Source organism: Sparus aurata, chromosome 17 (genome assembly GCF_900880675.1).
Source record: "Sparus aurata chromosome 17, fSpaAur1.1, whole genome shotgun sequence".
Classification (NCBI taxonomy): Eukaryota; Metazoa; Chordata; class Actinopteri; order Spariformes; family Sparidae; genus Sparus; species Sparus aurata.
In genome coordinates this window covers 27359502-27430140 of record NC_044203.1, presented here as the reverse complement: position 1 = coordinate 27430140, position 70639 = coordinate 27359502, and the positions used below count along the sequence as shown (strand labels likewise).

At 42.2% G+C, this 70639-nt stretch overlaps 5 protein-coding genes across 7 annotated transcripts; all 5 read right to left on the bottom strand.

The window, feature by feature from the left end:
* Nucleotides 1–18212: 18212 nt before the first annotated feature.
* Nucleotides 18213–35808, bottom strand: stk40 (serine/threonine kinase 40). Of its 2 annotated transcripts, none has more exons than XM_030393789.1 (11): nt 35574–35808; nt 31987–32129; nt 31387–31472; nt 30593–30736; nt 29313–29537; nt 28538–28590; nt 24723–24838; nt 23142–23286; nt 22231–22350; nt 22030–22114; nt 18213–21782 (listed from the first exon to the last, which is right to left on the bottom strand). In XM_030393789.1, the coding sequence occupies exons 2-11, from the start codon at nt 32102–32104 to the stop codon at nt 21564–21566; spliced, it is 1311 nt and encodes a 436-aa protein (XP_030249649.1). In that variant the 5' UTR covers nt 32105–32129; nt 35574–35808; the 3' UTR covers nt 18213–21563. The 2 variants fall into 2 exon arrangements, with proteins under 2 accessions (XP_030249649.1, XP_030249648.1); XM_030393788.1 differs by having other exon boundaries at nt 31987–32113; nt 35574–35807.
* Nucleotides 35809–38324: 2516 nt separating this feature from the next.
* oscp1b (organic solute carrier partner 1b) lies at nt 38325–45383 on the bottom strand. The gene is made up of 10 exons (XM_030395196.1): nt 45134–45383; nt 43285–43439; nt 42901–43068; nt 42056–42136; nt 41839–41942; nt 41313–41441; nt 40719–40788; nt 40447–40589; nt 40252–40315; nt 38325–39381 (listed from the first exon to the last, which is right to left on the bottom strand). The coding sequence occupies exons 1-10, from the start codon at nt 45243–45245 to the stop codon at nt 39262–39264; spliced, it is 1146 nt and encodes a 381-aa protein (XP_030251056.1). The 5' UTR covers nt 45246–45383; the 3' UTR covers nt 38325–39261.
* Nucleotides 45384–45962: 579 nt separating this feature from the next.
* On the bottom strand, nt 45963–48095 carry LOC115566804 (cornifelin homolog). The gene is made up of 4 exons (XM_030392803.1): nt 47965–48095; nt 46842–47011; nt 46575–46711; nt 45963–46308 (listed from the first exon to the last, which is right to left on the bottom strand). Exons 2-4 carry the CDS (start codon nt 46951–46953, stop codon nt 46204–46206), a joined length of 354 nt encoding a protein of 117 aa, XP_030248663.1. The 5' UTR covers nt 46954–47011; nt 47965–48095; the 3' UTR covers nt 45963–46203.
* A 1491-nt stretch (nt 48096–49586) lies between these two features.
* Nucleotides 49587–55406, bottom strand: mrps15 (mitochondrial ribosomal protein S15). Its single transcript, XM_030392494.1, has 8 exons — nt 55128–55406; nt 51598–51666; nt 51413–51488; nt 51254–51302; nt 50979–51063; nt 50828–50886; nt 50202–50393; nt 49587–49886 (listed from the first exon to the last, which is right to left on the bottom strand). Exons 1-8 carry the CDS (start codon nt 55267–55269, stop codon nt 49788–49790), a joined length of 771 nt encoding a protein of 256 aa, XP_030248354.1. The 5' UTR covers nt 55270–55406; the 3' UTR covers nt 49587–49787.
* Nucleotides 55407–56171: 765 nt separating this feature from the next.
* On the bottom strand, nt 56172–69302 carry csf3r (colony stimulating factor 3 receptor). Of its 2 annotated transcripts, none has more exons than XM_030395215.1 (17): nt 69151–69302; nt 65860–65994; nt 64975–65058; nt 64518–64814; nt 63347–63479; nt 63077–63243; nt 61837–62006; nt 61583–61733; nt 61208–61290; nt 60876–61083; nt 59207–59395; nt 58920–59021; nt 58382–58528; nt 58157–58297; nt 57953–58049; nt 57796–57874; nt 56172–56888 (listed from the first exon to the last, which is right to left on the bottom strand). In XM_030395215.1, the coding sequence occupies exons 3-17, from the start codon at nt 65045–65047 to the stop codon at nt 56409–56411; spliced, it is 2517 nt and encodes an 838-aa protein (XP_030251075.1). In that variant the 5' UTR covers nt 65048–65058; nt 65860–65994; nt 69151–69302; the 3' UTR covers nt 56172–56408. The 2 variants fall into 2 exon arrangements, with proteins under 2 accessions (XP_030251075.1, XP_030251076.1); XM_030395216.1 differs by having other exon boundaries at nt 56409–56888; nt 64984–65058.
* Between the last annotated feature and the right edge of the window lie 1337 nt (nt 69303–70639).

The following is a 70639-nucleotide window of genomic DNA, read 5'->3' as shown; positions in this document are numbered from 1 at the left end:
ATCCAGCGGTTGAAAAAAACCCTAACGAAACATCTCCCACCGAGAGAATGAAATTCCAGCGCTCGCAGCTGCGGCGTCCGACTACAAAGAGCAACGAGGGGCTGCGCGATTCCTCCCCAGACGGTCCACTCACGGTCTCTCACAGCACGAGGCCTCGAAGCCCGCTCGCTTCCAGACCCCTCCTGGATCCAATCGGAGCGAGCCGCGGCATTAGCTGTAACATAAGGATGAGGCCGGGGGTATGAACGGGAAATTTAACGGACCGGGCGAAATGTGCCTTCGGCGTCCAAGAATAATGACTATACCATGAGCATTCCTCTATATGAACTCCAAACCAAACAGCTCCCTCTGATTGGGTTTCTGCATCGAATGTTTATCTGCAAATACCTCTCCATTTTCCCTCAAACGCTAGCTTTCCAAATGTTCTACTCATGGGCTCGAACATATTTCGACACAAACTTGAAAAAAACCTCAGAAGTCGCTCTTGGTCAGTACCGACGTGCATTTACAGCATTCTTAGCTGGAGCTGACTCATCGCTGAGTCATTTAGGGGCATCCAGAAATAGAATCGACCTCTCTGTTTGGTTGGACAGTACAGTATAGGGGGGTAGTGTTTAGCCCCGGAGGCTCAGCGAGGCCCAGACCTGCAATCTGGGAGCGCTCGACTGCCGAGTTCACTCCAGGACATATGAGTGGGGAAAATAAACTATTACAGGCTCAAAAAAGTATTCACTCGAAGCAATGGGGCAGTTTCTGTGTGTGTGTGTGTGTGTGTGTGTGTGAGAGAGAGAGAGAGACGATGCATGAAAGTGTGTAGTGGGAACAATAAACACAGCTTGAGGCCTTGAACTCTAAAACCGCGGGCTGTTATACATATTGGAGTATAAACACAGCTGACACCTTGTCATAGTTGAAAGATTTTCCTGCTAATTTGACGCTGATTGAGGGAGGCACAAGTTAAGAGGATAAGATACAATATTTATGCCTAAGTGTGTACACCAGAAGAGAAACTGTTCATCCGATCTACGCGGAGAGGGTTTGAGATCTTGCCGGTTCAGTAACCGAGCCTCCGCGACTCTCCCGAGGACACAATCTCCGCCGTTTCTCCCGTCTGCTGGTCTGAAGCCCCGTCGCTCCTCTTGACGGTCCAGCCAGGTGTTCAGAATAAAGTGCCTCTCTCGACCTGCAGCCGAGGTGGCTGAGGTGAGCAGACGGTGGCGGGGAGCGATCGGCTGGAGCCTAATAAATAACAGTAAGGCCCTCCTGAAGCCTATTTCTTTACAGCACCGGAGGATCATTTACAACCAGAGAACTGCAGCAAAAATGTAATCCGGGCTTCGGTGCAAAGCATTTCTACAGATGGGAGAGAAGTTACTGTTGCAGTCAAAACAGGGGGTCCAGGTTTCATTATGACTGTGTGGACAGACTTCAGAGATTTCGGGTTTCTGTTTCATTTCTGCCTTCTAATTCTTCCCCAAGGCCCCTAGTCTTCGGAAGCCTCATGACACTGCGGTATTCCAAGACATAAAAAAGGCATTATAGCAAGATTTAAAAGAAACACAAGGCGATAAAAGAGACGTACGTTTGAAAAGAGCAAACTAGAATAAAAGACCGATTTAAAGCTGGAACCGACTGAATCTGATTAAAGGTGTCATTTTAAGAAAGGGCCCAGTATTTGAAGGTAGCTCCAAAACTATACTTACTGTTGCTCATTATAATGGAATTGCTAGTCTTTGCTGGTGATGTCTTTGGCTGTAGCGACTAGCTGACGTTAGCAAGTAACAGTTATCCGTGGAGCTAAGTGGGAATGTACCAGAAGTGAGAAAGACAGTTTTGGTGAGTTTTATCTTGTTTAAGTTGAGTTTGAATAAAAGGGTGTTCCACGATGGAACCGAACTTGTCTTAGTTTGGAGAAAGAGGGATTCTTAAATTCAGACGGTGCACGGTTGTATTTTTCTTTTTAGTCAGGAAAACATTTCTTTTCTTGACATTTTGAGAGTTTATTTTGTCTACTAATTAAATTATTTAGCAAACTCACACTCACACAAATCTCCCGGCTTAAACTACGGACCGGTACAAAGTATTAGGGGACAGGATGGGCCAGGTCTAGCTGGTTAGCATGCTAACTACATAAAACATCAGACAGCATACAGACATCTTTGACACGATGTAAACACTTTAGTACCTTTGCATTCTGTTCGCAACGTTAGTTCCAAATATTCCTGATGTGTTGTTGTCAGCTGAAGATAGCAATGCTAACCAGCTAGCCCTTTCTAGATTTCTCCTGTGCTGGTGGTGTAAACATTAACACTCCCCGCTGCTCCAAGCTCCCAGTACAGACTGCCAGCTGCAGGGCTAACTGAGCTAACTGAGCTAACTGGCTAATGGTAGCTATGATTAGCAGCGATTGGCAAATATGCTGCCCCATGTTGATTTGGAGTATAAATTAACAAGGGGGCAAAATCTTACATGTTGACCATTAAAGAGAAACTCTCGCCAGAAAGCAACCAAGGTTTTATTTGTGATTGAATATGAGTCAAACCTTCGTGTAAAATTTTCAAAGCGACCTTCAGGCAGGAGAGTAATGGTGGGCCGCTCCTCAAGCCTTCCTTAGGTCGCACTCGGGGATCAACATTTTTTGTCTGCCATGAAGACGGTGCGCCGGAGATGCTACTGCTAACATGAGTTGTCCAAAAACCTTCTTTTTAGTAAACTCTGCGTACACAAACAATGTTCTCAATGCTCGTGTTCATGTGTAGAGACCGTGGTGATACTACGAGCAAAGTTTCTTGTTGTGTCGAACCTTCTTAGTGTTTTAAAAATAGCGAAAACTACGGTAAATCTTAAAAGTGCTTATTTCATCAAAATTATGCTTTTACACGAAGGTTTGACTCATATTCAATCACAAATAAAGCCTTGGTTGCTTTCTGGCGAGAGTTTCACTTTAAGGTTTTAAGAAAATAGAAAAAACACTGCAAATAGAAAAGTTTCAGCCCTGTCAGACCTTAAGTTTTCTTGGAGTTCTGAGCGAAACTAAATGCTTTTCAACACTTAACAAATCTGACCAGAAATTTGTTTTGGCCCCAAAGCTATCCAGTGCTTTATAATACAACAGTGGTATTAAAACAGCCATTATTTGACACACAGAAAGCCAGTGTGAAGATCACGAGCTTGAATGATGTGGTCCTCTTTCTTTTCTTTTACAGCAAAGACTCATGCAGCAACTGTCTGGTCAGCTTTTTTAGGGAGGCCTGTGAAGACACATTTACTGCAGTCAGTCCTTTAATTCTCCACACACTCTCAAGATGATAGTAGACCTATTTTGTTATTGTCTTAATGTGTAGGTTCAGGTCTGATTACACCTACATTTCTAGCTCTAGTGAAGCAGAGCCCTGACTTTTTCTTATTTTGGTTCCACAAACAGTATTTCAGTTTAACCTGAGGACATTCTGGATATTCCTGATTCGTTTAAAGCATTTATTCAGTCAAATTAAAGAGCCGGAAGTAACTCAGAATTATCGCATTAATAGTTACAACATAAAACTTGTTTGTGTGTAAATCAAAGACATAACAATGGGCACTGCAGAGCTTCGAGTGTTCCCGTCAAACTTGCTCTTTCGGTATCTGAATTCAGTTAACACAGGAAGAGATGCTATCTGTGTAATATTCAGGCCTCTGAAACGGGCTCCTTTATCCTTGTTTTTTCAGTGTACTTCACACAGAACACTGTGCGTCACTTCCAGAAGAAAATGAAATGATATAGCTCGGCTGCAGCAAGGTTCAAATACATTCAGTTTCTCGGGGGAAATGATAGCCTGTCAGGGTGGGTTTTAGCCACTGCTGCCTTTAAAGAGAGTGGTGTGCAAAAAGGCAGAACCCATTCTTAAAAGAGGCATGAAAGGAGCAGAGCCTCATTTTGTAAATCTAAACAGTGCCAATGTATACACACCCTGCGTGTGCTGTAATTCACGCTGTAATCTATTTCTGTCAAAATGTTAAATGCCTTTCAAACATTAGAAACAGTCGGCGCTTCTTATGAATAATACATGCGACGCAGCGTGATGCATGTAAGAGACGTGTTAACACATCTTTGATGTTGGTGAAGTTTGACAGGAAACACATTTTATCGCATCTTTAGACGAAGCAGCTGCAGAACACAAACAGAACATCAACACCAGCAGTGGGGAGGAACTGAGTACATTTACTCAAGAACTGGACTTTATGTGGAAACAGACGAATTTCCCAGTGGTATTATTTTAGGCGTCTCTGTCACAAAGATGACCGGATTGCTTTCTGTTTTCATTCAGAGTAGCAGCTACCACCAACAAAGTTTATTTACTCCTTTAGTCTGTACTTTGGACGTGAAAGCAGACAGAAATAGTGTCTGGCTGCCAGTCAGCCTTCATTTTGAGAGGATTCGTGCCCGTTGGCAGAGAATACTGCAAAGTGAAAGTGAGGTTTATAAAGGGAACCAACCTAAACTGAGATGTTGTCATTATTGTATATCCATTACATTCAACATTTACTTCATAATGATGAGTTCAAACAAAAAACACGTCTATCAACAGTTTGAGTATAAGTTTGTGGTAGTTGGACCTTTATGAGGATTTCTATGTTCTGGTACTTTACAGCTCTCCTCCACCGGCTGGACATAATGTTCTTCTTACGCTACATGTAGCTTACTTCTCTGATTCACATTTCATATAAAGCATATATGATCAGTTTATAAGATACGACACACTGTTAAGGATGAACAGCCCAATGTATGGCTCTGCAAATCACCGCTATGTTGAAAATGTACGTATCTTTATGTTGCAACTTTACGTTTCTTTATATTTGATGTTGTGATAGTGTTATGCTTATGATCGGTTAGGGTTAAGTTGAAAAATCACTTGGTGAGGGTTAGGGAGAGACAAACTTTTGGCCTAAAATACCTGTTTTGTCACCAAAAACGTGGCTAGAAACTGTCCTGAGGTCTCCTAAAAAAAAAAAACAATGGGATCACACTTACAAAAGTTGAATTGTCATAAAAATCCAGTGGTTTCACACATAAAAATGTTGAAACACAAGCTCGGACTGGAGTCGCTGGTTTGTCAGCCTTCTCATCTATTACCCTAGATTTGGCTGGGCCTTGCTATCTAACTGTATGTAACGTAGTCAAAACTCAACTTTGAAATTCTTCTTAAACAGTGATGAATCTATAACATGTGAGTCAGGGGCCCTTGTGCTAATGATGTTGTTGTACTATTACTTAAATAAGATTTTAAATGCTGGACTTCAGGGTTATTTTTAGATTGTTATATTGATACTTCTATACTTATTTCACCATGATGAAAACACTTCTAACCATTTGTAGCCTCAGTGACCTGCCGTGATGGAGTCCAGACTGATCCTTAACTAACCAAACCTCCAAAGTGGCTGCCAACAACCACATGACCAAAAACCCCAAAACAGTCTGCTGAGTAAGAAACCACCAGGTAGCAGGCAGTGCACCTCCAAACATAATCTGTGCTGACGACAGACCTCTGGAGGCTTCAGTCCCGTTCTCTACATCCTAATGTTACTGCACCACAGGAAAAAATATGGAACTGCAAAAAGCGAACCGGCAGCCGGGATGGAAGTGATCCCAAACCAAACCCCTGAGGAATTCACATTTGGGCCGCTATGAAACCAGAGTTTGGTCCAGACGTGTTTCTTCTCAGTGGGTGCCTGGCACCACTCGGGAAATCCTGGTTTGGTTTTGTTGAGTGGCACCCCACCCATGACACCACCGCAGGAATTACACCCTATATGAGTGTTTGTCACCCAGTGTCTACTATAAGAACCACCGAGCGCCCACTTCACCCCGACGGAGCGAGAATAGACCTGAGCAGTCAGTCAAGTGTAGCACTGGGAAGCCTGTAATGACTACCTCCGGCTCTATTTGGCTTTCTGTGGGAAGGGAGATGGCTCAGAGAGAAACTGAAACAACAGTGGGTAACAGAAAAGAGCTTCAGGACTATTGTAGGTGGGTTTTTGTTTTCCATTCTTGATTTTCGCTTCTTTTTTTCTTCTCTCAAGCAACCGAGCGAAAGAACGTGTGGTGCGGTTGTCAGTGCACATGGTCGGAGTGGTCATCCAGCAGCTGGAAATGAAAGTATGTAGACCCAACAAAGGAGAAATATGACCGACTGACAGACTTGCAAAGATTAAATTAAAAGACTACAAAGTTTCTTTTCTTTTTACTTTTATGCACACTTTCAGTTACTGCCAAATTCCTGCTGTAGAGTTTAAAATGTTTGCTTGCGTTCCCTTTTTTGTGTGATCATCAGGGAAATGCACTGCAGTTAAACTCATCGCCGACAGTGTATATATATACTGTATGTATTTCAGATATTTTGAAATGGAAATGTAGTCGCAATTGCAGATTGATTTCAAGCACTTCACTGCTGATTGATTTTCATGAGGTCACCATCTGTGGAACACCCGTTTGGCATTACAACTGTTGCCATTTTGTCGTTTTTTAAAGCCAGAAGTGACCATATTTGGCCAAGAGGGTGGAGCTGGGAGGATATCCTGAATGGATCCAAGACTCGCTGTGGTAGCGATTTGTAACTCCCAACGTCGCTCCGCCCTAAAGCAAAACCTATTTTACCAACAAAATATACAAACTGAACATCGTGTTGAATTGAATAAACACTTGAAAGCAGGGATGAGGCCATAAACTCATTAAGAAACTTTAAACTGAGGTAATAAATCGAGTGAAAAATAGGGTCATTTTCTCATAGGCTTCCATACAACTTGACTTCTTTTTAAAACCAGTAGAGTCGCCTCATGCTTGCCAATAGAAAGAGCGCACAGCAGCTTCACTTCTCCGACCTCGAAGCTCTGTTCATGGTTTATACAGTCAATAACTTAAATCAAGCTACTGTATATGGTACTCAACGCCCGAAGCCCATTCATTCTAAATGAATATGAAATTCTCAGCAGTTTCTTGTTCCTTAAGATTAAATATTTGATTGTTAAACAACTGGGCTCTGTTGTTTTTTGGAAACACCATGAAGACAAAGACAAAATAATGAATTCAGGAGCTACCCTCCTGTTGCATTCACATTCAGTGCACCCAGTGAGTATTTAAAGTATGTTGGACTCACTCAGAATAAACCCATATGCTCATTATAATGAAGTGTTAAATCAGGGTGGACACACTTGTTAGCAGGATCATTTGTTGCCGGTTTTGTTTGTTTTAACTTTTGTCAGCGACCGTGCGACATTGTAGCCGGCCAAGCTTGGCTGTTTTGTAATCGAAACGCTTGAAGTGTAAAAAGGAGACTCGCTGATGATAATAAAATATATTGTAACCCTATTTCTTTAAAAACCTTCAATATTTCAACATGATGTGAATCAAAATCTGAGATTTTCACCAGGCTGACCGTCGGTTGTCATCCAATGTCACGGGCGTCAGTGAGCGTCTGTGCTGTGTGTTCCGCAATCCTTGTCGCTGGCTTTTTTTTGGCAATGGAGTCAGTCGATGAGAGGAATCACCATAACTTGCTGTTCAGCTAAGCGAATCAGTGCAGAGGAAAAGAGAGTTATTTCCTCTCATGCAGGCACAGAACGTACAAGCTGTTTCAGCCGGAGTCTTTGTGGTGTGTTAGCAGCTTGTTGTCGGCTTTCATCGCGACCAGTTTTTTGATGTGCATTGGTATCTCTGATGTCTGGTCCCCGCAGCTAAGCACCTAACATGATGTCAAAGGGCTGAAACGTGAGAAATCAAGTCCTGACACGATGACTTTTCTCTGTGCGGAGGCCAGTGTAGTCCCAAGTGGCAATTCCTAGATAATTCTCTGGATCCAGTTGCTTCAGTCGACCCGATGACCCACGAAATGTAATGGTGTAGTGGTTAAAAAATAAAGAATCTATTGAATTTACTAAAAGTTTATCATGTTGTCTTACTTTATGATTTTAGCTTCTCATTGTAGCAGCGACAAACTGCGTTATTTCAGCCTTGAAAAGTCACAGTCTGGCTTTAAGGTGTTGTGGACGTGTGGGGTTATTTCATGCAATACGGTGCAATCGCAGCAATTAAATCATGAAGCCCTCCTTCGTACAAACACGACTCTAAGTGGAGGAGACGTGCACGAAACCCTCTCTCACTTAACCCATCTGCCTCATCCTGCGCTTTGATGTGCGTCTCAGAGATTAGACGGAGCTCTTGAAGCTCGACTCTTTGATTGGAGAAAATATTTACAGCACGCTCGCAGAGAAAAGAGACGTGTCTCAGCCGCCCACACCAAAGCTCGCGTTTGAAGGGGGCAGTGAGAGGAAATCCAGGGGCTGTTTGCCACCGACAGATACAGGATGAAGGGGTGGAAGACTCTCAAGAAGACGAGGAGGAGGAGGAGGATGTGAGAGTCAGATTTTATTCAACATTTTGGTAAATCTAGTATCTTTACTGGCATCACGATGTGGTTTCTCGGCACAGCGCCGGTGGGCTTTATTTTTTCCTCCACATTCTCGTTTTTCATGTAAAAAAAAAACAAAAAAACGCTTGATTTCTGTAAATGATTCAGCTGTTGAACGCCCACACGGCTGACGCCAAAACTCACCAGCCTCCTGCCGAATGTGTTTAGCTGACTAAACGTGATACCGGAGTGAAAAGAGCAGTTCCACACTTTTTTTAAGTTGCTGAAATCAGTGGAGAAAGTCAAACTAGAAAACTCCCGGGCAAAAGCAGACCAACTTTATATCAGGATATAGTCTCCTCTGTGCTCTGGTCAACAGATGTCGGTGTCTAAATATGCCATTAATGTTTTTAAAAAGTGCAGTCAGCTGTTTTAAGATACATTTTATTGTTTGCAGGAATAAGGCCCCTAGAGATGTCTTTACTGGAAGGTCCTGACAAGAAACTTCACAAGTGTTGCAGATGGTTCATGTACAAAGGGCAGGAAAAGTATTTGCTGCGTAAGAGGAACACATTGTAATAACAACATCATCATGGCACTAAGATGCAGATACACCAAGACCGGCTGTGAGACTGCACTGACACAGAGCTGCTATATGCTAAATGCTAATGTCTGCAGAACCCTGAGAAGTACTCAGAGCTTGTACTTGTAAAAAAGCGCAATGCTTTTACTAAAGTAAAAATACTGTGCATGCCTAAATTTACAAAAAGCACAAACGTTTTATGGGATCAAACTCGGTAAAAGTCAAACCCACCAATAAGAACAGTACTTGTTTAAAAGTCTTAAAGTATCTGATAGTACGTTTAGCGTGTTAGCATACTTAGCACACAGCACAGGCTGCTGGGAATGCAGGCATTTGGTCGTAAACGTAAATATTGGACAAAAACGTTGAATATTGACCTGATGATGGCGGAATCACAAGAAGTGTTACGTTACAATATATGTAAATAGGCAACGTGACTGTATGTAGAATTTAATGCAATCCAATAGTTGTTGCGATATTTCAGTCTGGGCCAACGTGGTGGACAAACCGACTGCAGGACTGCATTCCCATCGCGAAAGCCACGGCAAGAAGTTAAGACAAGTTGCATGACAAAGTTAATCTCAATGTGAAGAAAACGTTTAGAAATACGGAGGAGTATTAGGGCCAGGGATGAGGGAAATAAATGCGAGGAGGATGTTTTGAAAGTCGAAATGTTGAAAATAAAGTTGAAATGTAATTGTGTTTGTAACGTCGAAATGCTCGAGAATAAAGTCAACGCTTCTGGTCCCTCAAACCCGGATAGGGGAGCGACTGACCGCTGTGCGAGCTGGCCGAGCATCCGGTCTCTGCCGTTACTACATCCTCTACATACCAGCTTCCACGAATGCGTCCACCTCCTCCATGCTTGTGTGTTTTTTCCTTCTGAGTGGAGGAAGTTGTCGGCACAATCTCTTCAAAGTCTTTATACCGACAACTGCACTGTGTTTATGAGCTAAAAGAGAAATAATGTCTTTGTTACTAAACCGATTTTGAAGTAAAGTTTAACCAGTTCATCTACGCCAGGCATTTTGTTGAGGCACTCATACATGCCGATTGATGTTGTCTCAAAATGTTGACTTTAATCTTGAAATGTCGGCTTTATTCTTGACATTTCCAGACTTTTCTCATGCATAAAGAAAATAAAAAAAACTTCCTCCTGACATTTTGTTCCCCCTCACCCCTGGCTCTAATACTCTTCCATACAGAATGACCCGAATGAGGTTATGGATTTATACATCTAACAGTAAATTATTCCAGTGACACTGAACCTTTATTGTTTTAAACACAGTCTTCATATCAGTCCAAGCCAAATAGAAACATCACTCTCAAACTTTTCTACACTTGCAGCAGCAGCAGCAGCTGCCGTGTGCAGAGTACAGTGTCTGATTTAATAATGTGTCTCAACTGTTTATGTCTCCGTGTCTGAGAGAGAATGTGATGCGGGCCCAAACATCATTAGACACACGGAGGTGCAGACAGTTTCTTTGCCGAGTTTTTTTGTTTTTTCCACAGCGCAGATTAGCAGAGCTCCCGCAGCTTTCCCCTCCGCTGACTGTGCCGAGCGAGGCGCAGCTGCGAGAGTCGTAATCACCACCGATGGACGAGCGGCTCGTTTCCCAAGCTGCCCACAACTGGTCAGTGTGGGTTTGGCGTGAGTGTTGAGCAAAATTTCTGCTCAGTGTTTTTTTTTTTCCATTTCAACAGAGATATCACAAATGTTCCCACACGAGAGGTCTCCGAAGTCCGGACCTGATTCCGTCATCAGTCATGTTTGTTATTTGGATAAAACCAAACAGCTCCATCAGTCGCTCCACGCAAGACTCGATCTGTTATTCTCAGTTGACTTCCATCGAGTCTTGTTTTCCTTTCTAATGTAAAAGAATACGTTGTCTCATCAGCCCGAATCAGAGGAGGCATATCCATTTCACACGATGATGGCTGAGGGTTTTGCTAATCACATTATGCTCTCTGGCAGCTCGCAGCACAGGGACCGACGTATCCAAGATTTTATAAACCATTATAACAGCGAGCGAACTGCTTGAGCAAATATTTTTCTTTACAACCTCCACGTCTAACCGTTACAAAGAGAGGAAACTGAAGCGTGGCACACAGGATTTGGAAAAAGCTCTTAAAGAATTCAAACAAACTTTTGTCTGATGGGATTAATCCGAGTTCTCCTGCGGCGTGCTTGCCGTCAAATGTCAGTTCGCATGTAGCAGGGGAGTGCTGTCACCACTCTGCCCGCCAGATAGGTGGTCAAGTGACATTGGGACCCCAAAATGTGAAACACCGACTCAGCAACGCTAGCTGACTCACTGCAAGGAGCCTCACTACCAGTGCAGGAGCCCGCTTCAGGGCGACCTAACAGACAGCACTTCACACACAGGTGGCAGCAGTAAATGAGCTCCTGATTCATTAGCCGACGAGACGCATCTGGTGCGAAGACGAGCAACAGAATCAGGAGTAAATGAGAACAAAGGAGCGTGAAAAGAATGTGGATTTTTTCCCCGATAATGAGAGTTAAAGTAACTTCAACATGACCGCAATTTCATGGCTGCGGGTCGTCAGTATGACAGAACGTACGGGAAACGGAGATAAGCGGTTGCCTCGGGGGAAATCTGTGGCTTGATTGGGACGGCACTTAAATGATAAGGGGGCAGGAGACAGTCAGGAAAAGAAAGGGAGGGAACTGTCATTTTTATTTTGCCTGAGGGCAGGGTCTGTCTTTTTTGGGAGAACAAAGTAGGTTCTATTTAAGTTTATATAAAGATAATTATAAAAACAGGACATTTTTGGGTCTTTGTCCGTATGGGGCGTGTTTTATTGCATGGTGGCTCACATGAGAGTTTCCATCAGTGTGGCCAGATGTACAACAATTATCGTATTTGTGCAATAATTGATCAATAATGCCAAAAAATGAGTGATGAATTAAATTTAATTTTTTCTTGGTTGGGGTCTACGCTCTCTCATTTCAGTTTGTTTCCTGACATGATCAAAAATAGCAAAGTGAAGATCCTGCGTCTCATCTGAACCTTCCGGCCAATCATGCTTAGTGTAAGTTATGATGAACTGGAACGGTGAGGACAGCTGTTGCTCTCAGCTCGACACTCATCTGAAGAATGTCGCATGTGAAAGTGGAACTCTCGTACCAAGTTTATCGAATTAGCTTAGTTCAGACCCTTAGCAGTTTTCACGCAGCACAGGAACAGGCATCCAGATGTTTTGTGTTAGTGGGCTGTCATATGTAATTTGTAAGACAGCCTTCCATGCATCACAGCTGCCTTAGCCCGCTTTAAATAAACCCGGCGTGGGTAGATCTGCAAAGTTGTTTCGCTTTGTGTTCTGTGAAACTACACATTATGACTCAGTTTCCATCATTTTCCCCCAAATACGTTCGTCTCACGCCTCTGGTAAGATAGCTTGACGTTTTGAGGTTCCATTAAGATTACAAGTTTTACATTAGGGTACTACACTTTTGGTATGTTGGGGAGTAGCTACTGCAGTTTTTCTATGTCAAGAAGAGGGCTTAAAGAAACATTGATCACCACTGGGAGGGCCTTGCTTGCCCTTTTATTTAGAATACTTTACACACATGAAGTTTTGTGCTTATTTCTGATGATCAATTTTATTGTTGGCTGCTGCAGCAGACGTTTTCAATTGATTCGGTGCCCTTTCATTGCTGCCTCCTGCGTGTGGGCTGACATCAAGCTCTCGGAGGAAGGGCTTGATCCGAGACGTCAGCCTACGTTCGATCATTTGAGTCTTCTCAGTTGCCTTTGTCTGTTTTGAACCTCTGTGTCACACCTAAAAAGGAGAGATGAGAGCATCCTGTGCTGCTGTATTTGAGGGCAGACTGAAGAAAAATCCAAGTAACGGTAGCTCCGTCCACGGCTCTGCGAGTCGAAGAGGTGCCTGTTAAACGTCATTCCAAAAACGCACACATGCCTCCTTGTTCACCTTGTGGCGGGGGCTGTTGCTCGTGGCGTTGACGGGAAGGACAAGGGCTCCCATTGACGGGGTCGCACTCCTTCCCCGTAGGATCAGATGTTCAGAGTTAGCGGGCAGTTTGAAAATGACACACTCGCTCTCTTGCGACATTTTGGATTTCCCTCTTTGCTCCTGATGGACTAGTTGAATAGGTGACCAGAGGTAGAAGGAGAATAGGGGAATGCAGTCAGATGCAAGTTTGCTCAGAATGTAGTGGGAGAAGAAAAAGTGTAAGAGGGACGTGGAAAAAAAACTTGCATATGTTCATTTCTCACTAACACTTGACCATCGGCTGGCCCTGGATCTTCTCAGCGTCTTCCTCTTCAGATTTACGCAGAAGCAAGCTATTTCTCGACACCAAATAAAGGCATGTGTAGGCGAAATATGCCTGGACGGAGCATTGCAACCCCCCTGCATCGCGTCAAATGCAAAGCGCGCTGGGGATTTACGACAGGATTCCCGAACGTCCCAAGATGTCACCTGAGAGAGACGAGAGACAGAGGTGTTTCATTCCCTCTCCCAGAAAACAGGACGAGGTCACCGCGAGACAGAGCAGCTGTAAACAATCTCCGGCGACTCGCTGATGGGTTTCAGATGATTATGAGTAAGAGGGGTTATTCCCCTGGTCTGCATGAGGCTTCAGTGCGATTACCTTCTGGTGAGGTTCATGCCCACGTTATGTATCAGACAGTTGATGAAAAGAGGATCACTTTCCGTCTGTGCTCGGGAGCGGAGCAGCGATAAAAAGTGCAATACATTTCAGGAAGTTAGACGCCTGTGTGATAAATATGGAGCGTGTCACGTCAGCCGCCGAGCGCTCGCTCCAAGTCGGACAGCTTGAGATATGGGAATTTCTGGCAGGTACGACCGCTCGCACTCGGCGAGAAGAACTGCAGAAGTGGCAGCAAACTGACGGCAACATTATTTCAGTTCATTTAAAGGGGCGATATGCAAAATGTGTTTATCTGCAGCCTATCAGATCCGTTTTGTCCTGTGCCGTTCTCTGATGGCATCGCTGGAGGCCTCGCCATGTGCGCAGTGCCACAACAAAGCCACTGCTTTCTGCTGGCACCGGTTGTGCAACCACATTTAAAGTCCCTGTCTGATACGGAATCAGGCTGCGCTCTTTAATGTGGGGGAGGAACATGAGAAGCGGTGGTTTTGTTACCTCGTTTGTTTTAACCTCGCGAATGAAGGTATCACGTTAGGTTCGCTGGTTTTCAAAGTCACGCGGTGTTAGTAAAAGAACACGGCGACCATGTGACTGTAATCAACTGAGCTGGGGAGTAAATAAAAACAAGGATAAAAGCAGGATATCGAGACGCTTCGGAGGATTTATGTCTTAATGGTGGCACTAAGTGTTCGCTGCGTGGTTTACGACGTTTTCAGATCTTCCGTTTTATCATCTGTTCTAAAATCTGTCAAATATGAGGAGCAGGACCGAAGACGAAGTAGCTTTCAAAGGGTGAAAGACCTTTAACAGATGTTTTCCCTCCTCGCTGCTCACATGGGGACCGAGTGCACCGTTCTGTTGTGAGGCCTGTTTTGTGGCCGTGAAGGCTTGCCAACAAAAATGAATGTAGTTCAGCGTGTATCGAAGTGCACATCATAATGCTGCTAATCTCATCTTTACTTTTCCAGTCTAACACTCCAGAGCAGGATATGTTTACAACCACTGGCAAGATTGAACATTTCAGTGTTAAATAAAAAGTATTCTGAGTACTCATGGTCCCCACGGGATTAATCTCAACGTTTTTGTTGACACTCAAACATTTTTCTGTAAGGAAGGAATATCCAAATCTAAAGGACAGGGAGCTAATCACTGTGTACGTTCATGCTCCTCTGAGGCTGAACCCTTTCTTCTTTGAAAAACAGTTTCCCTCGAGAACTTTTTTCAGGCCAAAATGAAGGCTTTGCATCTATAGTAGACATATTCTTAGTATCTAACAGGTTTGCTGGACTTCGTTGAGGAGGTTCATACTCTCTAGAGTATAAACTATTGTCATTATAATGACTATTATAAAACACAAGCTGCATGTTTGGTAACACTCTATAAAAAAGCACATTTTCACTACCTTGTTTGGCGCATCCAGCAGAATAATGATCATATGGTTGTTCAGTATTCGAAAGAAGGGTATGTTGACAACCACTGGCCAGGTTGACTTTCTGTAGCATCTCCATCAGGCAAAGTTTAATCGTACACAGAAGAAACATCAAATGCTATAGAATATATGGCTTTCCCCTTTGTCTGTTCATGCTTCTCTGAGGTTGAACCCTTTCTACTTTGAGAAACCAGTTTCCCTCGAGCACTTTCCTCAGGCAAAAATGTCCACTTTGTATTTCGGATGATGATGATTTGGACTGTGGACTGTGGTCTGACATAATGAAATGTAGCATATCCTATTGTAAAGTAATGAAACGTATCACATCATATTGTTTCCTATCATAATGAAGCACATGGTATCGTATCATATCGTATATTTACAAATCTAACTGTCATGACATTTGTTGAGGGAATTCATGCTCCTTGGGGGACAAACTCTTTATAATACTATTATAAAACATTAGCTGCATGTTTGGAAAGGCTCTAGAAAAAAACTATTAATCACTACTTTGTTTGGCACATCCAGCACTTTAATTTTGCAGAGTTTAATCTTCAGTGCAACCCCTCAGGGCATTTCCAAATTAAATTCTTTTGTCATTAAGAACAGGCATCCCTCTTGCTTTTGCTTATTTTTCCTCAAGCAACAATATGCAATGCTTTGGAAAGTTTGGGGAGAGAATGATAGTTGATTGTTGAGTCTCATTCCCGGGTCATCAAATACTCTTTAATGGTGTAAAAGTAGATATTGCTAATGGATAGACACTGTATGATCATTATCCAACAGAGGCTCATGTCCAGAGGGGAAGACTTCCAACAGACACTAACCACTCAACCGCATACAATCTGAGTTTTAACCTTTTGAGTCTTAGATCATATGATCTCATGTGGCCTCATGGCCTTTTGTGGATGTGAGAACACAGTATCTGTTATTCAGTGTTGTAAAAAGTCACATGTTTTTTTTTGTCTTTTTGTCCAATATAGTGTAAATTAGCTCTTGTGTCTTTGCTGGAGTATCTTGTCAGAAGAGGCCATCAAGCCTCGGCATGCTGGACACAGCTGGAGAAACACTCGGAGGCTTTGACAGACATAAACACATAGAGTAATAATAACTACAAAGCAGAAGCAGCTGTGCACTTACATCTATTATATCTGATACATTCTGGACAATTAAATACACTGCTACCAGTAAAGTACACACACATAAAGCTACGACAATACTGCTACGTACACACATCTGGAAATGTGGATCTCTGTTGTTTATCCATTGTCATCCATGTCCAGCTGGATAAAGCCTGCTCTTCTCTGGTGAAACTGAATATGTAATGCTCTCCAAGGCAATTAAGCAAAGAACATTGCTGATGCCTGACGTAGTCTTTAAGCGAACAATCGTTTGTTTGAGACATACATGAATCCCGGATGGACCTCCTCGAGGCCAGCTGGTCGCAGTTAATGGGGACAAAGCATCTGTGGAACTTTGACCCCTGGGACTTTTCCACCCAGCTTGAAATGTTGGGAGAGGGGTCTAATAATCCAAAGGAGGGAAACCCAGTTGAGAGAAGGTCCGTTGTAAGGGTGGGAACGGTTACTCTGAGCTCCGTTTAAAGTGAGTCAGCATAGCGTTTTCCCCCTTTGGCGACTATTTATTGACTGAAAACTGATCCATCATCAGTAGGTCACAGGTCTGATCCCCTTATTTGTCTTTCAATACCATGCTGATTGTGGGCTTAGAGGATAAGTTCACCATCATTATCTGCTCAGCCCAATGCTGATGGAAAGTCAGGTGAAGTCTCGTAGTCCACAAAACCTTGTTGGAGCTTCACCAGGGGCGGTTCTAGGGGGGGGGGGGGGGGGGCCAACAGGGGCCAGTGCCCCCATAACTCTGACTCTGGACCCCCCTGTGGCCCCCCTGACAGGGAGTCTGCATCAAAAATAGAATGACAGATTTCTTGCAATGATTTTGTTCTTAAGGGAAAGGCAGAAATAAAGTGTCTCAGCAGTTTACTACCCAATCACAATTGCTGAAATTGTAAACACTGCTTTGTCTGAATGAGGGATTTATCCTTTTTTCCGGGTTGTATGTGCCCCCTAACCAAAAACCGGCCCCAACCTGGCCCCCCTATTAAAACTGGTCTAGAACCGCCACTGAGCTTTACCAGGTGTTGAAGCATTTTCCTGAACAACTAAAGTAGAGACTTGTTGTGTAAAATGTATAAAAACTGCTTAAACAAAAACCCGAAATGGCTCCTGCTTGTTCTGCTTAATGCGAATCTCTGGAAGAAGTTTTGTTTTTCCATTTTAAAATAAGTCTCTATGTACTTTAGTAGATAAGTCCCCATCTACTTAGTTGTTTTGGAGAATGCTGTAGCTCTATTTTCCTCTTAAGTTCCAGAAAGGTTTCTTGGGACCTCAATTGACTTTCCATCTGATTGAGGGTGAGTAGATAGTGACTGAATTTATCCTTCAAGACTGAATTCCCTTCAGTGGGAACCACTTTTGTGCTCCAAAAGTCATCGCTAATGAATAAAAAAGGACCAAAAAGGTGTTCAGTGACTGTTCATGCAACATTTGCACATGCCATTATCGCAGATTTAGTCCAATATGTCCCTCAGGTGTACTGATGAGATTTCCATGTGTATTGTTTGGCAGGTAATACATGACCTCTAAAGGAATTAATGCCTTGTTCATGAGGGTGTGTGTGCATGCTCAAAGGCCTGAGTTAACGTGGTGGGGGGGGGGATTGGCAGAGCAGCCCGGAGGGTCCAGCGGTGCTGTCAGTCGACAGGAGGCTTCCTGTTTGAGCACGTCTACCTCACTCTGGTCCAAAACCCGACTCACCGCAAAGACTGAGGTGGTGTAGACGCACAGAGACTCAATTATTCTATGTTCTGTTCATTCTTCATAGAGGTTTCACCCTGAGGTCTGAGACCACATCATGTAGAAGCACATACAGACGGTTGGCACTGTACAGCTGAACATTTCTGTGGATGGCATTGTCGACATCTGGTAGAGAAACACACGGCCACCAAACAAAGAACATTCAGTGTAATGTACCGGTGTTAAATCTACAGCTCCTACTGCAGGCCAGAGCTTAATTTTTTAAGAAAGTGCTCCACCTGCTGGCTGTAAAAGGGAACACAAAGAGATGACAAAGTTGAACGTTTCCATATCAAAGTTTATTGCTGACATGCATGTAGAGATCTGATGAAGTAGAAAAATATGTTTTTTTTTTATACAAACGTGTTTTTCATCTGTACAAGTACGCAGTTTTCTGTATCTAGATGCCCATGACCGACCAAGCAGCTTACAACACATTGTCCCATTGGGTTTAACCTACACCACGTTTCATATCCTACACCAAGTTTCCAGTTGAAACAGTCAGCAATATATTGGTCATATACTGAAGACTTTAGACTTTAGAAGCAGGGAGGGGGGAAAAAAATCCATTTTAAAAATCAAACTGGGGAAAATAAATAACATTTGACTTCACATCTAATTAAGGGGTATTTCTATTTTGGTTTGTAGTTTCCTGTAGGACCCAAAGGAATACATTATCTTCAAATTCTCTATCAGTTGGCACACTTTTCAAGTTTAAAATCATGCAACACTCACATGTTTTACACAGAGTTAACCTCACACTATTTCCATGCTTTTCAGTCCACATCGCAGTCTACCAACACAACTCTGTCAAACGAACATTGAACGTGGTACAATCCACTAGCTAGAGAGTGAAACACTTTTTGATTATGGGGGGTGGGGACGAAAAAACATCTGGAATGTTGTGGAAGATGGCTTAAGACACTTCCCACAGACGATCACTTAATGTCAGCAATGGCTACGGTGTTCGTGAAAACACCTTGTTCTGATGGAACGGTCTAGACTACTACAATACTGCTGTATACCCATGGAAATTCACATTGAGGTGGGAGAAAGCAGACAGCTCTCAAGACATTAATTTAGCCTCCGGATGTGGTGGTTGATGGCCAACGTGGCCAATAATGCACGTCAATCGGCATGTGTTGAAACAGGGTTGGTATCTTGCTGAGTGGAACTACATACATTATGACTGGCGCAGTCATGATGGTACATATTTACATACTGACCAGAGAGTGCAGCCTTGTGCGGGGATTTCTGGGGGTTAATGATGGGAGAGAAAAAAAAAAACACTACAAAAGAAATCCCCCTCCTGTAAATCAAGATAATGTGCGAGTATCATTTTCTGTAAAAAATAGAACTATGCAAAAGTCAGTCTCGTTATTAGTGTAGCTTAAGTTGACCACAGACTTTGTGGCAAAAATGGCAAGAAAATAATTCAGGAAAAAAAAAAGGATAACACACAACAGATGCTACACTTTGATGAATGTGGCAGAAAAGGATCAGAATGAGAATCACTGTGAGCTCACACTTCTTAAAAGCTGAGAGAGCAGAGATTTTCTCTAATCTCCATTTAAAATAACAGTTTAGACAGGCTGTGATCAATGTCCGCGATGCAAGCCCCAGTGGTTTGGGGGTAGGGGTGATGGGGGGGGGGGGGGGGGGGCCACACATGTGAATAAATAAATCAACATAAAATTACAAGAAAATTAAAAAGAAGCTGTAAAGACATTTGAAAATATTCCAGAGCCTATGTTCATGCAATCAGTTTGAATATAAATAGGAAGAAGTCTAGAGAGCCTAAAGCAGGTACCAATACGCAAAGGCAAGTTGCAGTGTACAGATGCCTAACAGTCACTGGTTAGTAGCTTTGCCATGGTTTGATAAAAGAAGAATGCATTAATAGCCAAGAAGACCCAGCAACTAAGCTTAAAAACCTGCGAGTCTGTATTTTCATTTCTCTACGAAATATTACAGTATCGATCACCAGCCACCAGCGAGCCTTTGTGTGAAAAGCTGACATGGTGAGATAATACAAAGCATGTACAAGTTGAGCTAGAGAGAGGGCTTGAGAATGGCAATAGATATGTGATATTTTCCAACCTTTAAGAAAGCACTCGCGGCAATCGCAATAACATTCGATCAAGCCCCGTCTTAGCAAAGCCCGCTCTGGTTTTCACAGTGTCTGCCACTGAGGCAGGCCAGATAACAGAACACAATGATTGGAGGATAGCTTAAAAAGGGTCTGTGGCTGTCAGAGGTCAACAGCTCGACGGCCCTGCAGACTCTCGTTTTGCCTGGCCCGAAATAACACACGCGTACACACTCATGGATACTGCAGACGTAGCAAAGCGTAGGTGACAGTTCACATTCATACCAAAAAAGAAATCTTGTCCCATGATCTGTCTTGATAAAGAGAAACAGGGAAGTTGGAATACCTGGAAGCCATCTGATTCTGAATGAGGCTGTGGGTACCAGTTTCCTTGGCTAAGAGTAATTTTAAGACATGATTTTTGGCAATAGAAACATGACAGTGCCCGATCTTCACTATAATGGCACTGAGAAAGCGTTACCATCAATATGCCTTGGCAGGGAGGATCCAACAGTTTTTCCCATTCAGTTCTTGGCATTGTGACTTCCAGGTACCTCATACTAGCTGCCTAGACGCTAAAAATAGATTTCCACAGGGATGAGCAAAAGCAGGAGACAATGCATTCTGCAAATATCAAAGGATGCACGTACGCATACTTTGATATTCACTATCTTCAATCAAAAGGTAGGGATAAAATGCTACTTATTAAGGTAAATATGATAAAAAGCTTATTCAGATTTTTCGAAACCACTGAAAAGGTTTCAAAGCATCATCACTCTGACAGAAAACATTAATGCTTTATGTCACTGGTGGCATCAAGACTCCATTGTTACAATCCCTTGTCTCAGAACAGTGAGCATGGTTTACCAACAGAGAAGAGAGACAGAGAGGTAGATTGATTTGAAGTCAACAGACAGGACCAGTCTGGATCATTATCGGTACAAGAAAACAGAGGAAGAGGAAGGAGTGGGAGGAGGGTGGAATGGAGGTATAGAGAAGTGACATCTGTGATCAGTTGATCTGACTTGAGGCAATACCATTAACCACTAGGGAAGAGAAGGGGTTGCTACATGATTCTGGTCCTGTATTGCTCAGGGGATCCAGAGTTGATGAGGAAGTGTTACAGTAGGGAGATCTCGGAGCAGGAGGAGGAGGAGGAAGGGGTTAATCGTCTCTTCAACACTCCAGGCAGAGCCTTGTGTTAGCCCCCTGTGTGACTGTGCCATCAGCTTGGTTACACAGTGAGATCTGACTGTGGGCGACCTGAGGGCAAGGAACCTTTGGTTCAGATCTTCCTCCTGGGCTTTCCGTGTTTCAATAGAGGATCCGGACATGAGCCGTTTGTTCTGGTGCCCTCCTCACACAGGCTCCACATAGCTTGCCCAAAGCCCCACCTACGAATGGGTCTGTCTGTACCCTGGTTCAGGCTGGGCCTTCTGTATGCGAGTTCAGTTTTAGGGCTTGTCCTTCTCAGTCCTCTCTGGACTCCACAGGACTGTACACCCTGGAGAGGTCAGACAGGCTGAGATGGGTAGTTGTGGACTACTTCCGGAGGAAACGTTGTGCCAGGATGGCGGCATCTAGCGGGCTGACAGGCTGGGCGTCGTGGCCCAGACGCCTCACAGGTGGGATGCTGCCAAACTGGCGCTTGGTGAGAAAGCTCTTGGCCTCGTGGATAGTGTTCTTCTCTTCAGCCAACAGCAGCTGCTGGCGCATGTAGTTCTCAAACTCGTACTGCGAAGACTCTTCTATCACCTTGGCCTGAGGGAAGAAAATGTATTCTGTTCAATGTGCTGCGACATCTGAGGCGATTGAAATAAACATGTTCTCTGATTGGATCTGAGAAGTAATAAAAAAAGTGGCTAAAACACAGGAAAAAGATCAACTTGCATCATATGATTAAATCTAGGTAGCTCTCCATCTTAAATAGCTCTATTTTAGCTTCTCTGGATGTATCCAACTGGCTCTATATTCAGATCTGTGATGTCATGTTTTTCTAATAATTTACCTCTTGCAGATTATCGGGGTGATTGACTTGATCGTCAATATCCGGGACCACCTGCAGGGGGCCACTCAACGATGAAACGGACTGCCTGCAATCATGGTAACAACAACAATGATTAACAACAGTGAGTGTGCCAGTTTGAAATGACCTGTGTGGAACCACTTATGTAATTTTTCAAACATCCAGCAGGGGGGAGGCAATTACCATGAGGCAATGATGACACCGAGAGACTCCAGCACCTCTCCTGCAGTAAGCCTCTGCTGAGGGTCCAACACCAGCAGCTTTCGGATCAGGCACACTGTGTTCTCTGACACGCGGCCGTCCCTTTGAGGAGGTGGACGAGAACAGAAGGGACAGTTTTATTTGAAAGTCTACAGCGCCACTACCACAAAGACTAGAGTTCTCAACGGGCCTGAAAATTACGACCCAACCCGGCCCGGCCCGGCCCGCGGGTTTTTAAGCCCGAACCCGAAGCAGCCTGACACACCAGCATGAATTGTCTGTCCGAACCCAACCCGAACACGACCCCCCGCGAGCCTGCATTGTTTTCCTCATACACTTGTTATCGTAACTTTACGCAGCGGCGTCAGGTCTGCATCTGCCCCTCCCCGTGAAGCAGGCAGCCAGACTTGCTCTTCACCACACGTGAACAGCAATGATTCACAGAACTAACAATATATAATTTACAACCTGCAAGAAATGTGTTCTACAAAAAAGGAAGCCCAAGCCCGACCTGACCCGGCTCATTTGCGTATTTTTTCGGACAGTCGGGTTTGTCGGGCCGGGTCAACCCGTTGACAACTCTAACAAAGACTATACTGCCAGTTCTTCAGGTTCAAATTTATTATGAAAATGTGGTTAATTTCTCAGGAAATCTTTAGGCCAGCTGAAGTATGCAAAAACATTTGGTCAAAAGATATAAACAATGATTCATATTGAGGGAGACATTTCTGTCACTATACAAAAAATAAATAAATTAAAGCAGAAATATGAATTAATGACAGAAATAAACAGTACAAGCTCTGGGTTTTTGATATGCTGTCACTGTTGTCAGCAGTTAGATTCCATTGCTTTGAATCTCCACCAAATGTCACATGTACAGGACGAGTACTCACTCTGGGATGGAGTACTCTGCAGCCTTGATCTTGCGGAAGAGCTCTTGAGGTATGCTGTCATAAAAGGGGAACTGGCCGTACAGCATGGTGAAGAGGACCACACCAAGAGCCCACATGTCACTGGGTTTACCGCGGTACGGTCGACCTGTAGACAGGATGGAGAGGAGATCAAGATCAGTGAGATCCACAAATGTGGTGTTTGAAATGGTGACAGCAAAGTGCTTCAGTGTTTGTTTAGCGTTATGACAGTTTATGCCCCGAGTGACTCAGGGGTGATCAACCCTTTAACAAGTTCAATTCCTGTAGCATCACCAGGTCTAATGATTAACGAGTTGTGCAAACACAAACATGTGCAATGACTCCTGATCCATTATATTTCCTAGAAATGTTCAGCACACTATGAATATGGGAGAGCAGTTTTTTTTAGACTTAACCCCCATCAGTCATGGATCTGTGATGAATAAACTTTGGCTGGTGAGGGTGGAGGATCGCGACTGTGCATGACCATAGGCAGTGTTGTCACAGCCAGACAGGCAGGAGCAACAGCAGCAGGCAATTATGTTAAAGCTTGTGACACACACATATACACACACACACACACACACACACACACACACACACAGGCGGGGGATGGGAGGGGAAGGGGGTAGATGGGAGTAGTTTCCCTCAAGTGAGTCATCAGTGCATGAGTCACTGAAGCTCTGTTTAATTGTGTGCCTGTCACGTTATGCTGATATACACGCCCGTGTTATAGCTACAGTTTGAGTGGTTGGAGGTGAAACATTTCTGTTTGAAATGATCCTTCTTAATCTTGTACACTGTCCAGGACAATGTTATGGAAATCAGTGTATCAAATGGATGGAAGTGCATGCTAAAGCATCAACCTGATAGGTGTGTGGCACTCTGGTCTGCACATTTACTTTGAGAAATGAGCACTGTGAAGCCATACAATACAACAAAAATGGATTTCTGCTTTTGTCAGACAAGGGAAATGTTTCACACAAAGAGGAAAGTAACTTCCTCTGCAGACACATACCATGAGAAAATGCGACATCACCGTGACTACAAAAACAACGACAGAAAAAAAAAAAAAGCTATTCCGACCTTTTGCCAGTCCGAGATTGCAACATAACCGCTTCCTTGTTGCTAAATAACCGGAAAACCCAATGCAAGACTGAATGATTAATGTTGTGCAATGCTCTTTAAAAAGAATCCCAGGATCTTATCTGGACATGGTCCACAAAGGTCATTCTTCTAACCAGAATTATCTGGTATGGCATTATGGGAAGTACATTAAGAATGGTTTCATTTCCAGTTAAAGCACTTCAACCCTATTTCACATCTTACAGTGGACCATGCTGAATCCAGGGCAGTGAGGAAGGTTTTTACACCTCTACACATGTCATAACACACAGCAAAAAAAAACAACAAAAAAAAAAACAGGTGCCACTTTTGGCAGGTGAACAGCATCCAGTTTTTCACACTTTCAAAAAGGGACATTCCCTGACAGACCATCTCAAAAGTATCTTTTAGTTGTCCTTTAAAATGAGCATGCATGCAACATATCTGTTTTTTACTCACTGCTTAATACATCAGGGCTGATGTAAGCTGGACTTCCTCTCTGGTCTTTCAGCAGGTCGTCCTCGCTCACCAGGTGCTTTCCCAGGCAGAAGTTGGTGATGGTAATTCGGTGAGTCCTGTAAGCAATGAAAACACAATACTTAATAAGTACCTTTTAAATTTTATCAGAAATGAAACAAATATTCCCACTGCTTATGAATACCCCCCCCCCCCCCCCAAGAAATCTTTTTAACTTGATCAAACCGTGGCCAACACTTAGGCAAACAGTGTTACTCATCCCGACAAAATGCAAGTTCAGAATGTGAAACACTGAACACTCACAGCATGAGGTAAACACAGGCTGATGGAGACACGGAGAACTTGTGAGTGTGTCTTGTTGTTTTAATAATCTCATGGTTCGCCGAGCCTTAAAAATATATCAGGATCTGAAGACTGCCAGATGCAAAACAAAGTGTGCACACCCTTATTAGAACAAAGTATATTTTTGTCATAAAAAAGGGCCCTGAAACTCTAGACCACCCTACATTACAGTTGATTTTAGATAATTCTCTTTTATCCATGTTCTTATTGCACCCCTGTGTGTTCTTGTACCTTCCCATTTTATATAAACTCTAGTGCTCTACACAATGTTAATTTATGATATCGCTGTTTAGCCGATGGCCATCTTCCTACATCAGGCCTGAGACATTTTGAGAACAAGACCAGTCCAGACACAGTGGCGCTTCAAAGTCTGAGACGACCCACTGCTGTTACAAGCAATGTTTGATTAATTTGGTTTCTGTGGAAACAATGTGGCACTATAGGATTTTTCTCTGAGTCATCAAGGTAAATTTAGTTTGCTTGTGGTGGAGGGAAACCTCACATTATTAAAGCAGAGGGACTACGGACTGTTCTATATCTCTGTTCTTTCAGCAGAGAAAGAGAGAATAAAAAAAGCCTCACTTTGACAAACATATGAGTCAACCTGTGGCTTGGGATAATTGTCTTGATGACTAAGCCTGCATGGTGATGGGCTGGCAACGAATATATAAAGCTCACGAAGATTTGAAATATGTACACAAACACGCAACTTCAAGGGCACCCACGCAATCACTCCCATGGTGAACACGCACACATGAAAATGTACTCAAAAACACATGAGTATGCACAAAAGCTACGGTCTAGGGCCCAGGTCCTCTCAGGATCACGCTCTTCGCCCACATCCGCTTTCTAAAAAGCCTGAGGTCAACAAGAGCTTCCCCTATTCTCTCTCACTTTCACACTCGGCTCCATCACACACACACACACACACACACACACACACACACACACACTCTCATTGCTCCCATTACATCGCCTGGAGCCAATTTCTGTCAAACACTCAATTTTCAACCAAATGCTCCAATCTCTCCAATCTTCCTCTCAGAACATTCAAATCACGTTATTTCCAGTGACTTGTGTGATTCAACCCTTCAACAGCTTTGGTGATCCAAGTCTTTATAACCATACAGTGGCCTTGTGATCTGCACAAGGACGGACCAGAGGAACAGAGCGCAGTGCTTCAAGGACCCTCGACATAAAAGCTTCCTTTATGGAGGAGTCTGTCCTTTTGTCTGTGTGCATCACGACTCTGGGTTCTATTCTTGCACCGGAGATTGGGTAAATGAAATTGCATGTTTGCCTCGTGAGGCAAGGGTCCCTGAGGACTGAAGAGAGACCGCACCATCTCTCGCTTCCTGGTCATGTGACCCCGGCTAAGTCAGGAAACCAGAAACCTAAACAGCCCCGTTGACTTCTCTTTCCCCCCCCCCCCGCAACATTTTGCTGAAAATACCCCAGCTGACGAGAAAGGAGGTTAAGCGCAGGGCAACTTTTGCGGAGAGCAGCAAATTTCATTTCTCAGAACTGTTAGCGACTAATGATTTGGAAGGTTATACTAGGAAGACCAAAGCTTTACTGAAACAAGTATCTTACCGTAATTTCTAAAAAGGTTGGCATTATTGAATTATGGCTACTGCTAGTCCAATATTGTTTTAAGCTTTAAAAACAGCAATTTCAAAGATAATTTAGCACAAAACAAACATAATTCGGTCAAAAGAAGTAATCCATCCCTGAGATAATAAAGTAGTTACGTAATGTACGAGAAACTACAGGAGCTCTCTGGAAGAAATAAAAAAAACAAAAACAAGACATTAATGTCTCTTAAGAAATATAAAAACACATTTAGGAAGTCAAAATAGCTTAGACACAAATTGTCAGTGTCCCCACAGATTGATTTATGACATCCTGCTTTCATAATAGCTGGCTCTGCAAGAGGAAATCACATCATTGCATAAACTGCTGAGCTTGTTGATGGCATGGGTGCATTTCCCAGAGTGACAACAAGTGGCCGTGGAGGAGAGGGGATTTTGGGATCGGTCTGCATCTTAAATAACCATGTCCTTCCCTTACAGACTGTACATTCATACACATCCAGGGTGGAGTGACAGAGGAAATGTGCAAGCAAGCAAAGTGTGGTGCATAACAGAGACGGGGAAAAGTGAGACGAAAAAAAGGGATGTGACAAAGAGGATAAAACAGAAAGACAATGAGAGGAAAGGGATTGGGGTGTATTAGAAAATAGAGAAAAGGCAGCGTAGAGGGTGATAAATGATGACTATGTGTGTGCATGTGTATGTATGTGTGTGAGTGTGTGTGACGTGCATTGCTGTGTGAGTCAGCTCTGAGCTATGGGGCCTTTGGCAGGCCTCTCCTTTGTCTCCAGCTGGGACGGAGTGTTCCGCTTGTCTGCTCCTCGCCCTGCCACCCTCCTTCCCCTGGCCAAAACACTCTCCTGTTTCATCACCACCACCATCACTACCACTGCTGCTGCTGCTGCTGCTGCTGCTGGTGGGGGGAACGGGCTCTGACGCCTGAGATGCAGAGTGTGTGTGGTAAAAAGATAAGCTGGCAGCCCAACATCTCAATGCACCTATTCAGACATGCATATTCATGCATGAGAAGTGACTGAGCAGAGTGAGAGGCAACTCTGGGATTACACTCACTTGTGCGTGATGCAAGGGTGCTCGATGTTTAGATGTGAAGGTGTGTTTAAGCAAGCGTAGGAACAAAGAGTGTGTGTGTGTGTGTGCGCGTGTGTTAGTCATGTCTTTTCAAATGGCTCTGTGGGATGATTATCAGAGTCTCCAAGAATTTGCGTGCAGACCTCTGCAACCTTCCATAGGTTCTATGCAAAATCTGGTGGAATCATCTTAACTTATAAAAAAGCAGGTAGTAGCTCAAATACATACGGTGAGAGGGTGGCTTTTCACCCGCTAAATACACACACGCCATCTCCCTCATACACTCTGCATGTGTTGGGAGAAGACTTTACAGATGAGTAGTTTTCCATTCTGCAGGGGCTATCTGAACTGCAGCACTCTGCAAACCTTGGTGCACCAAGGTCCTATGTGCTGCCCACCCCAAACTCTCTCAGACAGAGAACAAAGCAGCGGCATATTCTCTACTCCGTGCTTTGCACTTGAGTCCAGTCCCCCCGCGCTTTCCAAAGAATCTGACGCTGGGGAATGAATCAGCCTTTACTCAACACACAGACACGGACCGAGAGTCAGGCACAAGATAGCAAAGCTTTAGGTCCCTACGACTGATCTCACTCCTAGTCTGAGAATGTGACCCCTGCTTGGGTTTACAGCCAAATGCACACTAGATACAGGCCGCCGGGGCCTCTCTCACACACGTGAGCTGAGACGGAATGACTTACTGGCAGGCTAAAATGACTGACCCGGAGAGGGTTATTGGCCAGCCATCTGAGTGATGAGTGAATACATTTCTCTTACCGTTTGTTCAGCACCATGTTTCCCAGTTTGAGGTCTCTGTGCACAATGTTTTTCTGCACACAGGAAAGAAAGAGGAGACGGGAAAAGAAATGTTTGGTCAAATCAAGATTAGGGAATCACTGGTATCAAAACAATCAGTTTGTTTTTGAGAGTAGCATGCACGCATGGGAGATGAGTAATCAGAAGAGAATGTGGAACTAGCTAACAATAACAAAGAAACTGCTCCTACAGTGGACAAAAACAGTGTAGTATCCAAGATTTCTCCATTGATGAAAATGGAAAAAGGCGCACCCATATTTTCTGTCATGCACACTGTTGGGCAGTACGGCTGTAAGTAACCATGATTTTCATTGATGATTATTTGAGAAAACAAACAGATTAATCTTTGGGAGTGCATGCGTCACAATTTAGGCAGCCTGTTGCTCATGCTCAGACGCATTCTTCTTTTACCATACTTGTCTAATCTACCAATTTCCCCTCTGGGATCAGAAGTCTATAAAACGTCAGAACATGGACAAAATGTCTTCAGTGTTTCCCAAAGCCCAAGATGATGTCCTCAAATAACTTGTTTTGTCCCAAACAACCCAAAGATATTCAGTTTAGAGTCTTAAGGGAGTAATCAAACATGAAATTATTCTTTTAAAAAGCACAATTCACAAGAATACCAAGAATAGATGGCATTTTATTTAATAGCTTTCAACTAATCGATTAATTGTTGCATCTTTATTGGGCAATATAAAATCGGTATCACCTTTATACAGCTTTCTACACTCACCTTATGAAGGGCCTCCACCACACGCACCACATCGTAGAAGATGACGATGGCCTCGCGCTCACTCAGTCGCTTCTCCTTTATGACGTAATGCTGGAGGTTTATTAGATCTGCCGTCTTGTCGCTGAAGTCGTGAGCACAAAGGCAGTCGAGCACAAGGCAAATCCGCTTCTTCATCTTTCGTACTTTGTTGGCCTCCGTGTCCTCCACTATTTCGTAAGCTCGATCCTGGGGAGAAACAACAAAGACAAAGTGTGAGCAGCCATCTTCAGTAAGGTGCTTACTTTGGAAGTGGACAGAGCTGTTGATGTATGGTGGAGACACTTTTGAAAAGCAACCAATCAATATAAGTCGAGGCATCCATGGATGCATCAAACTGAATGGATTCTTGTGCCATACTGGCTGATCAAGCGGATTCATTCAGCTTAGAAACACATTCAAGCAGGGTAGAGGCCATCAATCACCATCCTGCATGCAGCCGATGCGAATAAAATACATCTACCCCTCCACAGTGGGTGGTGGAGGACGAATAACAAAAGGTCATTCCTCTTCTTCCAACTCCAGTCTTAGCAGAGTCCCCACCTCTGATCGATTTCTGTATCAGGTTGTCAGTTTTTTTTTTAGATGCAGTCAGCACCTCTGAAAGCATACATTATTAACTGGTTCTCTCACAGTGGCGATGCACAATAATAATCCAATCAATATTGCAGGCCTAAATGAATCAGAGTGCACGGCTCAATGCTGCTATTCTGAGAACACCGGCAGAGTGGAACAGACAGGATGTGAACGAGAGACAAAGGAGGAAAACAGAGAGAGAGGGAGAGAAGGCAGATGGAACAATAACAAAGTTAAAGGAGGCGGCAGACGGGAAGACAGGTGAGGGAGGGGGCTCATTGTGAATGGATGGGGCTGTGAATCGAGAATGACTGCAGATAAATATGGCTTATATTGGTGCTCCCACTTCTCTATCGAAACAACCCTTATAAGGAAAATGCAAGCAGCTGGCTGGACTAATGGCAAGCTCACCTCTGGTATTACCGAGCTTATAAGAGCATGCTGTTACTTGTACTTGCATCGTGAACTGTGCGGTAAGTGACAAAAAAAACTTCTCCGTGGTTATGTTGGCGTGTTTATCATGTTCAACTATACAGAACACTCGCCCACACGGTGCTGAGTAATACACCACAGACTATAAGAAACTCTTCTTTTTTGCCCATGATATGAATTATCATCTGCCAATAGAAATGTAGCTTTATTGCCAAAGTGTGCCGGTCTCCGTTTACCTGGAATAGGCCGTGGTGGTGGACGACCCCATCCTGGTTGTGCAGCAGAGACAGGAGGGAGTACTCAGTGTGCAGCAGCATCTTCCCCTGCCTCTCCTCCTGAGTCTCTCCTGCAGAGTCCGACCGCTCCTCCAGCGTCAGAATCTGCCGTAACCACACAACAAACACACACGACCAGAGCAAACATAAGAGGTCATGAGACAGGAGCTCGTACAGGATCAGACAGCGGAGAGAGAGCTTTAACCATTTAGTATGAAGCTAACCTTCAGCCCTGACACCAAAGCTTTTAAATGACTCAAGACATGACATTAAGCTACATCTGCTAAGCATTTAAACAACAAGGAGATGGTATAACATCACTGCAGTTTAAAACAGTGGCTCATATACTAATGTGAAGTAAGCAAGCTGTGCAGCAGACACCAAGGCGCTGAAGTCAAGGGTATGAGGGGAGGGTCCTGCTCTGATTCACTACATGGTCGTGGGGGTTAAAAGTTGACATTCCAGGTGGGGCGCTAACCTTCTTCCCTTCTTCTTTGGCCCCCTCCCTTGTGTAACAGACACTGGATAGCCCCAATAAACAGATTGCCCGGCTGAGGTTTTGTTGTTTGTGCCAGACTGAAACAGGCGGTCATAAAATGAACACCAACAAAGGAAGGTCGAGGGTTCAGATGTCTACCAGTACATCATAGGTTTGTGTTGAATGACATGACAATGTTTAATTCATTTGTGTGCTCAACTCATTAGGTTTGTGTGACAGGCAAACACATAAAACATGCCAACACCGACAGACTTACTTTGAGCTGATAGAAGTCATCCGTGCCGTCCTTTCTGGCCAGACACTGCACTATGCTGGGCACTGGTGAGTTGCCCAGGCGAGGCCCTGCAAGGATAAGAAAAGGAACAGCTGCATGACCAAAAGGCAGGCTGCATGCCGGAGTGTGTGCTCTCGCTGCAACTCATTAAAGGCTGCATGTGCACGTACCCATTAACACCCCAAGTGTAATGTTTTCCTTGGCACTCTGCATTGCAAATAGTTGGGGAGTTGAGGAGTAGAAAACATCCAAGTTTGAGAGTATGGGAGAGAAATACATTCTCCAGAGGGAGGAAATAACCTGGCTCCAAAACAGACTCGGACCTTTCTGGCCGGTGTCATGGGGATCAGCAAAATTCTTCAAATTCTTGTCTGAGGCGTGAATGCATACAGAGGATACCCCACAACTCTCTTGTGCAGTCACACACAAATGCACATCTCTTTCCCCATTTGCTGCACATGCACACAAGTTACACATGCTCACGAAAAATGACACACCAGATATAACCTCAGCCGCACATACATTTTTTCACTATTATTTCTATACTTTGGGGGTTTGTGTAAACAATAGTAGCTTCCTCACCAAGGATGAAGGGACCGGCTCTCTTGGCGTTGTTGCCGGATATCCCAGGACATTGCAGCTTGCTGGCCCTGCCTGATGTCTCTCCAGCCCCCTTCTCCGACGAGCGCCGCTTGGACATACTGGAGCTCTGCAGGGGAATATATCTGATTAGTACACGGGATAAAGAAAGTCAAGTTAGAGGGTAAGCGCAAACATGTGACTGCAAGGACACAAAATGCTTAAGGAAAAACAACATCAGTAATCTGGAACACAACAATGTTTTATAAATAATTAGTCATCTTAAAAATAAAAGATTTAACCCAGAGCTTTACCAGTGGTCCTACAGGCTGGTTGAGAGAGCTCTGACTAGTGAACAGTAGTGAAAGGAGGTAAACTTCAGGGCAGCTCCACCCAGCCTATTTTAAATATCCCTCCCACACATTTACCAACACCTCAGTGTGAATGTGAGGCCATTACGGCTCCATTCAGAGTGATGGCTGCTGGCGTTGAGGGTGACACCTCAGATTCAATCTCCCCAACAGGCAATGCGAATGTGCCACAATCTGCAATTTAAAATTAAAAGTGCTTTCATGCAAACAAGATGAATTGCACCAACACAAATTTTTTTTTTTAAAGCATCTTTTATTTATGTCTCAGCATGGAACCACATGTCCATCTTTAGCTTTTCCTGCTGCAGTGGACATGGGTTTAGAAAATCCTTCTGCTCTTAATCTGCGTGTTTTATCTCAAAATCTGTACAGCCGGCTTATCTGTGCAGACCTTCCTCTGCAAGGACATGCGTGTTCGAACAAGGCTGAAAACATCAAATAAATAAAAGATACCAAGCCCTTACACTACGATAAGGAACTCTATTCACATGGCAGAAAAACCAGTGACACAATATGACACATCATCATTACACAAACTGCTTTAACTGCCGCAGCAGATCTCCCTCCCAGAATTCAAAGGTATGCTTTGTTTACTGATACTGAGTTCCAATGTGATGAAACCCCATCTGTTTCCTGTAACAGGGAAGTAGTGCCTTGAACCGAGAGGAATGACTCACCCTGCTGTCGTCCTGAGTTTCCATTGGACAAAAATGCTTAAATGTCTAGGTGATGACACCAAAAAGAGCATGAAATGTGGCCCCAAGCCTCTGACATGTGCACCATATCAACTGAATAAAAAAAAACCTCATAGAAGTCCACGAGAAAGGCAACACAAAGTGACATATCTGAAGTAAAGAGGTCGCTGCCTGACAGCAGTGGCATGCATATTTTAGTCAACTACTTGTGGTGATTCAGACTAGTAAAATTCAAAGCACCTCATAAACTGCAAACTAGGCACTGAGCGGAGAGCTGAAGAACGGTAAAAAAAAAACAAACACAACTTCAGAATATGTAACCAGTCCTGCAAGTGGAACAAACTACAGAAAATATATATATTTTTACTGAATCAGGCCATCGCAAAACTAATCGTGCGCCACTCGCCAGTTGGCGTTTTTGGGCAGAGAGAGGAGGCAGGCCAGTTGGCAGTCAGTATGGGCTGATATGAATTCTCACTTCCATGAGGCTTTTTGTGATCCCAGACAGCAGACAGTGTCATCATCATGTCTCTCGCCCATCTGTCTCCATCTCCACTAGTCATCACCCACTGAGTCTGATGAGCTGAGGTTTTCTGACAGCATTTATGGCGCAAGTCAGAGTGACACCAAGTCACGCTGCCAATAGTAAGAGAACATCTTACTCTGGAGCACGCGAGGCAAAGCGATGGATAATCCAGCAGCCAGAGCGATTGGCAGAATTGATAAAACTACACACTGCTTCCAGTGCTGCCAGATACACACACTACATACATACATTTTAAATTGTTGGGTGAGTGCTAGATTAAATAAAATAAGTAGACCGTGTCAAAGCTAACAGGCATTTCATTTGAGGCCAATTCACACATTTTAAAACAAGGTTATCTGCATGCATTTCCAATCTCTGCAGCTACATAATCAGAGTTAATAAAATAAAAAAACAAAACAACAAACCAATCCATGCACCTTGGACTCATAACACTGAACTGACTCATGGACACAAATTGCTACACAACACACAGCAAACGGACCCACGGCTATTCATCTACCTACTAAACACCAGCTGTAGTGCTGTGGAGCCAACCCCTGACACATCTAAAAAAGCAAAGGTCAATGCAACCAACTAATGCACTGACCTAAATGACATCAGCGCGATGACAGCACACAGCTATCCTTTTCTGACACTGCTGAGCCTCTCTGCACAGCCAGTGATCTGGCAAGCAACGACTGCCTCTGCCTCTGACTGTACCAGAGGGAGGACGAGAACAGATACAGCCTCTGAATCATATCACACAAAAGGAGGAGAGACACGCTGCCGGTGCCCACGAGAAATGTGGGCTCCTTAAATAGTATCAGAACAAAACAACCACGTAGGTGTCTCAAGATCCACCCACCCAGACTCCATGCTACTTGTCTGGCTCTGCAGGAACAGCTTGACTGCTAAATCAAGGTAGTGTCAAGATGGACAGAGAAAGCATGAGGGGGGAACTTGGGCAGGTAGTAAACATGCAAGTGGATTAAGCCAGCAATACATAGCAAAGATCAACATCGATGATGCCACATATGAATCAAACACAAAGAGATAAAAGCAACTCGAAGGTCACACAGGCTTCAATGAAATGTCAATCAATCATGTCAGCGTACACACACACACACACACACACACACACACACACATCTACAACTATCTCACTGCAGTTGGCTATATTTTTGCAACAACAAGTCTTGTGTGCACAACCGTCAACGTTTAAATCCACGGACGATAATAAATAAACATGCAGTCAGTGTCACACGTTGTTTGGTGCCATTTTGCGACCACAAGGTCTTGGACACAATCGAGTCCTGGCAGGGGACAGTGTAAACGAGACGGGTCGCGGAGTGAAACGCTGACGTTATTGCCTTACAACTTGTGCAAAAAAAAAAAAACACTCCACAGACAGCTCATGACTCGTGAAGCCGGGTGCTAATGTGTTTAACCCACAACAATGACTACCTGACCACCCGGAGACGCTTTAAAAAAACACGCTGAAGCCGCATTTTGTACACGGCGTGCGTTCGTGTAGACAACGTCTGACTGAGGTGACCGTTTAAATAAACAGAGACGTGACGCTACACGTTATTTATCTATTTATGTTGTAACAATGTATGGGCAGCATAGAACAAAGCTCAAGTGCATATATAAACTTAGCTTAAAAACAAGCCAAGTGAATACCTCCGAAAAAAAAGGACGCAGCCACAGCTTCAGGCACACCGGCCACACAAAGGGGCACACACACAACACAACAAGAGGAGTTAGGCTGTCGGTGCAAAACTACACCGAGCAGCCGTTAGCTTGGTTAGCTCCTTTAGCATGTACTCTTATATAAGCCGGAGAGTTTTCAGCGTGATTTCTGGCGAGCGACGTTGGCGCACACCAGAGCCGGAGGCTACAGAGCAGCCGGGAGGCCATTTAAACAAAGTAGGTAACATTACAGCTGGCTAGCGTTGCCAGAGAGCTAGATAGCCGTGTTGTCGCTGCCTCGCTTACCTCGAGCCAAAACCGCCGAGTAAAGTCTGCGCCGTCTGCTTACAACGTCGACATTTCTTGGGCAAACGCGGTGGTGGATGCGCTGAGCTTCTCGCTTAAGCAGGAGAGACCACAGAGGGTTGGTTTCGGGTTGTTTAGCCTCTGTTACCGAAATGAGCAATTAAGGAAAAGCCTCCGCTCTCCGCTGATCGCATCTTTCCACAGCGACAGCGCCACCTGACAACGGATATGACGCACATACTTATTTGATTGACAGCCGCGACGGACCAATGGCAGCAGCCGTTTGTGTGTGTATATGTGTGTGTGTGTGTGTGTGTTTTCCTCGTAAATGGTTACGCACCGTGGTATGATGACGACATTTTTTGCATAATAAAAGTTGCAAAATGAAACACATTACGTCATAGTTGTCTGTGTGGGAACCTGAACAAAGACAGGCCGGACTACTGCTCAAAACGTACAAAACATGACTGTCTGCACGTCCAGCTCGAGTTTTGCTTGATCTGGTGGTGTATCAGTGCAGATGTGAAACTATTTATTTTCAGTAGTGGAAATGGGGATATATTGGGCCGTACTCAACTTGTCAAAAGGTGTATAATGTCTTCTGTAGTTTTAAAAGATGCTTTCAAGTGTCTGATAAATGAACCTGGATGTTGTCATAGTGATGGTGGCTCAGAGGAGAACAATTTGCCAGTGTTACAAACTGCTGCCATGGAGCTCAAAGGTGCACTATGTAGACATTTTATTCAAAAGAGAAATGCCTTCACTGACTGTTTTTTTTTTATGCTTCAACAAACCAAAAAAACTCTCTTTCTTTTCATGGCTGAATAAACTGAATAAACAAACTGCCCTTGAAGGACAACACAATTTCATACTGTTTTTACTTTGTTTATATTTGGTGGAGTTTGAATTTCCTCTCCAAAACTACATAATGCCCCATAAGTAGTATACAACATCACCATATGCAAATGTAAATGTGGCTATACAATATTATAGGCACTAAAAATACCATTCCAGCGGTAAAACATTCATCAGACTGGACGCAATTTAGTACAATGCCGACTAAGAGCTTTTCCTACTGTCCTTAACTCTACATGTGAAAGTTTTTTATAATCGTCAAACCAAAGTGTAATGAGTTATGATATGAAGTAATAATTAATAAACAGCATTTTCTCCTCATAGGAACAGCTAAAGGTAATGCAACTGTGCACACAGAGGTCAGACTCTGACACAGTTGTTACCAGCTCTACACTGTAGTTGCTTTTTAATGAGACACATTCTGCACCTCATTCAACACATGACTCAGCAAAATAGTGCATCACTGCGTTCGTTCATCAATCATTTGGGACTCCTTGTCCCACCATAGTATTTCTAGATCAATGCCACGTGTGTGGAAATTGCAGTTAGATATGGCTTCAAAGCTTACACCACCACAAGTTGTTACTCATCTACTCTACAGGCATATTTTCTGAATGACATGCAGTGACATTTAGTAAAGCCCACTTATGTTATCAATTTAGACTCCCTGATTAATCTCAAATACCACCCACGGCTACTAGTTTCAGAGCAGTGGGCAGGTGTGATAGACATAGAGAGGGTAAGCGAAAATGACAAAAAGGGTTATTTGAGTTGCTCTAGACTTCCTGCCTTGACTCAGTAGAGCATATGCCCCCGGCCACATGAAACATTTGTCAAGCTGTGGCTTTACAGTGTCCTACCCACAGCTTTTAAAGGGGAAACTGAATCATATCTCAAAATGCAGGGTCTATACATGAGAGACATGGTCTATTTGTGTAATGTTAAGAGAAACGCTGGCCAGGACTTTGTAGATTCAAATTTTTTGTAATATTACTTGTGACCCTAATGGAACAAGCAGTGTAAGTTCTCCCTTATTGCATTTTAAAAAGCTGCATTTATGCTGTTTTTTAAGCCACTGAATAGTCCTGTTGATAAAATCAATTGGCAATTTTGCAGGGTTGAACCACATTACATTGTTTTACAGTGAGGTTAGTTGACTCCAGTCTTACAGGATGACTGGCATGAGCTCCAGTTTCTGTTTGTTTTCCAGGTAGGTTATAACCTGAGGGCACATAGTGTTTCTTGTCTTGCCTTTGCAATGACTATTGGGAAGACCTCACCAGAGAACTCCACCCCCAGATCAATTCAGAGAAATGTCTCAGCATGTTTTGCCTGCATGGTATGCAGCGTGTGTGTGTGTGTGTGTGTGTGTGTGTGTCTGAGTGTGGTTGACTGGGGGTGTGCAGACTAAGTCTGACTTTTGAGACCTGCTGTCTGCAGGCAGACTGCACACAGATATCTTGGGCACATCAGGCACTTCTAATTGTAGGGGTTTAATTGTGGATTGCGTTCATGCACATTGCTTTTAACGATCTGGTTAAATAAGGAAGTATAAATAAATACAAAATCATTAACATATTTGCTGTTTGACATTTTAAGTGAATTCTACATTCACATATATATACAAAAAAAAACAGCCTTGCTTTGTATATGCGTGTGTGCGTTTTCTTTTTAAAGGCAACCTCAGTGAAGAGTAAAACACACTGAAAATGTGTGGTTGTCACTTTGAACAGACCACACACAGTACATGTTTAGAAAGGCCTGACAGCGCCCCCTACCGTCACACCTTGTCAACTACAACAAGCTGTTACAAGGTTCATGCCATCATTAACACACTATTGCATCAGTACACAAGTGGATGACATGGTTCAAATAATAATATGGGTGAAAATCATGTTTTTTTTTCCAGCTATTTATTAAAAATCCTACATTGGACATTCAACAATTTAACAAATGCAGCTATATGTATTTCTTTATACACAGAAAATGATACATTCAAATAAATAAAGTATGCAATAAACATATTTACATATCAGACATTTCCTTATATTGCATTTCTCTATATTAAAATAATATGCTGATCAGTGAGCACATTTCTGGGTCATCGCTCAAAATCCAGAGACATCACAGGGTTGTGGGAAATGTCTAACAAGTTGATGCAAGATAAACACAATTCTTACCAAAATAAAGATTTCAGGGGATCTGAATCACATTAGAAAGAGCACTTGGGTTTCCTCCGATTCCCCCCAAATCAAATTTAATTACTTGTTCATAAGAATACAGAGGAAGTTAACAAACTCCCTCTTTACACTGGTTAATAAAACATACATGGAATTATGGAGCACATGCCAGTAGAGCATCTAAAACTGTGATGTATTCTTCTCATTTAAGATATTGTATGTAAATAAAGGAATGTGTTTTTGTGTGTACCGAAGTGCAGCATGAATTTAAAAACATCTTGACATTAAAGAGATGTTTTGCGATTACCACATACACATGATCAACACACTAATACATACCTACTGTATGTTTTGATGCACTGAAACTCTTTTCAGTTTGCAGCAAACATGCTATTACAGTGCACTGCAGCTTAAAGCTCGGCTCACCACATCCTTAATTATTTAACTATGCAAATTTGCTGTTCATCATTTCGCAACCGATGCAAACACCCGCTCACATCTGCATTTTAAGGCAGCCGAACAATAAGGTTTACTGGCTGCATTGTGAGGTGGCTGCAGTGCATTTGCCGGTACAGACAGCATACTGGTCTACAGTAGAACAGGCTGGTGATGATGCATTGTGCCCCGACCACTGGGGGATTTCTGTCAGGATGTCACAGGCCGTCCATCATGGCCAGAAGGTCGTCTCCTTTGCTGCTGGCACTGGGAGATGGATCCCCAGACTCTGTGAACTCCCCCATGATCTTGGCCAGCTCTGCATTGGCCTGCTGGTCCTGGAAGACAATGTTATCCACCAATCACAGTGGTCATCACAGGGACTTACACCTCGTTACAGTCAATCTTGTTAGTCTGGTAAAGCCAGTCTCTGATTATTGACTTTTTATCCTTAAGCCTGTCATTGGGATCAGTAAAATTCAGAGTCCAATGGTAAGGGGTTGCTTATCAATTGTAAAAGACAGCCATAGTTGTGAGAGGTTGGGGGAGTGCAGACTATATAAAAAATGTGCTTTTTTTTTCAGTGTTCCGAGTTCAAGAGGTCTCGAAACAAGTACTGACCACATTGAGAGCTGTCCCAGACCCTACGTTAGTTTTGATTCATGATTACCACAAACAAGAAGCGCTTGTTGGGGCACCCTAGAGACAAGTCTGAGATGGGAGGAGAAGAGTATCCAATAAGAGCGCCTGTGGAAGACGGCGACCATGAAAAGCTAAAAAAACAGAGCGAACATCATGGCTACAAACAGGGCAAAGATAAGAACTGAAGCTCTTAAGATAGAGCGGACACTGACATCTTGCTTGTGTTTTTGTCAACTGTCACGAACATTAGCTCCTGTCGTGGATCTCTCCAACTGGAGTAAACTTGTTATCAATACAATTCGCCAAGGATCAGCTGTGTAGTTTGTTCACCCTGACGTCACATGACAACAGTCAGTGGCAAAATAATGTCTTGTGGTCTGAGCAACACAGCAACTCTGCCATTTTCAGTGTCTTGTAGTCTGCACCTGTCCTTAGATGACAGATGCACAGTCAGACCATTTGTCACCAAGTGTGCAGTTAATTTTGAGTTTTCCATTACACAAATACCAGGACATCCAGTTCCTACTGAAAGAAACACTTTGAGAAGACAGATAACAAAGATTTACCTTTGTTGCTTGGATTTTTATGACCCCATATGAAAGCTCGTCTGGTCTTGATATGAGTGCCTCTCTATGGTAAAGGAAGTTGCAATGTTAGCTTTGAGTAATCACCACAAATTAAATGTTTTTTTTTTTTTTACACCACGTAAGCAGCAGTTTCATCTGATCAAGTGCTATACAAACACAAATAAGGTGACTCACTCTTCTTCCTCATCAGTAGCAAAGAGGTTGACTCTGAAGCCGCTGTCTGCATTCCCCCCTGGTTTCTGAACCTCTAGCCCTCCCATTAACTTGGCCAACAGATTCAGCTCCTCTTTAGCCAGAGGGTTGGGAGCAGCGTTGACCTGTTGACACAAAATGGCTCATTAAAATCTGGACCAGGGTCACCCTGCCAGATTCCTGTGCATGCGTTATTTATTGTGGAAACAGAGAGTTTTCAACATCTTGCTTCAGCGCATGTGAAGCTGTTTCACCTTAGTGTGCTGAGCAGAATTCTTAGACGTTCCCGACATGTGGGTTTCCACAGGCCGGCTTACACTGTACCTGAATTAAGAGATTTAAAAAAAAAAAAGAAGAAGAAAGAGAATAAACACTTACATCCATGCAACATAGTGCCGGAGTTACACTGCACAAGTCAAGTTTTATTTACAAAATACATGTGTGATTCGTTGCAGTATGTCAGACATACTGACACACCATCATGGCATAAAGTCCGATGACATGATGAAGTTTACGGGCTTTCTGGTTCAGTCTAATGTTATACTTTTTTAGTAATGGGCGGAAAGTCCCAGTCCCAGTGTTCACAGTGTGATCTAATGAAATCATTTGGCATCAAAAGAACTTCAGTTTAAATAACTATGATTCCCCAAAAGTCACTTGAACTCATCAGTCATCTTTTCTAAACAGACTCTAAACATGAAGTTCAGTTGTCAGTGACTTACTATTTATATACAGTATATTTCATGATCATGATATTAGAAAATCAGCAAACAGCCAACTTCAACTGCATAATTACAGTACCACCAAGTCATGTTCATGTAAATCTTTTGTATGTGGCAGAGTCTTACATATTTGTGCCTAGTTTGGTGACCCTGTCTCCAAACATCTCGAAGGATCCCTCCCGCAGAGCAGCAGTGTAGTTTCCTCCGTTAGCGAACTGCAGCCTGGTCGTCTCTTCACCTGTACAGCTAAACATCCTGGAATTACCAGATGCAAAATACAAAATATTATTGACGCTCAATGCTCTTTGTTTCTATGCACAGCAACACCACACTGATTGAATACATGGTAACAGTTCAAGTGTTCTACATGTGCGCTATTGTTTCTTCATATGTTTTCAATGTTTCACAGTGCCCATACAATCCTTCAGTAATTTGATCCAAGCTAAACATGTGACACATCTAAAGTTAGCCCGCAAATGCTTGTTCAACAAAACCTCTGTAATGCAATTAGCTGCCGATAGTCCTGCTTTACTGAAGATCACAGTGTCTGGGTAAGACCAGCAAACATATGAAAGACCAAATGGAAAAACATTAGAGATCATCAGAAAAAAAAAGACCAAAGGAAGGTGAAAACAACTGTTCACTGTGGTACCTTATCAGGCCAGGGACTAGTGTTCCATAAGGCACAGGACCGCTGGTGGGAAGCACAAAGCGGCCATTGGAGTTCTGCACTTTGTCCTTAAGGAAAATGGACACCTGGCATAAAAGAATACACAGAGACAGGCTTGTAAGGAAAAAAAAAACACAAATGAAAAAGATAATATAATTTTTTTCTAGCCAATTAAGACAAATTTGAATATTCAACTTACTCTTATATGCATGTCTTGAAAGAAGATGAGGAGAGTTTGTCTGATCAGCTGGAAGTCCCCACTAGACATGGGTGTATACATCTTAAAAATATAAATAAATAAATGAAATGAATGAAAAATAACATTTTTTTTTATAACTGTGATAAAACACATCTACTGTGGCCCCACTGATAAATTAGCAGTGCAATGTGTGCAGTGATTCTGTAGATATTATATCTGTAATTGTTGTGTAAATAGTTTGATATTATGACAGCATAATGTATTCCCTGCATCATTCCATATATTAAACCAGAGGAGTCAATAAAAAAATAGTCAAATAAACTTCAAACATTGTGTATCCATGTTCTTAATAAGTCACTGCATAAATTGCTTCCATTAAATGCCTCTATTGCAGTCAGTATGAAGTTGGATTGGATGGTTTTTTTCTTGCTTTGACCGGTCTGCTGTGTGAACCTTCATACTAACTTGCTCATAAGACTGTGACGCCTTCACCACTGAGTGATGCATTTCCTCTTTGGTCATATAAGATGTACTACTTGGCAGTTTTTTAAACCCTGTTTGAGGAACAATAATGACTCATATGTATCATCAGTTGTGAACGTGGGAAGTCAGGTCTCACAGCTGACAATGTATTACCAAACAAAAAGAAGATGTTTACAACTGAGGTTGTGTCCCTCTTCTCCTCTGTCTTGGTGTACTTAGCCATGCTTTTAACCAAACTTAGTTCAAATACCACCAAAAGCTCAAAGATCTTGCAGCACACTTCAGGAAATCCCAACAACTCACGTGCAACTTCGCTACCCATTCCTGTACATACATGAAGCGAGTGAAGGGATGTGTCATACCTCTATGAGCTGTTGGTATGTCTCGTCAACCTGACTGAGAATGCTGGGAGTGTCTTTCACAAAATCTTTGATTGCATCCATGTGGTTGAAAGAGACGAGAAGGATGTCCTTGGGTCGGGGACAGAGAAGCACCTGGTACTTGAAAGCCATGGTCATCAAGTCATAGAGCTGTGAAGAGGGAGACGTGCATGACTCCACTGACTCATCCAGAAGAATAAAATGAATGCTATTGTTATATTTTAAACAGCAGAGGGAGCCATATACAGCAGTATATGGCGTATAAGATAATGTGTGAAAAACTTTGAGTACTGAAGTGAAAATCAAAATTAGAATAAAAAAAGACAGCTGTACAGGAGGGCTACATCTGTAAACATGACGACTTACCTTGTCCATACTAGCTTGATTGAGTCTCATTATAGAGGCATGGGCCAGTCTGTCAAACACAGTCCTCAGGGCCTTTTTGGAGTAAAGCTCCTGCGGCTTGAAAAGCTCTTCAAGGAACTTTTTGTTGAACATTGTGGTGATGATGTCATTCATAACTAAATCAGGCAAACAGTACAACAGAAAGAGTGCACAAATAGAGAAAGTGGGTTAGACAAAAAGTATTTTCCACACTGTAGACTCAGAAGCAGGCAGATGAGCATTCTATACTATATGTCGGGCAAAACCATCTCATCCAAAGCCTAACCCGAAAGCCCTAATAAAGCAGCAGCGCTGAAAGCCGTTAAGAAGTCGAGTAGCATCTAAATGGCTAGGTAGGAAATTTTTGCGTGTTTAAACATAACCCAGATTATTATTTTTTTATCTGCTTCGATTAGTTCTACCAATCGCTTTTGCAATTGGCAAAAGGGATTTTAAGCAATGTTGTGACTTTCAGAAGTCAAACCTATTGGGTAACTTCACCTTCCTCCCCAACATTTGAAAAGCTTTTTACCAGCTCAAGGGTGAGGCAAATAAACTTTCTTAACACTGCAAGACTATGTGGTATTTTCTGGTACTTACCCACAAGGAAGCCACAGTTCAACTATAAAAAAAAGGAGCTGTGAAAAATGAGACACTGCTCACAACAAAGGCATGAAGTGTGGTGACCACTTCACTTCTCCCTTTAACATTTTAGACGACTATAAAAAATGAAGGTTCTTATAAATGTTTAAATGTGTGGCCAGGGCATGAGCATTTGAGTAACCTAAACACATACATGATGTACCTGGGTGCAGAGACAACACCAACATTTGTTGCTTAGTTGTTAAAGCTACTTCAAGGAACTTTCTTGTTTTTTGTTGAGTCTGGAAAAAAGACGATGATTACCAGACAAGTCAAGCTTTGTTTTGGTGCTGTACTGTACCACCAGACAACACAGCAGCTTCTTTACTAAGGTTTTGAGACCCCTCAGTACATCCACAGCACTGTGCCATACATTACTTTATGACTTATATTGGTGTAGTTAGAAATAACTACATGTCACAGAAATAGCCAATTTTCTGGCCGATGGTCATTCATAACAAGCTGGAAGTTCCTTGCAGTGCTTTTTAAATATGTGCATATGAAGTCTCATCTCTCTATGTATGAAATCCTATTGTTTATTTAGCATGTTGCTCCAGTCTAGGCCAAAGCAGAGCAAGGAGCTACCACTGCATCAGTGAAAAGCTCCGTAGTGATACCTCTCCTTCTGTCCTCATCTATCCAGCCAGCTATGGTGCAAACATTATGGATTGAAAAGGAGATATATAAATGATATATTTTCCGCATAACCATATTGTTAGATGAAATAGTGAGACATGACCAAAAAAGAAAAAAAAAAAAATCTCCCTGTCCCCTCCTCTGCATATACAATGTGGCTGTGTACCATCTAATGTCATTATGTGATAGTCAGGCTTGAGATGATAGTCAGGCTATCTTTTATCCTCCGTTTTAGAACAGCAGCCCATTTATTGACAATGGAGCATTGGTAATTCCAAATTGAAAAGTGTAACTACAAACTGTTGTGTTGGTGACTTGTGATTTTACAAAACAACAGCCAATTGACCAATACATCATACTATTCACTTGTCTGTGCATAGACTTTGTATGACTCACGCACAATTATATATGTGTAAATCATTAGTTTACAACACGGTAAACGGAAGATACGATCGAGCTGGGTGTGCATCGCAGTGTACGTGAACACGAACGTTTTACTGCAGGGTGACATTTGTGTTGTTGTCTGGATAGCTGCTAAGCTAAGTTAGCTAACCTTTCTTAGCTTTGTCAGCGGGGATATTCTGAGCTCGAAGCCGCTGGTCCAGGATGTAAAGCATCTCTCCGCCGAGGTTGATGAACAGCAGAGGCAGAGTCCTTGAAGACATGGTGCGTTTTGGACGGTTGAATCCCTCCAGAAAACGTAGGCAGCTAGCGAATTTAGCTAGCTTAGAGTGCTTGATTGCCGACAGGGGGTCTGACTGTTTGGTAAAGCCTCTTGTGGTTGCCAGGCCACGAAACGAACGGCCAATCAGATGGCTGTGCGTTATGACGTACAGGAAGGAGGAAGGTTTGGGTAGAGGTGATACTTTCAGTTTAAAGGTGCAATGTGTGGTTTTGGGGGTGACATTTTATTAAGTCGAGAAAGATCTGACTTTTTATGACTAAACAAACAAAATAAACAAACTCTAAATGTTCACAACTGAATTAACTGAATAAACAAACTGACCCTAAAGGAAAACACACTTTCATACTGTTTACTTTGTTAAATTTTGGCGGACCCTGCCACCTTTCTAGCTTCAAACAGAGCTCTGGGGACGTTATATTGGTCTAAGAAACAACCATATTCGGATATTTAAAAATACATATATCTGAGTTGTTATCATTACATCATTAATATTGTAAATAGTAAAATTCTAGTTTAAATTTCTTCTCCAAAACTATATAGTGCCCCTTTAACCACAGTGTGAAGAGGTTGCCTTCTTTCTACCGGCATCTAAAAAATGCCTCCAAAGAAAAAATAGGAAAAGGAAATTTCTCTCAAGTTGAAATGTTAACAAAAAGGTTTAAGAAATGGTATATTCACTCAAATAATCCACACAGGATACATAAAACAGTTGAAATGCAATTTATTTACAAAAATGCAGATAAGTGTCGACAGTTACACGGGTACACATAATGCTACATGCAAAATCACATTTGATATAACGAATTGCATAATTCACTAGCTATTCTTTTCTTTGCTGTCTGCATAAAAGGTAGGCCTGCTACAGGAATAAACAAATAACTTCCACACATCATCAACAAAAGGAAAATGCTGTATGGGCCAGAATTCTTCATGTCTTGTTACGGCGTAATTTCTCCATTCCTGACACGGACTTCTCGGGCCATCCTGCACGTCTCACAAAGCCCGCAGCAAAATGTCATCAAGGCGTCATTTATTATTGTTCCCTATGGGTAAAAGATTGCAACAAAATCAGAACACTGAACACTGACCCTGGGTGAGGAAATGTTCTGCAGTTAGGGGTTTCTCAACAACAGCAACACCCAACACTTCCTATGTTCATGAAATCTCTCTTTCATAAGAGTCAAGTTATTGAAAAACATATCAGTCTTCCTGTATGAGACTGAATTGACTTCAGATGTTGCATCTAAAAAAGAATGAAAAAGGGTACTCCAGAGAGTAGGAATATGCAATTAGGACACGAGCAGCTCACCTGAATACCATAGGTCAGTCTCATATGAGTCCTCACGGCTGTCATGCCTCCTGGCAAACAACCCAAACAGCAGTTTTCTCCATATTTACTTGCTGTGTAGCAGCTCAATGCAAACGGACAGAAAAAACCAAGAGCACCTGCACAACAGAGGAGGATTATTTCACTGTGCACTTTTGAAAGAGAAAAAAATGAAAATAAATGTGAAAGTGCGGCCGTCTTTAGCAAATATGTATAATGTCAAATTAAAGCATTATGAACTGTACTCACAGACAAAGATATCACTGCAGCAGGAGCACAGGCCGGTGCTCCACTCTCCTGTTTGGACATTTGTCCCATAGCCGCCTGCGCCTGGTTGATGGGTGACCACTGGGTTCGACATTTTGAGCTACTGGATCTGCTTGTTTTTGATTTAGCTGCCTTGTTAAAGAACCATTCAGCTGTGGAAAAGCAGAAAAAAAAGAGAAAGGAATGAATATTTCTGACACAATTGCTGTCACGTTTTGTCACATGTACTTAAATGTGATGCTTTGGATTTCCTGAGTAGGAAATGTCACAGTTTTTTTTACTTTCCATAGAGACATTCAAAGGTCGGCCTTTAACTCAAATATTCCGGCGCTCTCCATTGGAGAATATCTCTAAAACATAACATGAAAGTGTTCTTCATACAGTCCAATTATCATTCATGAATCACCCTGGAAAGCCTGTTATATGACCGACTTTACATGGATTTATTCATTGACAAAGAACCAGACATAAAAAACAGACTCATTTCTGAGCTTTGAGAGATTTTGTGATCTACAAGCTGATTAACTGATAACTGTTTTGCATGGTTCTTAATCAGAAATGTACTTTTATTTGCAAGAATATTGCCTCTCAACGCTTCCATCTATCAGTGTTGCTCAGAAAATACCTTTTGTCTAGGTGCACGTGTTTTCGAAAATAGTCAAACTAGACTTGGAAAAATAAAATTGAAAAAGAACGCCATATTGGAATTTGACCTTTTTAGGTATTTCTGTCTGTATATAGTCTACAGTCAATAAGGACAACACTAGACCACAAGACCGGTATATAAAAGTAAGTTAATGAGGCTGAAAGGTCCCCATAGTCATGTGTGGATGGTCAGACCATGAACAAACTGCAAGCTTTTGTAAACGTCTACATATGCAATATGTAAACTTTTTATATACAAAGACTTTGGAGGTATTACCTCACCTGAAGTGCAAAAGAGTATGTGAAGTTATCTTGTATCAGTGCCGTCGAATGCACAACTTTTATAAAATATGAACGTTTTGCAAATACATTTTAAGAGCAATATCAGAGTAACAATCTTGTAAATGAATGTTGAAGCTAACCTTCTGTGAGAGGGAGAAAAAAAAGCTGTCACACTTACCAGAAGAGTCTGTCAGTGTGCTCTCCTCCTGATCAGAGCGACAAGCTGCACACCACACAGGAAGCCGTGACGAGCATGAGCTGTACAACACTGGTTTGCCAACAGACTGCTGTTTCTGAGGATGACAAAGATCTGTGATGATTCACTGACAAACTTCAGACCATTAATGAGAACCGTTACCTTGCTTTGATGCCGATGGTGGGTCTGATCTCAGACAGCTGTAGATCCGTGCATACATATATCTGTTGTCAGAGGTGAAGGCTTCCTTTTTAAATTGTTTTCCCCCTATCTCCTATTAGATCAGTACAGTTCAAAGGAACTCGCGCAACAGTTGTCAGAGTCTTTTTCTAGACGATGCTTTCATAGAACAGCCACATGTGCACCAGTCCCTCTTTTGTCTCACAGCTTGACACAGTTTTTAATCAACCGACATGTCACCACTGTTTGTAAAAAACGAAGAGTGGATGTACACAAGAGTTGAACAAATGCAGAACCTCATGAAGCAGCAGACTTGTTATCTTATTGAGGGAAACAAAGTGTTCGTATGAATGTTCCCCGGGCTGTTTTTGTTAGTTTTCAGAGAATCAGGTGATGCATAACCTAAAATATTAATGTAAATTCAACAGACAAGATGCGGTTTTATTGAAATTGAATATTGTTAATGTGGCTCATTACTGGGGCCACAGATTATGGTGGTGCTTTACTAGATCTCTCATTTTTCATATTGCAATATAATGCAGCTCCCCCACCTGTACGGCCTCTAAAAAAATCATCTGATTTATGAACACCTCTCTGGCAGTCAATTAAAATATGAACAAGGAGAAGAACTCCCACACAAGTGTCTCTCCTATTCATCTGAACACAACCTCCGGGCCTGTCGAGCATCCAGCGTTGTAAATCAATTAATATTTCAGCATGAAGTGAGACAGTGCGCGGGAGTTCTCCCCATTGTTTCCAAGTTGCACCTTCCTCCAACACACCTGTCGCGTATTCATTTCTTCCATAAGTCAACGAAAAAGGTATCTTTATAACATTCGCAAATGTCTTTGCAGTGGATTCGTCAGATTGTTTCTTTTTCTCCACAAACACTTGGGCCTCAGGCCAATCAAACATGTCGCAATATCACCAGAAACTACTAAAGATAACGAAGAGTGTTGGTATAATGGGAATTTCTGCACTAAACAGTACAGAAACAGTCTAGTCCTGATATTGAAACTGCTTAAAATGTAACATTACTCAATAGCACGCTTTGACTGTTTGATGAGATTGATAAATTATTTTACGTCACAAAATGTGCCTTCCACTGCTGATGGAAAAATACCAGTTCTGACATCATGGCCAGATTTGCAACACTGTGGACATGCTAAGCCCACAGAGAGCTGAGCAGCAGAGGTTTCCTGCCACAAGAGCCACTGCTAAGTCTTTTAAGCTGCAGCTCATCATGGACAACTCAGCCGTTTTGCTTTTCTGTGTCCTAATCATCTGGTAATTTGAGTTTTCTTATTTCTGTTAATACCTTGGACAAGTGATATCAATGGTCACCTAAGACGTTCTGTGCAGATAAATAAATAAAAAATAAATAAAAGTCTTATATTTCTGCAAAAATAACTTTCCAAAGTCCATTTGAATACAACTTTCTGACACATTTTATTTCCATTAACTTCAGACATCAACTTGAAAGCAAAAGCAAACGTTGTACGATGGCATGAAAAAGGGTTTGTCCACATGTCCCATCACATCATCTGAAGGTGTAACAGTGAAGATGTCAGTTAAGACAGGCATCTGGGATCACTTGCTGTAATGTCATGTACAGGTTACTGTCTTTAATTTGTCTCAACGGCTTTTGTCTCGGCTGCCTCGGATAAGCTTTGCTTCATCTTCAGCCTCTGCTCTGCTTTCTGCTTCTGCACTTCTTTGAAGACCTGTGAAAACACAGTCACCGCGTGTCAGTGGAGGCACAGAAATCACACCTTCACCATGTTAGTCAGTTAGTCACTTTAACCTACAGCATGCCTGGGAAACGATCTCAGACACCGCATGAACTACTGCTTCACTAGTGTGGAATCATTGTCTTGTAAAAGTTCTTTAGATATGAATCTCAAATTGATACCATTGTCATACACTGCCAATGAAAAAAAAAAAAACACACAAACATATAATATATATATTATGTTATATATACATTTATACACACAAACATGTATATAAATAGAGTAATGTGGTCATTTGTTTGCTACCTTAATACAGAAGGCCTTCTTGGCCAGCCAGCGACGAGTGGCCCGTCTGTAGTACTCTGGAGGGAAGGTGTAGGTGATGCCTAGCTGCTCGCACACCTTCTCAAAGGCGTCATAGCGAACCAACCTCAGGTTTTTCAATAGCTTTTTCCTTTGGTCAATGGCCATGAGCATTCGCCTCTTGTTAGCTTTGTCCTGACATGGGGAAAAAACACATAAAAGAATGGAGTTGGACTACAGATGTGAGATGTTAAAGCCCAGTTTATACATGAGCCAGGCTTATGATGAAAAAGCTTCAACAGTTGCAACCTCTACTTCGTATCTATGTCAATTTTAGCAAAAATGTGTGAAGTATGATGTAACATGGAAATTTCCGACCATGTCTGTGACTACGCATGTTCTCATTTCATGTGGGGGAGTAACACAGGATATCCTGTAGCACACGCATAACTCACACCAGAGGAAGGCAGAGAGGAAATGCGGGGAGACGTAATCATACATGAAATAGCGAGTGGTGCAAATTGACTGGCCTATGACACGTCACGTCATCTAAGATTATCATATAAAACCTGTCTAAAGAAGTACGAAGTGTTCCTGTTCAGCTGGCGAAGGAGAAAAATGTCAGTCACCTTGTGATGTTTTAGCAAGTGCTCCTGAAGGTTGCGGATTCTTGTAGTCAACACGGCCACTGAAAAAAGATGACAACGTTGATATACGCTGTATCTAATCTTTGTACGACAGCGAAAACATTATGTGCAGCATTACAAAAAAGCAGCTCACCCTGGACTTCCACTGAGCTGTGGTCGTTCTCGTCCCTCTGGACTTTGGCGATCAGCTGTTCCTTTTTCAGCCGTAGCTTTTCACTCTGAAGACGTGAACAGAGAGTATTAAATAATAATACCAGTTATGACTCAGCTTTCTGAAAGTGGCACGGCAGTGTACATTTGAACAACCGCAATCATAATCATCAAAAGCATTGGTTAAAAACAATTGGTGCATTGGTTAAAAAAAAAAGCAGACACGACAAGGTGATCGGTGAGGACACGAGAACTCACATGACTCGCCAACTCCAACGAAAGAAGTCTTTTGACAACATCGTCTGTCCTATTAACACAAAATATACTTGTGTTAGATGAATAAATCTATGAATGCAGCGTACATTTTTTTTAAAATAGTAATTTCTTGTATAGGGCTGTATATATATGTATGTTTACGTTTGAGCGAGGGGTACAGCTGCGTAATCCATCTTGATTGCTGTTGGAGGGAGGTCACTGAGCTGGCTCACAGGGCCTGGAAAGAAACACAATGTTTGGATGAAGAGGAAAATAAAAAAATCAAATAAAAATACAAATAAAAAATCCCAAATATGTTTTGGTGACAATCCAGCTTCATCACACACCTGTCTTCCTCATCTTTGTACCCCGGGCATAATGTCTCACTGGTGGTGGAACAGCGAAACATCCAGCAACTGAGAAGAGAGGGGAAAAATATCTTGACATGTGTCGTGAGGGGGCACAAAAAACCCCAAAACAATTAGAACACAGAGATGGTAGCTATCACAGCAGTGAACTAATGTTGATGACAAAGCAAACATCACATTTGTTCAACTCACAACAAACTGGCTCGACGAAGGATAAGTGGTTGCAGTGAAGTATTTTGAAACTTCACATGATGGTGAAGTCACTACAGGACTGAATCAAGACATCCGTCACAGTTTTGAGAAATGCATGTGGTGACCTTCTCAAAGCTGGTTTGTATGTCAAGATGTTTCACAGGGAAATCTTTGGCCCACAAATGACACCACTGACATAATGAGGCCAAAACTTTTCCGAACAATATAACTTTGAAATCAGAGACACCCACAGATGGCGATTGATTAAGTGGTGAATCTGTAATGATACCGACTACCATCGCATTTAGAGCTGCAAGAATTAGTTTATTAGTCTATGGATTGGTGAGTCGATCGAAGGAAAATTGCCAACTACTTTGAAAATCGATGACTCGTTTAAGTCATCAAAATGTCAAATATCCACTGGTTACAGCTTCTTCAATGTAAGGATTTCTTAGCCATATATGTTGGTAAATAAAAAGTCTCTGGGCTTTGGACTGTTGATTTGACAAAGGAAGCAATCTGATGATGTCACTTCAGGCTCCTGAAAGTTCTCGCTAGGGGCATTTTTCACAATTGTTTGACATTTGTGGGGAAACTCTCTCATGGAAAGTTGCAGGCGTGTTGGAAAGTGCCGCTGCAATCCTGAGAAATCAAACATGTATTAATTCCACTGAAAACATCAGTTGAATCAGTAAATTGTGATGCTGAGCTACTGCAGTGTGCAGGACCTTCTTTTCTCAAGACTGCAGTGGCACTTTCCAACACGCCCGCAACAGAGTTAGTTTAATGTGTGAATATCTTCTTTGACTGACATGTTACAGATTAAATCAAATGATTAATCATGAAAATTATCAGCAGCATTATCGTAACATGATATCGTCACGTCATAACATTTTGGACTTCTAACCCAGAAACATAACACCACCACATCGAACGAGATGTTCATGAGGCTTTTGAGAACTTTCTTTGGACAGAAACCTCACTTAGTTCTGATCAGAAGTGAGGTCCGAAACATCAGCAGTAAATGTTATTTGTTAGCACCAATGGGATGATTCGTCGTCTCCACAGCTGAACGTGGAACATATCTACTCTGTTCTGAGAAGAAACGATAAAACGAAAGTTTAAGCTGCATGATTGAAGAGCACAGCCAACATAATCTGTGTGACACAGCTGTTCCAGTTAAAACACAACTATTGATATACCAGATTGTGAGTCGATTGTGGTTTTCAGTATCAGCATCATCAAAACAACAAATGATGTTGTTTCCTTTAAAGCTCCTTGTAAGTTTTTATATTTCTAGTGATTTACTGTCTATCGGCTTGTACTGTTTATTTATCTTTAATTTCCTAAAATTAGTCTGTAGTCCCAACAGATATCGGGCTAAAAGCTATGACATTTGATTCAACATTTCCAAGCATTCGTCACAAAGTTGAGGAGAGAAGTGGTCGGCAAGAAGTGGTCGGCAAGAAGAAGTCAACTGACTCCAAGGCGTGCCTGACGATAAAGGGGCGATGCTTTTGTGGTTGTTAGTGAGCTGAGAAAAGAATGCAGCAGTGTGAAAACAAGTCATCACCTAGACTTGTTTGGGGGGGCAGCTCTAGATGCCCCTCATACAGAGATCAGATTGAACAGACAAAGATATTCTCAGAAACTACTAGGGAAGTTGATACAAACCTCCTTCATAGATTTATATTGGGTTGAGGGTATTTATCTACCCGATTTTGTTAAATCCTTGCATTCCATGTAAAGCTCTTTGTAACTCTGTTTTTAAAAGGTGCTTCATAAGAAACTCAAAATCAGTAAGGGAGACTAAGATATTGCTGCATATGTGCATGGATAAAGCAATAAAGGCCAGATGAAATGTGTCAAATTATTTTTGGGGACCAAAAATATCCACAAAACACAACATAAAAAATTCAGATATGTCACAGAATAAACAATCCAGTGAAACACTAAAATATCCCAATAACCATAACTTTTTCTGAGTAGTGTGAATAACGTTATTATTATCATAACAATGGCCTTGTTGGTGTAATGTTTATAATAATTGTTTAACTGTTGTTGTTTTTTTTAACCTTACTGCTTCTAATGCTTTTGATCTACTGCTGGGCTAACTTATGTATTAGACTCTTTCTCCTGTGTAGGTTTACTTACTAGATTGATTACTTTGTTCTTTTGGGACTCCACCTTTCTTTTTACTGTACTACTTCATTTCCACAGTAACTCTGGTCTAACTATTGTTTATTGAATCTTTCTTTGATTTGCAGTCACTACCATTGAGTTTGCCGTCGAATCATGCTGTCACAGGTGCTTCCAGTATAAACCTCGGCTCCTTGTCTCCAGCCTTTACTGGAGGGGTGTTTAGCTCCTGCAGCAAAGCCAAAGTGAAGGTAGACCACAAGAGGTCTCCATTCACATTTATAATAATTTTGGAAGAAACTGGTTTGGAGTTTGTGGAGCCTAACTTTTTATTTTTCTTAACCTTTGGTCAACCCTCAATGATATAAATTAAGTAAAAGTATCATTAAGTAATAATATAAATACTACAACTCCTTTTGGCTTTAGGGAAATTAACTTGCAACTAAACGCAAATCTAAGTATTAGAGCATGACCAATATTCAGTTTTGGGGGCCGACATCATTTTAGTGAACATTTAAATATTGTTATTTTGACAGATATGCACTTTTTTACAATGATCCCTCAGTAGTGGTTATCAAACACTTGTGGCACAGACATATAATGAAGACACGATATTAAGTGTATTTTCTAAAATGACATTAGGGCACCGAAACAGCACTCTCGATGAGAATTTAAAGTTAAAATAATTTCAACCCTTTTCATATTGGTACCTATTGGACAACATATACACGGATTAGCTATATCTGATATGCCAATATATTGATCAGGGTCTACCAATAATAGGTGATAATTCTCAGTCTTTTCATAGGATTACACAAGCAGTCCTGGGATGCCAATTTGTAGGCTAGGTTGTCAAGGCTAAACTGAACTACACTATGGTTAACACTCTTATCCAATGAGATGTTATAATGCTGGTAGGAGGTCTGTATCAGAGTCATTAGCTGTATTTGTTTATGTGCCACATTTTTCCTCAAACGTGTTAGCTAGCGTGCAGCTCTCTGTCAACACTGTTGGTGTTAGCTAGCTAATGATGCTCTTGCTAGCAGTCGACAGACAGGCTTTGTTAGGGACTGTTATCAGCCTATAATCATATACACATATATATATCAATATTAGCCAGCTATTTTCTGAACACATCTGGCCAGCTATCCTGGGTTCTTCCAGTCGCGTACACTTACCACAGCTAACTCTCTGCCCTGCTAGTAACGCCGAGCTACATGCCCAGGGTTTCGCCGACAGAGCGGAGCACAAAGCGCCGCTTTCCCGCAAAACACCGGCCGACGTCTTCAGAACAGTTCGCCGAGCAATGTTTGCCAACATGGCTGTCAGGAGAGCTACCAAGGCGGAATATGAACTGCCTAAAAGCGATGAAAATGTGACAGTTAATCACACTCGACCCCTACAAGAGGCTCGCCATTTTGACTAGACCAAACTAGCTGAGAGCGGATGGGGGAGCAGGGTTTTTTTCTTTCTTAGGCTGTGCTGACGATCCCAGAACACATCGATGGGCTAGACTGCAAGGGGACGAAAAACAAAACCTGGCTTTAGATTGTTTGTGTATACACCTGCTTTCTTTCTTTCTTTCTTTCTTTCTTTCTTTCTTTCTTTATTATTTTAATAACCAAATAATAATATTTACTATATCTGAGAGTGTTTTTTGCAAAGTGTGGTGTAAATGAAAAAACCTAACTCATAGCAATATGTTATTAAATCAAAAATACTAATTCAGTTATGATTTGTCAGTTAAAAGTTAACAGGGACTCTATTAAAGACACTGACGTATATTGAGCACCATCTTAGAAAAGCAAATCAGTATGAAGGGGAACTGATAATAAATACTTAGGTATTTTTAATCAAACAAAAACTCCCGGAATCCAATTAATTTAGACTCTTAAAAAATCATCTTCTTACTTCATCACATGGATAAAGCAGTTGGTTTACAGTGAAAGTGAGTGAATAATTGTAATAAAATTAAGCGTCCCTTCTTTGATTTGGATTGCCAAAATGTGTCTAACAGAGTCATTTTACATGCATTTGTTTAAAACTCGAAATTGTAAGTTCTGCTTCCATTTTAAATAATAGAGAACACCCTTTTTAGGAAAGCATAAAAGTTACATACCAAATTTAGAGGCTGTGGGAGATGACTGATATTTGTTCGTCAAACAAAACAGAAATATAGTACTTTTGAGAGAGTTCACAAATAATCTTCAACAATTTTTTTCTGTAGTTAAAAAAGTTTATTTTTTAAAGAGGTGACATATCTACAAAGTGTGGTACATATAACAGAAAAAGCATGGGCATCATAATCATTTCATATCAGACTGATTTTAGGATTGAATCTAGCAAGTTTTTACAGCTGTGCAGGATCAACTTCTTACAATTGGCTCATTACAAAAAAAACCCTCAGATCTACATGAACATCTTTCAAAGCGTTTACTCTTAAAATCAGCAAAGTACTTTTAGTCTTTTTCATCATTCATGGCTAATGCTCGGAGAAAAGGAAAGTCATTCCACAGAATGGGAGGATCCGCTGCTTCTTCTGGCACACAATCATCGCACGGCCCAAAAAAACATTGCCCCTTTGTCATCCCACCCGTTGCCATGTTCTGGTAGCACTTTGGAGTGAAGGATTCTTCAGACTCCAAGAGGGGCTGCGTGGACTCAGAGCGCAGATACACGTGTGGTGTTTTAGCCGTAGGGCTGCTGCATGGACCGTTGAAGATCACAGTGGAGTAAGTGACGGAGTCGCTGTTCGAACCAGAGTAGCCAGGGGTGAAGGGTGAACCACAGATGGACTCTCCCAGGTCGCTCGTGTCCTCTGCATTGCTCAACCATGGGTCATCGTCCTCTTTACCTGGCTTCACAGGCAGGTCTAGGAAGCTGAGGTGGGACAGGTACATCGGATTGGGCTCCTCACTGTCTGAGCCAAGATGGGTATCCTGAAAAAGGAAAATAAATTAGGCATCAATGTTTTGAATTCGTAAATGACAATTTAGGGTTTGACCAATAATGATTATTAGTAAGACCAATAAGTGATATTTTGAAATTTGGATTGTTTTTTTCTATCATAAACTAAACAGATATTAATTTAAGGTCCACCCCAAAATTTAATTGTTAAATCTGAATGGAAAGTCAGGGGAAGTTTTCGTAGTCCACAAAACATTTCTGGAGGGTATAAATAATGTCTTTTCAAATTAATGTGGCATCTTGGGCCTTCTAGAGACTTGAGTTATGCCGGATGAGCTGCATTGAGTCATTTTATGTTTTCTTTCCTGTTGTTTTATTGTCTTTTAAAACCAGTCCCCATCGACCGTCGCCCCAGGAGAATACCGAAACGCTGGTTCACGCTGTGAAGCTCAAGAAATGTTTTGTGGGCTACGAAACTTAGATAATACACAGATAATGACCACATTTTCATCCGTGGGTTAACCTAACATTTAACTACTTTAGCAAAGCTTGGCTAATATGCACATCCAGCATCAGCACAAGACAGCACAAGCATAGCGTTCAGGTAGGAACGCTGGTTGTTTCTGCCCTCTGGTGGTCGGTAGTATAAGTAACTCCTGTCTATGCAGTGAAAATGGGGACAATAACAGATAAATATGGACAGTTGTCCCACACTGCAACAAATTATATAGTAATGTGTACATTTATAAGATGATTGACATTTTAAAGTAATGCAAATACACTTTGAGAGGAGTAACTAGTAGCTGATTACTCATTTTACTTGCATACCACTGGTGATTTGATGCACTGTGGATATAAAAATACTGATTATTGCAGCTGTGACTTAAAGGGGGTTATTGCATAAAAGCATTCTATCTCGAACAGGTTAATTCTCCACACCTGTGTTGATTGTGACGTCCATCTCTTGATGCTGCTATTAGCCGGATCTGGAACAGCTGGCCAGAAACGCCCCTTCAGCCTGCAAAAAGAAAGAAAAATGTTTTAAGAAAAAAGAAATACATCACAGTGTAGAGAGACGATGTGGCGATGATCTTACCGTCTGTGGTTCGAGAAACAAGTCATCACTGTGACGATAATCAGCAACGACAGTGCAACACCAGAGGCTGTCACAATCATCACAACTGAAACCGCATCTAAGAAGAGAGAAACACGCACTCTGAATAAATGATCTCCTGTGGGGAATACACACTTTGTTCATCCCTCTGTCTTACTTCAAGGAAAGCTAAATGATGATACCAACCTAAAGGCTCGATTCCAAAATGAATCGTTGACCCGTTCAGGCTCCCACCAGATGTGCTAACCATCAAAAAAGCTTCATACGGAGACTCAGTGCTGAGGTCTTTCAGGACCACCCTCCTCTCCTCTGGATCGGCGTTCACAACTGAAGGGAAAAGTCAGACATCAGATGGCATCAAGTGCAAGACAGATACATGTAAGAACGGTTAATTTTCGGCCTTTTACCTACCGCTTACGGGTCCGTTTTCGTTCCGGTAGAAGACCTTGTAGCTCTGAATGATCCCGTTCTGTTGGTCTAGCGGCAGTTCATCCCAGGTGAGCTCAATGCGCAACTGCCAGGTCTTTTTAACTCGTATTTTTGGAACCATGGATGGCGCTTTAAAAGGAAATGCCATCGTGAGTGATTAATGCGACCATAGGGGGGCTATTATGCTCATAAAATTCGAGGGGTCTAAAATTAGAGGTTGTTGTGTGCTGTACACACCATAAACCCCCCCCCTGAGGCACATTTTTAGTTTGTGATATTGAGCTATAATAGTAAAAGTGACTTGACATGATGTGAGACCTTTAAGCCAGCAAATATAATTATTCATGTCTATCCACAAGATGGCATTATTCCATCATGGATCAGCTGTTTCTAATAGATTGCACAATACATTTTTTTCACCCCCGGCAAACTCTTTTACCACTTCTTCAAAGTTAAGTCCCGAGCTCTCGCACCTCTGCCTGCTCTTTGTGCGATCCTCTTCATGTCTTTGGTGACTTACCCTTTTGTCTCGAGTAGGCATTAGCAGTCTGAGGAAGGCCTATCCCATCCTTAAACCTTGGATACACAGAGATCCCATAGGGCTTGTAGGGCTCAAAGCTGCCTATTGATGAGAGTGAAGAGGTTAGAATGAATCAGCGCCCGTAAGCTCCTAACAGTGTGTACAGCCAGGTCGTGAGCAGGAAAGAAGAAGACGTTGCATGAGAGGGAATTATCGTGGTAAGAGATGAAGTCAAATAATAAGGGCACGGAGCTGAAAGCCTGCTTTACAAATACTATAAAGAATACCTGTGATAAGAAGGCTGGTCTGGTTTCTGGCTGTTATTTCGAACTGTGTGAGAGAGAGGTCACTGTCTAACAGAGGTGTCCAAACCACCACAAAACCAGTGAGACCGGAAGAGTCCAGGCTGCTCCACCGGACCAGCAGGGATCTGTTATCATGCGGAACGGCGGAGACGTCTGATATCACCGCACGAGCTACAGACACAAGACACAACAACAGGTTTTTATAAGACGTAACCCCCCACAGGCCTGTCAGATGATCTCAGGTACCCCTTCATCATAACACACACATGTTCCAGATGTGTTCATTTGAATTAATTTCAAACTAGATGTTATGTAAACCTGCTTTAGGGAACTTTTTACACGTTATGACACAGTCCTAATTCAATACTGATGCCTCTTCTGACCTACAAAAGCAAAAAAGACAATAAGTGAGATGACTAGTTATTTTAGGCATTCTTGCATGTTAATTGGTTGGATTCTGACTTATTCTGATTGAATAAGGCACTCATTTAAAAGATTTAATTAATTAAAAGAAAGAGGACAATAACTAAGGATAAAACTAAGTTTACTTTTACTATAGGAGGCGGGGGTCGTTCTGTTTTCAGCCACAGGGGCCGCCAGAATCAACAATATGAAAGATCCTTGTTGCAGCTTTAAGTATTAATTATTTACAAGTGGATATAAAAGTGGAAATTACATTTTTTAAATACAATTTAACTGTTTGGGAATTGCAAAAGCTGGAAACCATTTATCCACTACTTTTGTTGTTCTATTTTAACAGTTTATCTTTGACTTTTACTAATCATTTCAGTAAATCATCCATTACCTTCAGCAAACTATTTAATTCCCTCTGTTCTCTTGCTCTCTCTAGTTGCCACACACTAATTTGCAATTAAGACACATTAAAACGGCTCAATTGATTATTCCAGCGAACTCAATATGTTGATACATTTCATCATTTATTTCGCTGCTTGATATCTGCAACCTCACCAGTGGATGCTGCTAAATTATACAAATTGGACCTAGGTATGCACGATAGGGATTTGTCTTCAGCCGATACCAATAACTGATAATGACCTACTTCTCATGGCCGCTATCAATAATGTTACGAATGATTACACATTTTTGCATTTTATAAAGAAGTTTCTAACCTGTAGTTTGCACACACCTGATGGCAAGACATCCTAAGACACAGTGAGCAGAAGTGGATGATTTAATCTTGCTAGCTCGAGTAGATATCTTATGTTAAAAGTCGTAGACATTTTCCCTGCACTGTGGAACATGTATTGCAAATTAAAGTTGTGTTGTCTTCCTCTAAAACCGTATAAAATGTCTATATGGCTCCACCCAGGTGCAGCAGTGTGACGTCATGAGCGTGACAACAGTGTTCTGTGCTTGTTCTTCTTCTCCGTGGCGCGTTGCAAACCAGCTTTAGAGGAACATGCTGCCACCTGCTGTGCCGGAGCATCAGCGCTGCGCTTTTTTTAGGAAACTAAAGTAATTTGGCTTCACGTTATTGACACCATTTATTGCCTGTGATTTCACAGATACCGTCACACGTTTCCCAATAATTTATCGAACCAATAAACATCGTTCATCCCACTCTTCTAACGATCGCACCTGAGCCATTTTCTAAACCTGTCTAAGTAGGTTTAAGCGTGTCAATTTTTACCTTTAGGTAGGAGAATCCGAACTTCAGTGGGGGTGGACCTCCCTGCCGCATTCACAGCGCTCAGATACACTTTATTTGCCCTCCTGGGAGCCTGGAAAGTACAGTATTTCTCTGTCGTAGAGCACACCTTCCCCTTTTCACCTGGCAGTTTTTGGGCCGAGACAACATACGACACATTTCGGCTGTTGGCACGGAATTGTTTCGATGGCTACAAAAAAAAAAGGTAAGAAGTTATTTTAAAGGTTGAACCTCCCACACTCTCAACCATAGTCGTATAAGAAGATACACCAGCCTGTGACAGGTGTCAAACAAGCATGTGTGATGAGTGTTACCTTCCAGAACAAGTGTATGCCGAGTTGTTTTTGCAGGTGATCCTCTGATACCTTCATCCACCAGTCGAGACGTCCAGCGGGAGCTGAAGAGGAAGAGACAGCTGTCAGGTTGGCAGCTTGGCAGAGGCCTGCACTTTTCTTCTCACCATTTAAAAAAAATACAACTTTTCTACACAAGACAGGTCTATGGATTCACTGTCAGAGTGTGCGGCTGAACTCAATACATCAATTCAGCCTGTGCTATAGAGCAAAGCAATGGGAGATGTAGAACATGACATTAGCATATATTGAAAAGACCAGGAAATGGAAGAAAAGGCAATAGATTGGAAAATGTTAGAGTGACTGATTGTGTCACTGAATTGATCTCAGCCCCACCGCTCTCCAAGGTGACTCCAGACTGGTTGCTGCTCCATTCACTCCAGGGGCTCTGATGGTATCTGACTCTAATCTGGGCCAGATACTGAGTCCCATGGAGTAGACGACACTGGTCCACGGGTCTGCTCGGTCTTATCCAGCTCACCAGGATCTAACACAACCCACACAGATATGACTCCTGGCACACAGACTACAATCTTCTAGCAGGTCATAATACTGTACGGTCGCTTATATCTGGAATGACGTGTACTCACTGGATGGTCACTCCATTCGCTGCTGTCAGCAGTCTTAAGACGGACTTCCAAGTTCAGACGGCAGCTACGCATCCAGGACTGGTGCTGAGATAACCGCCAGCTCAGTTTTAGGCAGCCGTTCTTCTTAGGCACCGCTTCGAGCTTCGTAATCGCTGGTGGGTCGAATTTAGCTGAAATAAAAAAGCAGTAACTTGGATGTCTTTATTCATTTAAAGTTCACCCAAGATTTAACTCAAGCTTTTGTTTCTCACGTGTTGCCATTCCAGCAGCAGTTTATTTTTCTGAAAAAAAAAACACTCAAGGATCTTTGATAAATCCAAATGGTGATTTAACAACACTTAAAGCTGGTCTGAATGTATTTCATGAATATGCCCTTGCCTACAAAATTAAACACATTTTTGTGCTATTTTGCATGTACACCATTTCCAGATCCAAACAGACACAGTGGACATCAATCCTCATTCGACTGAAACAAAATTAAAAAGCTTTATCAATTGAGGTGGTTATATTTACATCCATATTGATGTTGCATTGTATCGTAATTTTTCTGTACAAGGGACAAAATATATGTTGCAAATTGGTAAAACTTAAAACATCTTCTATTATGCCGTGTATGTAGTTTTTTTTCATCCAGGTGGTTAGAAGGACAACAACTCTGGAGATACCTTGAACGCAACAGTCAGGTCTGTTGGCAAGATCTTCTGGGTTTTCAAAAGGTTGTAATATTTATGTGTTGAAAAGACTAATTCTGAGCTTTTTTAATGAAATTTGATGGTGCTACGTGAGAGGGACACACTCTGGCCCTGTGCATTATTAAATGATAATAGAAGGTTGGACTAAAAAACCATTGCACTCCTGTAACACTGTCGGACTCACAGCTGATTTTAAAAAAGATTTCATTTTGTGCACGCATTATTACATGCCTACATTACCCACCATGCAACTTGAACTTTGACCTCCGTCAATGTAGCGTATGTAGCTTTGAGATACTAGCCTTGAGCAGAGATGAGGAGCTGGTTACCTCCGCTACAACCCAAGCTGACTCAAGGGGGCATCATCTGAGGGAATGTATATGACTTCAAGGAGCTGATGGGTAATACTCCCCAAGACCAGTAAACCATTCTTGTTGAGTTCAGGGCAATTAACAAATCTTATTATATTCAGGAAAGTGGCTGCTCAGTTGCATTTTAATGGAAGTTACTTCATGTCCACGATAAAAACAGTTTTCTTGATTTCTCACCTGCACTGATGGGTTCCATAGTGATGGGTACTGAGGTCGCTTCTCCGAGTTCATTCACCGCCTTCACGCATATTTTCATTTCTGAGAACAGGACGAAGTCAGAGCGAGGGATGGTATAGCGATGGACTCCCGGAAGCAGCTTGTAGCTGTAGTTCTTGTTTAGATCCCTGAAATGTTGAAATCATAACGTGGGAAACGCTGTTGTGAAACCACTAAGACATATTTTGTAAATGACACTTTTGACCTTGGCTTTCTGGTAAAGGGAATTACCATATCTCGGTGTGGAGGGTGTACTCTGTGAGCAGGTGGGTTTCCTGCTGCCCCGGGTCCCAGCTGCAGGTCAGGGTGTTGGGGTAGGTGAGGTTTGTCTGACAGCTGAGGTTTTGTGGCGCTTCTGGTGGATCTGGAGATAAAAGAAAAAAGTTGAGGAGGGTTTTTTTGTGGAGTTGCTGAAAGTTGAAAGTGCTCTTTGTTCATTATTTACACCCATGTTTTTCCACTGGAGTTGCAAAGTCAGGTTCAAAGTTACACCGGACCAGCATGTTTGCATCATATGGAATTAATCTGCAGTTTCTAACACAGGGTTTGGCTTATGATTGAAATCTGTGTATTAAACTTTGTATTAAAGGGGCACTACATAGTTTTGGAGAAGAAATTCAAACTCAGAATTATACTAGTTACAATATTAATGATGTAATAATACAAACTTTTTGTGCTATAACTGAATAAACAAGCTGTTCTCAGAGGAAAATAAGGTCCCCAGAACACTGTTTGAAGCTAGAAATGTGGCAGGGTCCGCCAAATGTAAACAAAGTAAATCAGTATGAAACTGCGTTGTGCTTTAAGGTCAGTTTATTTATTCAGTTATGAAAAAGAAAAGAGTTTGTTTATTTAGTTAGTTAAGGCATGAAAATATCACTTGATAATTCACTTTTCTCTTGTGATTAGAATTTCTTCCTCAAAGTGGAAGTGCAGTAACAAATACATGGGAGGAAAACTTTAAAATTAAATATCTAACTTTACTTTAGTTTTCTGTGAATATATTTGCAGTTTTTTTCAAAATAGTTTCCTCAACGAACTGAATCTGCAAAGAAAATCTGGAAACTGAAAAAGTGCAGCTTGTCTCTTGCCGTGACGTTTCGATCTATTCTGCTTCGAACACACGTATCCATCGACGGTATATGAACATTAAAATAGGCCAGATGTCTTCGATGGGTGGACAAAAAATGTTACCAGCACCTTTTTAAGCTAATCAAGATGTTCAGTAATGAAGTTTTATTTCCACATTTTGTTTGCTCAACCCAACACATTGAATGTTCCTCTTTTCTCAAACGTGTCATTGTTTTCTGTTTTGGTTTGGACTGTTGGGACGTAAAGGAGCCATAAAGACAACCCTGATTTGATTAAAAACATGCACGAGAGAATTGAAATCCTTTCTCACATCCGGCTCTGATCTCCACTCCTCCTAAGACCTGAGCGGGAGAGGCCTGGACACAGCAGGTGAGGGACGCCCTGGTGTGATTGAAGCTCGGTATTACCACCTCGGACACCCTGCTGCTCTGATTGGCCGCGGGGATGCTGGGGAGGAGGCGATCCTCGAGGCGCCACTCTATGTGGACGTCCTGTCCGACGAAAGCAGGGCAGTCCTCTCTGATGACGCAGGTGGCCGTCACAGGTGACCCCAGGGGCACCACAGAGCTGGATGTATTGAGCTTTGCGCACGGCTGTATGTCGTCCTCTAACAATGAGAATACATTTCCAGTCATTTATAAATGATTACTGATGTAAAAAAAAAAGCCTCGTGTTCTGTTCGGACAGAATCTCCGAGGCGAAAGGAAGAAAACTGTGTAATAACAATTGTCTTTATAAGGTATTTTTCATTTGAGATGTGCTATTACCCGGCTCACCGTTTCTGGCTCCATTCACCAGCGCCACCAGCATGACAATCACTGACACCCGTGTGGATATCATGACGATAAAACCTGTTAGGAAAATGCATTATTCTCAAATTACAAACTCTCACGGCCTATCAAAAACAAATATTTGTATTGCCGCTCCTTCCCCCGGCGACACGCTTCATTGTGTGAGGTGAGCTGTTGACAGTTGATAACGCTTAGTTGCTTCAAAACACATCATCATCATCATCCCCCCCCCCCCCCCCCCCCCCCCCCCCCCCCCTTTTTGGAGTGCTTGGGACGGCCGCCTGATGTGAGCAAGAGTGCGATCCCCATAATACATAATATTTCAATATAAACAGACAGCCGGAGAATGCATCCGCCGTTTGCCTGACACAATAGCGGAGAGGAGTGTGCGGTGTTGTCTGCGTTAGAGCATGTGCAGAACAAAAACCGCAAAACACCGACACGCTGAATGCATAAACACCGTGCCAGCTTGGGTCCACATTTACGCAACGTGACTACACACAGGATGTGACATTCAAAGCTCTGCTGGCTGTTGCAAAATCAAATTTTAAACTCTCTGCAGATGAAATAAACACGTCTCCCCCTGTATCATTCTATCAGAGGGATAAAACTCCCTCTGAACAGACAGGAAATTGTTGTAATTGCCGGTCCTCCGTAGCTGATTGGTGATGTACACACTGAGCGGAAGAAGAGCTCGAGAGTTGAGCAGATGGGAGCAACCTCTCCGGCATATTGCACTTCTGATATTAAGTCAACAGCCCGCCCTCTTAAATTCCAGACTCAGTTGGGACCTCGCACCACAAGCGCAGGTGTTATGGAAAATGAATTTTTCGAGGACTTTTTGTTTATTCTAATACTCACCATTACACGACCGCGAGAGGTTTAAGATTCACTCCTGGCTCATGGAGCAGCAATAAGGGGGCACAGGCATGCCTTCACAGCATACAGAGGCTCATCATGTCTGTCGTCCAGAAGTGAAAAGAAGACCACTGTCCTCTGAAAAAAACAAACACAAGATAAATGAAAAAGAGCAGATTTTAAAACCAGTAATATATTGCAAGCCGTCCATCATTTGAACCACACATCACACAGTGTTGAAACTAAACTAAATACATGACAAGTTTGGATTTCCCTTTCCCAGCCTACACATGTGGAAACAAATCTTGGGCTTCAGAAAAGATCACCGCTCATCTTGTCTTCCTTAGATGTAGAAGAGATAAGTAATGGCGTCATAATTCATACATGAGACATGTTAATTTGCTCCTGAAACACCGATATTCTCAGTATAAGAGACTGAAGCACTCAGCGAGATCTTTTCATCTCGACCGTTGCTCTCCATGAATGTTTGATGACATCATAATAAATGATTTACTATATGTTGAACATATGAAAGACTTGTAGGCACAAGTCATGCTCCTGTCGTCACCGTAACATGTTATACTGACACGAAGCAGGACATGAATCTGGCACACGTGTTTTATCATTTGGCGTGATAAACCGCAGATATGCAGGTGTTTAGGGTTAGGGTTAGGGTTAGGGTTATGCAGGTGCAGGTGTTTGCAGGTGTTTATTTCAAATTTCACAACTCATTTTTCCAAACGAAACATCTACACTCTTTGCTAAGATCAAAACATTCAACTCAGTGATTTTTCTTCTGGTTCCTGGTTCTAAACAGCGAAGGGTTACGGTTATTTGTAGATTTACTAAAGATAAATACACACTTATGATTTATAATAAACGACTGCTAAAACAATCATCGCAGAAATTGATGATGAAAGTAATCTTGAGTGACAGCTGATTAATGGCATAACAAGCGAGGATAACGGGTAGAACGTGTCAATTCTAACATCAGAAGTGCAATTTCATATATGGAATGAGCTCACATTTATGAATTGATTCAATAATCATAATAAAAACCTTTACTTCTTATAGCACCCGTCATACAGCTGGTTTAGCTTAAAGTGCTTTACAATACAAAAAAAAAGGCAAATCAAAACAATAAAACAATAAAAAATGGAAAAGGTAAGAATAAATGTTGACAAAAGAAGTTTTCATTAGTTGTTAAAAAATTGTTCAGAGAGCTTGTATCACCTAAAGCATCAGGTAGGGGGTCCCATAGTTCAGGTGCATGTTTAGGTCAGGCTGAATTATGAGGTTGAACACATTCTTCCAACTCATGGGAGTTAATAAATGCTGCCAAGAAGTCAGCAGGGAGGAAAGTTCTCATGTGTTTGCTGACAGTGTGGCGGATGACTCGTTTACCCTTCTCCACCAGAGATACATTTCGCACACACTCACACACACGCACACACACACGCACACTGGTACATGTGAGCACACAACCATACGTAGAGCGCACAACAAAGCCAGTAACTGAGACCGCAATGGGTTGAGAAACTTTCCTGTGGTCTCGTGACACCCGGTTCTCGGTCTCTCCCTCACTGAATCTGGGTGAGAAACTGTGAAAAATCTGAAGCCTTTTTTTTTTTTTTTTCACTTCCTCAGTGCCAAAACAAGTTGGCATCATCTATCTTTTATTTTTTTTTTTTTTTATCAACAGGCTTCACCTTATGTTTTCAAAAGCGAAAAAAAGGAACAAATTGAGATGATTTGTTCTGAGATTTCCATTAATTTCGCTTCCAAGTGTTTTTTTCTCGGTCTGAAGCGACTCCTCGGGGCTGAAATTTAATGCCTGGACTGTCAAATTGCAGGCGACCTCATCAGACGAGGAGGTGTTACTTTAATAATTCGTAACTATCACTCAAGCTCAGTCAGATCGCCGCGTTCGGTCGGCGGTAACCTGCTATTTGGAGAAAGTCTGTGTAGGAGCGATGCGAGAGAAATGGGATTCCTCACTGTTTTCTTATCAGCTGCTTGCATAAAGACCTCCATTTTCCCTCCGCTGCTTTCCCTTTTGAGAATTTCTGCGCACTACTAAGAGGTAATTTCCCGCGGCTCTGAATAAAAGCCAGTGGAGGGAACGAGACGGCGAGGGAGGGAGAGATGTGCTGTTAAAAATCTGGAGTGTATTTTTTGTCAACAAACACAATTTGACACAGTATAAATATCTGTTTTCAGCGTTTTTGCCCAATTGTGTTCCTAATGACTGGATCCATTTATGTGCCTCAGCGGGGTCTCAGTGGCAATCTTGCTATGGCCACCGTATGTTTCCTTTCCCGTTGCTGTTGGAGGTTGCCAAACGCCCACTTTCATGATTTGGCAACATCCTCGACACGAAGAGCAATGACAAACACGCCACTGTTTCCCCTTTCTTGGTCCCACTTCTCACACAAAGAACTTTGCCTCATAAGGACAATAAGGAATTTAGAAAAGCATTTAAGAAGGTACATTTCTTTGAATTCGGACACGTAGACATCACAGATGTTCCTTCAAGCTCGGACCAAGTGACCCCCTGTGTCAGCAGTTGTAAAAGTCCACGAAACTAAAAAAGGAGGAATGAAATCGGTTTCACATCCTCTTTTATCTTCGAGGACGGCCAGAACAAAAACATGTTTTCCATAGCTTCAATATGCTAACATCACGTCCATAGCTACAAGGTCACCATTTGGAAGAATGTCACAATGACACAACAGCTGACGAAACTCACAAAATGATTGATTGATAGTGATTGATGAAGCTGAAAAAAAAAAAAAAAACAGTGCCATATGTTTTCTAAAATTTCCTTTTAAACCTCTTTGATACATTTTAATTAGACACAGTTGGAGCTTAAAACTTCAAGTAGCTTTACTGTTCAAAAAAATGGATGATCTAATCTTATCCTCCTCTTTAAACACATTTAAAGATCCTCCGCATCTGTAGCATTTTCATGTCCTCTACATCTGTAGTTTGTTCATGTACTGGCATTAACAGACAGGAAACTACAAAGGACGATGAGAGACACAAGCACAATACAGAGCAGCAACATTTAAAAAAAAATAAAAAATGATTAAGCGAGTGTTTTAAATAAAATCAAGTGGAGCGGTCCATGAGTTGGACCAGGATTGCATCTCTCCGGCCTGAACCCGTGTCATCCAGATACAAGTTTTGTGAAGTTTCCCTTTTCAATCTGGCACAAGTACCAAAAAATGAAAGGACCGGCAAATCTCTTGATGTGAAGATAAAGGAGAGCCATCAGAGGGGCTTGCCACTCACCACACAGGCAGCTGCAGCGGACCCAGAAAGACGAGAGGCTCTCATCAGCACTGATAGCTACTAGATGAAACGGTGTGGCTCAAAGCAGCTCAGATTGGAGGACATATGTGAGTGTTAGCCAAGCAGCCACGGCAGCAGCAGCAGCAGCAGCAACGTCCTTGTTTTGAATTTGTGAAACTTCACTATTTTCAGGAAGAAACGCATGACTGATGGGGCCCAGTTCTGGGAAAGAAATGCGGGGTGTTCAATTTCTCGAAAAGAAAGAAAGGAGGGTGAATAGTTCAATTAAAAACAACCAAATGTGGCACTAACGCAATCATTCTTTACAGGGGACATTTATTTATAGTCACAACACCTTTGTGATTGTTGATGGACTGTTAATTGTCATTACGAGGGCAGTTAGGTATGACCAAAATATCCCAATATAGGATATATATCCAGATAACAACACATATTACAATTTAGCACAGAGTCTGTACATTTAAGGAGTACGTAGTTTTTATGAAATAACCATATAGGTAGGCCTATTTCACGGGATTTTGAATTACATGCAAATGACAAGTAAATAGTACTCACACTCTGTACACATATTTGATGATTTACCTCCTTTTATTCAGAACCTTTGTGCAAATATTCAATTAAGCATGTCACAAATATTAATGAATAAATATAAAAGGAAAGGTAAAAATGTCCCCCTCTTTTAGGTAAGAGCTCCTTGTTTTGTCTTGGCTGTTCAGAGTCATTCTCCTATTTGGAATCAATCAGTTCTGTGTCACGTTCACTGTCCTCCACGTTTGTTTGGGTTGCCTTCAGGTAAGATTGCTGCCTCAGGACGGCGAGGCCCGATCCCGTGTTCATGTCAGCCGGCGAGTGTTTGAGTGAGAGAAGCTGCGAGGAGTGCGAAATCGTGTACACAGAAATGAGATGGCAGTTTCCGACATCTCACTTCACCTTGTGGTTTTTTTTTACTTTTTGTTTTATGCTTTAAATTATGAAATTTGTACAAATGTACACAAACAGAAACATATTCAGTGAGAGCGGCCAGGAAAAAAGGTCCATGAGGTTTCAAAACCTTATTTCTCTTTTGTTGTTTGAACTGAGTGGTTTAAGTAGAGAATCAGTTAGAGGAGAAGATATCATGCATGTATAATAATAAAATTAATCAGATATTTAAGAGCGCCATCATCTGGATTTAAAATGTAACATTTTCGGGCTTCACGTAACCTCTGTATTTATTTCTTCATGACAGCGGGATGACTGCAAACACATCATGCAGACTTCCCGGGAACACGCCTCAAAGTCTGAGTCTGTTATTGTCGTCGTTGGGATCGGGCCGAAGTATCACGCGAAAGACATTTATTAAACATCATCAGCGTAAAGGATAAATATCATCCCCGCACAGCCCGAGTTGTTACACCTCAATTTGAACGAATGAATCTCTGAGCATGTGAAGTGTCTGGCCTCAGCTTGTACCAGAGGATGAAGGAAT

Excerpts from the sequence above, each read along its gene's own strand:
- stk40 (XM_030393789.1), bottom strand. The coding sequence starts at position 32,104 with ATGTCCAAGCGGCGCTCGTCGGAGAAGGGGGCTGGAGAGACATCAGGC. Across the intron at positions 31,473-31,986 it reads AGCCGGTCCCTTCATCCTTG|GGCCTCGCCTGGGCAACTCA; the intron begins GTGAGGAAGCTA and ends TTATCCTTGCAG. Across the intron at positions 23,287-24,722 it reads CAGCCCTGATGTATTAAGCA|GTCGACCGTACCGCGGTAAA; the intron begins GTGAGTAAAAAA and ends TCCTGTCTACAG.
- oscp1b (XM_030395196.1), bottom strand. The coding sequence starts at position 45,245 with ATGTCTTCAAGGACTCTGCCTCTGCTGTTCATCAACCTCGGCGGAGAG. Across the intron at positions 41,943-42,055 it reads TTCAAGACATGCATATAAGA|GTGTCCATTTTCCTTAAGGA; the intron begins GTAAGTTGAATA and ends CTTTTATGCCAG. Across the intron at positions 40,789-41,312 it reads ACCAAACTAGGCACAAATAT|GTACAGTGTAAGCCGGCCTG; the intron begins GTAAGACTCTGC and ends CTCTTAATTCAG.
- LOC115566804 (XM_030392803.1), bottom strand. The coding sequence starts at position 46,953 with ATGTCGAACCCAGTGGTCACCCATCAACCAGGCGCAGGCGGCTATGGG. Across the intron at positions 46,712-46,841 it reads CTGCAGTGATATCTTTGTCT|GTGCTCTTGGTTTTTTCTGT; the intron begins GTGAGTACAGTT and ends TCTGTTGTGCAG. Across the intron at positions 46,309-46,574 it reads GACTGACCTATGGTATTCAG|GGAACAATAATAAATGACGC; the intron begins GTGAGCTGCTCG and ends TTTTACCCATAG.
- mrps15 (XM_030392494.1), bottom strand. The coding sequence starts at position 55,269 with ATGTTGGCAAACATTGCTCGGCGAACTGTTCTGAAGACGTCGGCCGGT. Across the intron at positions 50,394-50,827 it reads ACTTGCTAAAACATCACAAG|GACAAAGCTAACAAGAGGCG; the intron begins GTGACTGACATT and ends TCCCCATGTCAG. Across the intron at positions 49,887-50,201 it reads AGAAGGCCTTCTGTATTAAG|GTCTTCAAAGAAGTGCAGAA; the intron begins GTAGCAAACAAA and ends GTGTTTTCACAG.
- csf3r (XM_030395215.1), bottom strand. The coding sequence starts at position 65,047 with ATGATATCCACACGGGTGTCAGTGATTGTCATGCTGGTGGCGCTGGTG. Across the intron at positions 63,244-63,346 it reads ACCCTCCACACCGAGATATG|GGATCTAAACAAGAACTACA; the intron begins GTAATTCCCTTT and ends TCAACATTTCAG. Across the intron at positions 61,291-61,582 it reads TGGAGTCACCTTGGAGAGCG|CTCCCGCTGGACGTCTCGAC; the intron begins GTGGGGCTGAGA and ends CTTCCTCTTCAG.